General features: G+C 59.6%; 2 protein-coding genes across 2 annotated transcripts in view; one reads left to right on the top strand and one right to left on the bottom strand.

Annotated features, from left to right (window-relative positions):
* The first annotated feature begins 36,774 nt into the window (after positions 1-36,774).
* Positions 36,775-65,514, top strand: ADGRE5 (adhesion G protein-coupled receptor E5). The gene is made up of 20 exons (XM_065419642.1): positions 36,775-36,832; positions 37,208-37,264; positions 38,498-38,641; positions 39,369-39,524; positions 45,041-45,196; positions 51,197-51,352; positions 57,877-58,008; positions 58,814-58,863; positions 59,287-59,388; positions 59,781-59,955; positions 60,286-60,399; positions 60,553-60,785; positions 61,061-61,225; positions 62,151-62,342; positions 62,785-63,005; positions 63,422-63,488; positions 63,804-63,895; positions 64,301-64,469; positions 64,912-65,001; positions 65,430-65,514. The coding sequence occupies exons 1-20, from the start codon at positions 36,775-36,777 to the stop codon at positions 65,460-65,462; spliced, it is 2,562 nt and encodes an 853-aa protein (XP_065275714.1). The 3' UTR covers positions 65,463-65,514.
* A 1,923-nt stretch (positions 65,515-67,437) lies between these two features.
* Positions 67,438-68,996, bottom strand: part of DDX39A (DExD-box helicase 39A) — a 9,715-nt gene continuing 8,156 nt past the window's right edge. Inside the window, exons 9-11 of the mRNA XM_065419206.1 lie at positions 68,781-68,925; positions 68,001-68,148; positions 67,438-67,600 (exon numbers count right to left, since the gene is read on the bottom strand). Of these exons, the coding sequence (XP_065275278.1) occupies positions 67,584-67,600; positions 68,001-68,148; positions 68,781-68,925 (310 nt within the window). The 3' untranslated portion in view covers positions 67,438-67,583. The remainder of the gene's footprint in view (positions 67,601-68,000; positions 68,149-68,780; positions 68,926-68,996) is intronic.

Below are 68,996 nucleotides of genomic sequence, written 5' to 3'. Positions count from 1 at the left end.
TGTCAGCCCAGCATCTAGGGAGCCCCCTAGTGGTGGCCCCAGGACACTGCTGAGCCAGAGAACAGCTAGGTTGGGTCAGGGTCCATCAGCCTCCAAGACAGAATCAGCCTTTATGGTCACCACCGGGGAGGCCTGGCTATTTCCACCACCAGGGGGCGCTGTGCACACCCACACCTCAGTCTCACCCACCCAGACAGACAGCTGCGGGGGGATGGGGAGCTCCAGACACAGTGTGGCCCCATCACTGTGGATGCAAACGAACGTGGCCCCCAGGGGTCAGCGCCCGGCATTGCCTCAGCCTGGTTCTAGTTTCCAGAGGCCCATTGGGAGCTGGCTGCCTGGAGCTGAGACCCCCTCAAACTCGTTTCATACCAGGCCCAGGCCCCATTCCCTGCCCTGGGGCTGGATCAGAGCCAGCGCCCCCTAGAGTGGCAGGGCCCTGTGTCCTATTCCCGCCCCTGAGCCAGGCTGAATTTGATAACAGTGATTAGATTGGGGATGGGGGGAGGGGAGGCTGGGAGTCAGGACTCCTGGGTTCTATCCCCAGCTCCGGGGAGGGGGAGATGAGACTGCGCCAAGCCCCCTGCAGACAGCAGCTCACTTGCACCAGAATCAGGCCTGGCTTGGAACTGGGAGACTCCCAGGGAATTGGGGGAGTTGGGGGTGTAGAGACTGCTGGGGGGGGAGGCTGTGTGTGAAAGGCCCTGGGGGTCTCCATCCTGCCTTTCCTCTGCCGGCCAGGAGATGGCAGCAAACCCCGGCAAGCAGGACCGGCCCTGCCAGGGTGAGCCAGGAAGGGAGGGATGGATCAGATACACCCCCAGCCCTGGGCACGGCCAAGCTAGCAGCCCCCCATGCTGCTCCCATCTCCCCGTCTCCTGAGGCACCCGCGGGGGCAGCGGGCAGGAGCCGGGGTCCAGGGTGGGGAACTGGCCTGGCAGGATGAATGGGGAGAGGATGGCAGGTCCGTATGTGCCGCGTCCTTCTGTCCTTCGGGGGTCTATCCCCACTCTAACCACTAGACCTCCCTCCCCCCAGCCTCCCCTCCATCCAGTGTGTCCCTGCCCCCAGCCAGCGGGACCTGAGCAAACTCCCCAGAGCAGAGCAGAGCATGGCCCAGCGTGGGGGTGTGGGGCTCAGCCCCCTGCTCGGCTTGGCTGCTGCACGGCTGCCTTGGGGGCAGAGATTATCCCCATGCTAACTTGGCACCAAACTGGGGGGGCAACTCGTTCAAACCATGGGCTGGGACTCAGGAGCTCTGGGGTCAGTTCTTGGCTCTGCCACTGACTTCCCTGAGTGACCTGGGTCAGTCCCTCTGCACTGCAGGTTATCGTCCCTGGTTCGATGGGGAGCTCTTTGGGCAGGGACTGTGTGTCTGTGTCTGTGCAGAACCTGGCACAACGGGGGGCCCTGATCTCCGTCGGGGTCTGCGCAGCGCCCAGCACAATGGGGCCCTGATCTCAGTTCTCATCTGCCCCCTGTCTGTGTGATCAATTCTATTGCCCTCTAGTGACCCGGACCGCTGTGTGGTTAAGAGACCTACTGCTGCAAGCTGCTGAGGGAGCGCTCCCTTAGCTCAGCTGGGTTGGGACCCGTCTCAGTCCCCCCTTGTGGTCTCTGACTGGAGCTGTTATTTGTTTTCTTCATTTCCACGCTGCTTTGTGTTGTTGCCGCATGGCTGTTCCCCTGCACCCCGCCCCAGAGGTGGCTGCATCTCAGCGCCGGGCGAGGGATCCCTGTATAAACAGCCCCCGCGCCCCACCCCAGAGGTGGCTGCATCTCAGCGCCGGGCGAGGGATCCCTGTATAAACAGCCCCCGCGCCCCACCACAGAGGCGGCTGCATGTCAGTGAGCTGAGAACTCATCCCTCTATAAACAGCCTGAAGTGGCCCCTAGGTGCCGCGGCAGCGCCGGAGAGTTCTGAATGTCCCGGCGAAGAGCTGACCCCAGGACAGCCCAGGCTGGGAGCAGCAGCTGGGGCCCATTGCCCGTCGCAGCCCCACAGCCTGTGACAGGCCAGCGCTTCCGGTCCATGGGCCAGGCCCCCGGCTGGGGTAACTCTGTGTCACCCCCCTGCAGCTCACAGCGCTCTGTCCAGAACTTCGCTGGGGCCCTGCTGCATGGACCCTGATGGAGAGACAGCTGATTTCCACCAGCTGGGGACCTGGCCCGCTGTCTGCCCCCACCCCCACAGCCCGAGCACTGAACTTTGCTCCAAGATTGGCCACAATAAAAACAGCTGGCTCCTTGGATGGAAAAACGACTCCCGCCGCCCCCCGCAGCCCATGGTCCCTGCATCTCTACAGCGAATTGCACAATATTTACTGGCGGGGGGGGGGGGGGGGCAGGGCCAACTAGCCATGACATCGCAGTGGGGGAGCAGCAGAGCGTCCCTGACAGCTGTATGCCTGCTGCACTCCACCCCCTGAGCTAAAGGAGTCGCTCCCTCAGCCAGCAGCTTGAGTTGGCTGTTAGCCTCCATAGGGAGCAGGCACTGTGCACCCCCGTGTTACCTCAGCTCTGTGACCCCCGTTGGTCTCCAGCCATTGTGGTGCAGAGCTATCCCCAGCATTTGTGGCTCTCAGGGATCTCCCCACCTTAATCTGGACCCTGTTCCCCAGATCAGGACCCAGGTCTCCACCCACCTCCCAGGAATCACCCCACTGCTCGCTCGGGGGGCAGCCCCCCAAATTCCCCAGCAGGGAGCGGGGCCGGGGTCAGGTCCAGAGCGGAGGATGCTGGGGAATGCCCTCTGGCCAGACACAGAATGGGAACAGTTGGGGAAAGCCCCATCCCAGAGCCCAGGCCAGCTCGTCAGCCTGCACCCTGCCCCATAGGGACCCCCGCCCACATCCATGAGCCACACCTCCATGGCCCCCACTTCCCCACTGGGGCTGCTGCCCGGGGGCCCCATTGTCAGCCACAAAAGAAGCAGCGTTGCAAGGTCAGACCCCTTCATACCAACAAGCTGACCCTCTGGGCTACAGGGAACTCGCTGTGAGCAGTATAGGGCATATGGCACATAGGCGGCATTCTGACTCTGTCCAGAAGAGGGCAGACTCGTGCACTCGCTCACACCCGCAGGGTGTCACAGCAGCTCGCTGAGAGCCAGCCCAGAAAATTCCCCACTCAGCTAAACAGCCCCCTGACACCTTCCAGCACCCCCCTAAATTAAGAACTGTGCTCACACGTGCCAGCCAGCCTAGGGGCAGGGTAGGAGTCAGGACTCCTGGGTCCTGTCTGCTGCTTTCTGAGCTCCCCACCCCCCACCAGCGTCTTTCTCACGTTTCCACCCAGGCAGGCGAAATCGCCAACTCAGCAAAAGAAAAAAATAAACTCGGAGCGGAACAAGCTCTTGTGTGGGTGAAGCTGGCGTGACGCAGACGGGGAGGGAGCTGGGGAGGGGAGGGGAGGGAAGGGGGCCGAGGAAAGGTGGAAGTGCCAGGCCGCCCTCTGGAGATGTTTGTGTCTCTCCTTCGACAGGCACATGCACCTTCCCCTTTCACTGCAAAAGGGTTCTGGGGCCAGATCCCCGGCCGGTGTCAATGGGTGTCCCTGCATTGGAGTCAATGGGCCAGATCCCCGGCTGTGTCAATAGGCGTTGCTGCGCTGCAGGGTGGGCTCTGGGGGCACTTCGAGGGACGCCGCAGGTGCTGCTGGAAAGGCTGTTGGGGAGGAGATGGGGGGGCCTCGTCTTGCTGAGTCCATGTTAAACCTGATGCCACAGCAGGGGGCGCTGTGCTGCAGGGAGCAGGGTGGGGTGAATGTCTCCTCATTAACCCTTCATCTCCTGGACAAATCCACATGTGCCGTGTCAATCCTGTTGTTTCTCTTGAGGGCTATTTTCAGGGGCGCCTGCCTGACTTTGCACTGCCAGCCAGTTCCATTCAACCTGGTATGCAAGTCGACAAGGGATTCTGCTTCACTCCCTGTCTTACTATGCTGTAGTGTGTAGCTGTTAAACAGCCCCTGCGCCCCACCCCAGAGGCAGCTGCATCTCAGCACTGGGCAACAGAGCCCTGTATAAAGAGTCCTCGCACCCCACCCCAGAGACAGCTGCATCTGAACTCTAGGTGAGGGATTCCTGAATAAATAGCCCCTGCGCCCCACCCCCGAGACAGCTGCTTCTCAGCACCGGGTGGGCGAGCCCTGTGTTTATAGGGTTTCATGTTCTTTGTGATTCTCCCTGACGGCCCCCCTTCTGGCAGTGAGTTGCATAGTCTGCAGCTCAGCAAGTTCACCCCCAGTGCATCTGTCCCCAGAACGCCCCCTCCCGCCCCGCCTCCCCCCCGGTGCCCCAGCCAGCAGCCACAGGTTGGCTCCTGACGCCTGCTGAGCCTGCGACCTGAGCGGTGTCAGAGCTCCCTGGGTCGCTCTGGCTCTGGGCAGGCGGGCGCCCGGGCACAGGAGGCGGAGGGTGCAGGGTGAAGCAGGTAGTTGCTAGGTACGAGAGCTGGGATAGCCTGTACCGACCAGGTAGGGGAAAGCAACAGGATGTGGGTTCTCGGGTCTGCGCGCTGCATCGGGGAGCGTGTAAAAACTGCCAGTTCAGCAAACAGCCACTGGAGCCCTGGAGCTCAGTGTGGGGCTCTGGGCCTCAGACCCCCCCCCCCCGAGCTGAATTCAGGGCTCTGGGCCCCAGACCCCCCACCACCAGGGCTGAATTCAGGGCTCTGGCCCCAGATCCCCCTAATCAGAGATGATTTTAGGGCTGCGGGCCCCAGATCCCCCCCACCACCACCACCAGAGCTGAATTCAGGCTCTGGGCCCCAGATCCCTCCCTCCCCCCAGAGCTGACTTTAGGGTTCTGGGTCCAAGCCGCCACCTCCTCCCATGCGCCCAGGTCCTGCCACACAGGCAGTTCCCTGCACCGAGGGCTGCCTGCCCCCTGCTACTCCAGCCTGTGCCGCTGCCAAGCAGGCAAAGCAGAGCCGGACGAGTGAAGGTCTCCCCGGCGGCTGGTGCAGGAGAGTCCTGCAGCGAGGCGGGGGGGTCAGAGGGCTGCGAGCGAGCAGGGCTCTCTGAACTGCCTGGGCCACAACTTCCCCACCGTGTGACCACACCAGATGCCTGTGTGCACGGCGGCAGCACCTGGAGGAAAGAGACAAGAGCACCAGGGCCTCTGGGCGTCTGTGCAGCAGGGGGACGAGCTGCGTAGCAGAGACGAGGGGAAGTGTCATGGGAAGGGCACCTGGCACTGGCCTCCCGGGCAAGCTGCCCGGGGAAGCCGGCAAAGCCCAGGTCAGGGCTTGGATGGGAGACCTCGGAGTGCAGCAGGGACCAGGGTGGGGTCACTAGGGAGCACGCTCCCCTCACAGTCAGTGCTGGCCCAATGCCCCAGTGCGACGCTAGGGGCGTGGGTGACTCCATAGAGGGCACTGGGCTCGGCGCTGTGCTGCGGGATACGCCATCTCCCCAGGGAACTGCCGTCTCCTTGTTCTCGTGCTGAGACAGAGACAACAGGTCCTGAGCCCCCTTCTCTAGACCAGTCAGGAGTTCATAGACTTTTATCGCGCCCCCTCTTATCCGTTTCCTTTCTAAGGTAAACTGCTATAAAGAGCTGCGGTGCCCCACTCCGGAAGCAGCAGCATCTCCGTGCCAGGCAAGGGCCCCCTGTATAAACAGCCCCTGGGCCCTACCCCAGAGGTAGCTGCACCTCAGCACCAGTTGATGCAATCCCAGTGCGACTTATAAACTATCCCAGTGGTCCCCAAACTTTTTACCTTGTGCCCCCCTTACCCTTGTCCACACACCCACCCCCCCGAGCTGGGAGTGGGGCTGCAGCTCTGGGACGGGGGGACACAGACAGAGGTAAGGGGGCCGAGGCTGGGGCCACAGCTGGGGGCAGGGGCGGGAGCGGATCCCGGGCATGGGGCTGAGAGCAGAGCCCTGGGCACAGGGCAGGAGCGAAGCTGAGCGGTGCTCCCTCCCCGCCCCTCTTAGGCCCCAGGCCCCAGCCGTGCCCCCCTAAACGTTCCTGCGTGCCCCCCTAGGAGGGCATGCCCCACAGATTGGGGACCTGTGAACTCTCCCCTTCTCTTTGAGCTGTGGGTGCTCAGCACCGCTGAAAATTGAGCTGGGGTTCGTGCACCCCGAAAATGAAGGGCCTAGTTCTGAAAGCATCACCCTCTCTCCCGTGCCTCGGTTTCCCCCGCTATACCGCAGGGAAGAGCCCTGCCCCTGCCTGGCTTTGTGTAGCTCCTTGGGCGGGAAGGGCTGAGAAGGCAGCTCACCATTAACGATTGCCCTGCAATGATCAAACAGCAGCTGTGAATCGCTAACGGTCGGTGCAGCGTCCCCAGCTTTCGCCAGCCACACGACTTCAGCCAGGGCTGGAGCCCCTATTCACCGGTCAGCCCTGCAACCCTCTGATTGGCTGCCCTTCTCCACTTCCCCGCCTCCTGGGGAAGGGCAGCCAATCAGGGCTGTTGCAGGATGCAGGCTGAGCTCTCTCCCCCTCCCTTCAAAGGCTAAGAGGAGTTTTGGGGTGGGGGAGGGGAAGCAGCGGACAATATTCTCATTGGGCGGGAGGGGGCAGGAAGAGCCCAGTCACTCAGGGCAGCTCCATTCCCCCCTTCCCCTCCCATGAACAATGGATCAGTCCGCTCTCCACTATTTACCCCCTCCCCTCCTGTGAACAATGGGTCCTTCCCCTCCTGTGAACAATGGGTCAGTCTGCTCTCTGCTCCACCCCCACCCCCTCTATCCTTGCAGCCCCCGGCAGGGGAAGGGGCTGTAGAAGGAGCCCCTGGAGCTGCAGTTGTGGGGCCGGGCGGGCCCAGAATTCATTGATGACAATGCTGGAGATTGAGACAAAGCTGGAAACCTCTGCAGCATCAGCAGCCACTGAGCTCCTGCAGTGGGGCAGAATCACCAGTGTTACTGCCCCATATACACACCCTGGGGGGCAGGGGGAGTTCACACCCTGTAACTGCCTCACAAAACACACCTTGGAGGGAGTTCACACCATGTAACTGCCCCCACACACGCCTGGGGGGGACAGGGGGAGTTCACACCCTATAACTGGCCCCACACACACTTGAGGGGGGGGCAGGGGGAGTTCAAAATAACAACAGACAAACCCCCAAACCACAATCTCATCGTTTTTTACTAAAATCTCCTGATTTGGGGGCCGATCTCCTGATTTGGGGGTTTGTCTCACTTCATCTCCTGGTGCTGTTAATGATCAGCTCCCACCAAGAGCAGAGAGAGCCTGACCCACCTGGCCTCTAGGGGGAGCTGTTTGCTTGGTGACATACAATATTTGATAAGTATTAAGCCTTGGTGATTATTTCCCATGAGCCCTGGCTGTTGCAGGCCCCACGGAGGCACCGACATGGTTCAGGCTGATGTTGTCATGCTCTCTCTCACTTGCTCCCTCTGTCTCGTTCTCTCGCTCTGGGTGCAACTTCCTCAGCCAATGCCGGCCTTATAAATGCTGCTATTTCCAGCCTGCCCCGCTTGTGCCCCGCCTCCCCCGCTTGTGCCCCGCCTCCCCCCCACCGCGGCACCCATTGGTGTGATGAGAAAGAGGAACTGGCCTGGGCCACTGCAGGGGTACGTGGGTTTGAGGGAACAGGTTGTACTTCTAGGTTAAGTACAACTGTATAAACACACGATGCCACAAATGCAATTGTGTGACGACAACCGTGCAAGCATGCTGTAGCTGCAGCTGTGCAAACACAATCTGCTGCAAGTACAACCGGACAACTGTCAAGGTCTAGTGCAACCACCACGTAACTACAACCTTGCAGGCACAATCGGCTGCAAGTGCAACTGGAACCAAGGAAGTACGCTACACCACAACTACAACTGGGTAAGGACGGCAAGGCAAGCGCACAATGCAGCACGTACAATGGTGCAGCTGTACAAACGCTACACTACAGGTGCAACAGCTCCACTACAGCTGTACAAAAGCACAATGCTGCAAGTGCAATGGGACAATGGTGCAGCTAAACCCGTACAAGCACACAATGCTCCCGGTCTAACTGCAACTACCACTGTGCACCACGACACTGCAAGGAAAATTGCACAACTCTGCAAGCGCACTATACTACAAGTGCAACCATATGAGCACCATACGCTGCAAATGCAACGGTGCAACTGCAAGCACTGAAAGTGCAAGTGTGCAAACACAATATGCTACCAGTGCAACCACACTAGGCTCCAAGGGCACTGTGCAACTATAGATGTGCAAGCACAATACACTGCAACTGCCTTAAGCCCATTGCTTTGCAGTAGACAAGTTCGTGTCCAGTCCTTGTGCCTTGGCTGTGACTCTCTCAGCTGACCTACTAACAACACGCAGGCTGGTGTCCACACAGCAGCCTTTTCCACCTGCCTTGTCCTTGCTGCCGGAGTTTTCTGGGAAACTCTGGGCTGCGATTGAGAATTACTTGCTAGCTCGGGTCCAGTCCCCCTGCTCCAATGCGATTTAAGTATTTCTACAGAGCAGAACAGCTTCAAGAGGAGAGGGTGAGAACACCCCAGCTCTGAATATCCCATAAGGTGCTTGCTTGGGAGCCCTGTGCTGCATCAGGCAGAGTGGAGATTAGAACCTGGGTCTCCCACATCCTGGAACAGGCTCTGACCACTGGGATAAGTGGGGCACCCCCCATGATGCTTTGTGCAATACCCAGTTTGGGCTGGAAACTGACTGGGAGGCAGATGGCAAATGAACCGAGCCCAGTGGTTCTGATTTTAGAGGATCGCCTGGTTTGCAAGCTGCGCTGGTGAGTCTCTGAGGTGCGACGACCACATGCAGCACTGAGGAGACACAAACCTCCACCTTCCTTTCATCTACAGCCGATGGGCGGCTGGATTTCTGGGTGTGGGTTTGTACAGCACCTAGCACCGTTCGTACGTTCTAAAGCCAGACGGGACAGTGTGACCATCCCATCCAACTGCCTGCATAACGCAGGCCCTAGGACTTCCCCGGCTTAATTCCTGTGGGAACTGGAGCAGATCTGCTAGAAAAACATCCAGCCTTGATCTAAATATAGCCGCCGAAGGAGAATCCACCATGGCCCTTGGTAAGTTGTTTCAAGGCTTCGTTCCCCACTGTTAAAAATGTGCCCCTTATTTCCAGTCTGAATGTGTCTAGCTTCAACTTCCAGCTTTGCTAGACTGACGAGCACATGGTCAATATTTTGTTCCCCATAGAGGTACTTCTAGACTGTGATCAAGTTGTCCCTTAACCTTCTCTTTGTGGGGCTCAGGGAAGGGAGTGGGATCTAGTGGTTAGACCAGGAGGGAGCTGGGAATCAGGACTCCTGGGTTCCATTCCCAGCTCTGGGCGGGGAGTGGGGTCTAGTGGTTAGGGCAGGAGGGGGCTGTGAGGCAGAACGACTAGACCCCATTCCTCTCCCAGAGCTGGTCCAGGACTGGCGTTTCTACATGTACAGTATTAAAGATAAATAATCTGTGAAGTTATCTGGATCTGAACTGGCCCCATTTGAGTCTGTCAGGGATGCACTCTGGTCCCTATATGTTGAAACTGTCACAGTTGCCTGTAGTGATAAGGACTCAAAAAACAGAGAAATCATAAATAACCCCTGGCCCATGTAGTACAGCTCTTCCCCCAGATACAGCAAACACTAAATGTACAGCACTGCCTAGTTTTGGCCTCTCGGCTGGGCTGTCTACTGCTGTGTTGGTTGTTCACACACTATGGAAGTGCGGGGTGGGGACTAGGCGACCAGTTTATTTAATAAAACAAACTCTTCCCTTCCATCCGCACAGAGGAGCAGACAGGGCTGGAGCCATCCCCGCATCTCTCTGGGGGATAAGGGGACAGGACAATGGGCTGATCAAAGGGATGATTTGCAGTGGGGTCTAGAGGTCAGAGCAGAGGGGCTAGGAGTCAGGACTCCTGGGTTCTGTTATGACCCCATTCTCCTTCCAGAGCTGGGAATAGAACCCAGGAGTCCTGACACCCAGCACACCCTCCCAACCCAGCAGACCCCCTATGTCATTTGCACCAGAAACGTAGAAGATGCTGGACAAAATTAGACCCTGCTCCGGGCGGGTAGATAGATCCAATTTGTGGCTCTGATTTCCCAAGACTGCATCCCCCCCGGCCCGTTTGTGGGATGCCCTGTTTCCCCGCCCCCCAGCTCCCGGGCAGGAGCTGCCCATGCGGCACAGACACGGGCTGAGCACGGGTGCGAGAGGAAGGAGCCGGCCCACGCTCCAGTACAATAGTGGCGTCGCCCAGAGCCAGCGCCAGGGTGTCCGAGTGCCTGCACTGCGGCCGGCCCAGGGCAACGACTTCCCCCAGAACGACAGCAGGAGCCCACGAGTGAGGAGGGGCCCTGGTTTGTCGGCGCTTTCACTTTTCCTGCCCATTGTTCAGCTCGAGAGTCGTCGCAAACGCTTCCTTATGGCAACACAGCTGATATCCCACGAGAGCCAGGGCACATGTCCAGCTGCATCCCCAGCCTGGCGCCAATGCCCTGGCTGTGCCCCGTCCCCATACACACCCCAGCCTGGCACCAGGGGGCGCTGTGCTGCTGGGGGTGCTGCCCCCAATGCCCTGGCTGTGCCCTGTCCCCATTCACACCCCAGTCTGGCACCAGGGGGCGCTGTGATGCTGGAGGTGCTGCCCCCACTGCCCTGGTCACGTCCCCTCTCCTCTGTAGTCACTGGGGGCCCATCTCAGGATCGGGCCCGTCGGCCTAGCCGCAGCGTTTGGTGCTCGTCTCTCATTGCTGTCGGCTTCTCTCGCTCCAGCGAAGCATGAACCCCTGGGGCCAGGGCTGGTTTGTGGTTTATTGCCTGGTTCCGGAGCAGCAGGGTCAGCGCCAGTTCCCACCCCCACCCCCCGGAATCCAGGCCAGCCGGGAAAACTGATCCCCTTGGCATGAAACTGTCCCTGGAAAAACCCCGGGGCCGACTGGGGCAGGACGGGGGTTGAGGAACTCCACAGAATGACAATCGCAATCAGGAAACCTGCCCCCAACTGGACACGGGGCCCCAGGCACCCAGCCTCTAACCTCCCGCTGGGGAGAGCCCTGCTGCTGGGGCCTGACCCCCAATACCGTGGGGAGAGGGCTGGGGGGATGTGGGGGCAGAGGAGATGGGGTGAATTTGAGCTGTTGGTGGGGGGGTCAGAGTACACTTGGGGGTACAAGGGGTTGGGGTGTATTGATGGGGGATCCAAAGGGGGGTTGGGTTGTGCCAGAGCTGCCCAGCACTGCAGAGTATTTTAGGGCAGGGGACTGTGACCCGCAGCCCCCCGCTATTCCAGCCATGTCCCCCAACTTTGCTGATGCCCCTCAGTCCTGACTCACAGGCCCCTGCTATCCCAGCCCGGCGCCCCACAGCTGGACATTCCCCCCACTCCCATCCCCCAGCTGATCTCACCCGCCGGTTCCTGTTTCTGCTGGGGCAATGTTTCCATGAGGTCTCTGGTGCCTGCCCAAGGGGTGGCCAGGATATCCCGGCAGTGACACGATCCCCCGGGCTCCAGCCACGGGGCCTCAGCAGCCTGACCTGAACCGCCCCCCACATCCCGAAGGGCACGACCCTGCCAAGCAGGAGGCAGCCTGTGGGGTGAGAGCAGGCTGGGGGTCAGGACTCCTGGGTTCTAGTCGCAGCTTGAGGAGGGAAGTGGGGTGTCATGCAGAGGTGGGCAAACTACGGCCCGTGGGCCACATCCGGCCTGCGGATCCCTCCTGCCTGGCCCCTGAGCTCCCGGCTGGGGAGGCTAGCCCCCAGCCCCTCCCTTGCTGTCCCTAGCCCCCGGCTCCTCCCCTGCTCTCCCCCCTCCCCTGCAGCAAGCCGGCGGCCTGCGGGTAGCACAGCTGGCTCTGGCCGGGATGGGGGGGGGGGGCTGCGAGCTCCTGCTGCTCTGAGCGGCATGGTAAGGGGGCGGGGAGTGGGGTTGGATAAGGGGCAGAGGGTCCCAGGGGGCAGTCAGAGGACAGGGAGCAGGGGGCGGTTGAATGGGGCAGAGGTTCGGGGAGGCAGTCAGAGGACGGGGAACGGGGGGGTTGCATAGGGGGTAGGGTCCCAAGGTGCCTGTCAGGGGGCGGGGGTGTGGATAGGGGTTGGGGCAGTCAGGGAACAGGGAACAGGGAGGGTTGGATAGGGAGTGGGGATCCGGGGGGGCGGTTAGGGGCGGGGGGCCCCGGGGATGGGCGGTCAGGGGACAAGGAGCAGGGCGGATTGGATGGGTTGGGGGTTCTGAGGGGGGCAGTCAGCGGGTGGGGAGGGGGCAGATAGGGGGCTGGGGCCAGGCTGTTTGGGGAGGCACAGCTTTCCCTACCCAGCCCTCCATACAGTTTCACACCGCAATGTGGCCCTTGGGCCAAAAAGTTTGCCCACCCCTGGTCTAGTGGTTAGAGCAGGGGGACTTGGCATAAGGACTCGTGGGTTCTAGTCCCTTCTTTACCATCTCTCTCTCCTCACCAAGAGCATCACACTGGATGGCCGCATTGCCTCGTATCAATATCGCAGCCCTTTCTGAACCCTGGGACGCTCTTGGCTTCCCCCACTCTCCTGTGGCAGGGAGTTCCCCGGGTTAACAACACAAGGCTGAAGGGATTTACAGGTAATGGTGGGAGTGAGTGCAGGTCCTGAGCTCCCAGCCAAGCACAGATCTGCCCTGGGACGTCTCTGCACTGGGGGGCTGTTCCTGGGACTTGGATGGGCTTTGGATCTGGCCCCAGCTGGGCTGGAATGTCGGCAGCTCTTCAGCTGTTGCGCTCCAAGGGGAAAAGCAGCCCCCGGCTGCCCGACCCTGCTAATCTGGGCTCCGCACCGTGCTGGGGCTGCGTTCCAGGGGGCACGAGGGGTGACAACAGGGGTGTATGGGGGGGCAGCCCAGACAGGAGCCGTGGTAGCATGGGGTGGAGATAAGCTTGGGGCTGAGGGCTGGGCTGGTACGGGCCCTGCTGGGTCATTCCTGGGGCCATCTCAGGGGGTGCGTCCAGGGGTTGGGGTGTCTCTGGTCCAAAGAAGGGTCCCCCGGGCCTGGGGAGTTTAGAACAGTGTCTGTGGTGTGTCAAAATGAATCAGAGCCCAGCACGTTGGTCTCCAAAGCAGATATCCCCATATACACCAAAACCCCTCCCTCCCAGCCAACCTCCCTCAATCCGCCACACACCCCTCCATCCACTCACCCCCGCACCTTCACCACCTCCCTCCAGCCACACCCCTTCGCCCCCCCATCCAGCCCCCTGCGTCATCCCGTCTTCAGGTGTTCCCCAGACACCTCTGCCCCTGGTCTCCCCCATTGCTAACCCCAGGAAGGGGGGCTCCTTCTGCCTCGCACTCTGCACCTCGAGACTTGGGCAGACACCCGCTGTAGCAGCCTCCGGGGCGCCCCGATTGCCCCATGTGGCTGCCTGCTCGGGGGCAGCTGTGTAAACGGGAACCGAATCCATGCCCCGCCCCCGCGAGCCCCCCTGGGATGGGGGCTCAGCCCAGGGAGCCCCTGGTTAAAATATTGCCCGCACCGGCCTGTCAGCTGCCCCCCTTTTCTGTCACCCCCACGGCTCCCCCTCCCCCGACGTCTCCCCACACACGGCCCTTCCCTTCCCTCTCCCGATCCCGCTCTCCCCCCCCCCCCCCCCCGCCTGATCTCCAACCCCAGCCCTGTCTGCTAAGCAGAGAATAACTCCCCCCCCCCCTCCGGTCCCAGCCTTCCTGGGCGGGGCCCCCCGCCCCCATAGAGCCGGCCCTGCTCGGGGGCGCTGCCCTCTGGCTACAGATCGGTGCTCGCCGCTCGCTGGACTCCCTCGCCCCGCAGCATGGACCCGGCTCGCCGCCTGCTGCCCCTCGGTGAGCCCCCGATCCCGGCCCCGCCCCCGGCTCCACCATGTGCTCGGCCCAGGCTCCCGGGCGGGTTGCTGAGCTCGGTTCCCCGGGTGTAAATCTCGGGGAGTGACTCCGGTGTCGCTCCGCCGTGGCTGCTGGCAGGCGCCGGCCCCCGGTAGAGCTGGGATCCCCGCGGGCTGGGCTCCGAGTCCAGGGGCCGGAGCGGAGCTGGGGCCCGTGGGGGATGGGCCCGATTCTGACGCCACTTACTGTGGTGTAAATCCCCGGGGGCGGAGCCCCGATTGGTGAATTTTGCTGCCTGGACTCCAGGGGAGTGACGCTCATTGACACCCGCTGCCTTTACAGCGCTGTGACCGAGTGCGGGCAGGATCGGGCCCAGCCAGTGCCGGCGGGGGCTGATTCTCCCCTCTCCCTGCTGGAAATCTGGAGCAACTGGGCCCGATTCTGCTCCCCCTTGTGTGACTCCAGTGGAGTGACTCCTGGAGCCCGTGCTGGTGTGAATGGGACCAGGACACTTGTGTCTGGCGGGGCAGGGATCTGCTGGGCTGTCCAGGGCAATAGAGGCTGGGCTGGGCTCGTCTCTGACACCCTGGGGAGCAGCGTGTTACTGGGGGGGGTGGGGGGGGTCACAGGTTGTCCTATCCTGGCTTGTACTCCAGAGAGAGATGATCCTTCTTTGACAGAGAAGCCAGGTGGTTTATCCAGGCTCCTGGCAAGATAGTTCTGTGCTGGGAAGTGAACCCAGGAGTCCTGGCTTCCAACCCCCCTGCTCTAACCCACCAGAGCCCACTCCCCTCTCACTGCTGGGAATAGAACCCAGGTGTCCTGACAACCAGCCCCCCCCAGCTCTAACTACTAGACCCTGTTCCCTCAGGCTACAGAAGCAGGGTTGGTAACTGATTTTCGGGGTGTATCAGCTGGACTTTACACCAGGGATGGAGAGGCACAGGGACCAGGTTTGAAAGCCTTTTGGGGTGATCAGGCTTTGCATTTCCCCCAGGGGGGAATCATTGGGTATGAGGCCCTATCAGAGCAGGGGAGGGGGGTGCTGGTATTGTCTGTGGGCTGCCCCTCCGAACCCTCAGACGAGTCCTGAGTGGTTAATGACAGTGCAGAAGGCTGGATGCAATTGCCTGCATGTGTCCTGCCTCTGCCCCTCTCTGGGCCTGATCCTGCCCCCATTGGAGACAAGGCCAAGTCTACCTCTTGCCTGCAGTGTCAGCGCATCCCAGGTGGAGATGTCCCAAGCCCCCCTCCCCTTCCCAGCTGTTCCGGTCACAGGTCGTCCTGGGTCCAGTAAGCCCCCCCTCCAATCCAGATTTGATCTGATCTTTGGGAGCAGGGGAAGTTCCAGGGTGACCTTCCCCACCCCCACCAGCCACCGATGCATCCGCAGTCGCATCCCCTTTGGGCTGTGGGTGGTGCTGGAGCGTGGGATCCACCTTGGAGCTGGGAGCTGCAGCATCAGGAGCTGGGTGCCTGGTGTCCTGGGGTTCAGGGGAGGCTGGATGGGGAGGGGGCGGGTTGGAAAGTGGGTCGGGGTCCTTTGCTTTGGGGTCTTCGAAGTCTTCAGCTTCCGTAAAAGGAGAGATTAATAAGACTGGGACTTTTCAGCTTGGAAAAGAGATGGCTAAAGGGAGATATGATTGAGGTCTATAAAATCATGACTGGTGTAGAGAAAGTAGATAAGGAAGTATTGTTTACTACTTCTCATAACACAAGAACTAGGGGTCACCAAATGAAATTAATAGACAGCAGGTTTAAAACAAATAAAAGGAAGTATTTCTTCACACAACACACAGTCAACCTGTGGAACTCCTTGCCAGAGGATGTGGTGAAGGCCAAGACCATAACAAGGTTCAAAAGAGAACTAGATAAATTCATATAGGATAGGTCCATCAATGGCTATTAGCCAGGATGGGCAGGAATGGTGTCCCTAGCCTCTGTTTGCCAGAAGCTGGGAATAGGCGACAGGGGATGGATCACTTGGTGATTACCTGTTCTGTTCATTCCCTCTGGGGCACCTGGCATTGGCCACTGTCGGAAGACAGGACACTGAGCTAGATGGACCTTTGGTCTGACCCAGTAGGGCCGTTCTTACGTTCTTATGTCTTTCACTTAAAGGAGCATATGCCTGACTTTAGATGCCTTCAGGGCAAAAAGCAAACCTAGGACTCCTGGGTTCTATCCTAGCAATGGGAGGGGAGTGGGGTCTAGTGGCTAGAGCAGGAGAGGCTGGGGACCCGGACTCCTGGGTTCTATCCCCACAGCTGGGGGAGGGGTGTTGGTCGTGAGTTCTTGTCTAAGTGGCTGGCTATACAAAGAACTGGATCATGTTGGATGCTCAGTGCCCCGCCCCTCTGTGCATGCCATGTCCCGGGGGGGTGCCACGCCTGTGATGCCAGCAGAGAAGCCTCGTTTTCAGAAATATTTCTGTCCATGTTGTGCCAAGTGATTAATAAAATGGAGCATTCCTTGCCCTACTTGGCCCTGCCAGTCCAGCCGCCCTCTGGTGAAGGAGGGAGGGGGATGGAGACATCGGTTCTGCCCTGGGTCTGTGCCCACCCACCTTCCAGAGCTTTGCGGGGTCTGGTTTTCAATCCAGATTTAGGCTCCTGAAATGAGAAGCCTGACTTACAAAGGGGCTGCGATTCGTAGGCAGGCAGCGCCGTCTAGTCGGCAGAGTGTTGGCGTGGGAGTCAGAACACCTGGGTTCTTTCCACGGATTTGGCAAGTCGCTTCCCTGCTCTGTGCCTCAGTTTCCCCACTTGCCTTTTGTCAGTTGAGACTGGGAGCCCTTTGGGGCAGGGGCTGTCTCTCGCTGTGGGTCTGTGCAGCCCCTGGCACAATAGGGCCTCAATTTTGGTCAGGGCTGATAGTCGCTACCGTAATTCACTTAATAACGAGCATTCCCAGATCCTGCAGAATCTGGGCAGAACCAGCCAGCCAGGCCAGCTATCTTAGGAGCCTTGATGTGGATTTAGGGGCCAGATTTTAGGTGCCCAAGTTTGGCACGTGGGTCCCCAGCTGGGGGCTGGATCCTGCACTGCATGTTCCAACTCCGCTCCCGTTGGAGGCAGGCGCTGTCCTGCTGGTGCGATGGGCTCAGGATTGGATCCAGGGGGAGTTTGAGCTCCTGTATCTGCTGTTATCTTTGATGCCTCCTTAGATCTGTGTGGCACAGCCCAGCTGGCAGCAGCTGTGTGGCACAGGTGCCCGAGTGGTTCAGGGGCTACACTGGCACAGGGAAAATCCAGCTTCAATTCTCAGCTCTGGCACTGAATCGCTCTGTGCCTCAGTTTCCACAGCAGTAAAATGGGGTGAATGGTGCTTCACTTGGCTTGTCTGTTTGGGTCATTGGCTCTCGGTGCCAAGCTTGGTACAATGGGGCCGCGGTGCCACAGCAGTATGGCTAATAAATACCATCTGTGACAGTAGTATTGGTGCCAGCCATTTGTTTGATCAGTGGCTTTGTTTTTTGCATTTGATTTCCTGGTTTCATAAAGTGCGGGGGCTGGGAACCAAGACTCCTGGGTTCTCTTCCCAGCTGCCATTTGCTCTGAGACAGTGGGTGAGTTGTCGCTCAGTGCCTCAGTTTCCCCACCTGTAAAATGGGGCTGGTGGCAGCTCCTTTCTCAGCAGGTGGAGCCATGCGGGCTGTGAATGCCCATGAAGCGCTTTAGGGCTGGATGGGGCCGAAGTGCCGCCAACACGCCGTCAGAGAGGGGCCGGCAGCGCTCGTGTCCGGGTGTCAGCCTTGGCCTGGCAGCATCTCTCCCCATCGCCACTTGGCTGGCAGGGCTGTAATGAGAGAACTGACATAGCGAACGTGTCTAGTCTCACGCAGCGTCCTGAGCTACGGTCCTGGGTGGGAACTGAGCTGCCGGGATCTGTTGGCAGATTCCTCCTTGGACTGTCTCCTGTTTGCCGGGGGCCATCTTTCTGGTACAACGGGGCTAAGTGCTACCATAATACACGTAATAGTAACTCCAGCCTTGCTGCCCCAAGCCTTGAAGCATTGAGACAGGTCCTCGAAAATCATGAGTGGCTTGAAGAAGATAGTGATATCGCAACGTTGGGTTCCTTGCGGTCTCGTAGCCCTGTGCGGGGGTGTCACATTTCTGAGCTCCACTCTGCCATCCAGAGGGTTAGAAACTTGCTTTTAATGTGAGCCCAGATCCTCACAATCCCAGGAGTCCAGAAGCTGGGGCTTTAAGAAAAGCAACAACTGTCACGAGGCCGGTGGTAATATCACCAGTGTTGGCAGCGCCGTGATGCCCTTTGTCTCCTGTATCGGGACCCGGAGCTTTGGGAGAAATGGCTGGCTGGGGGTCGGGGTGGGGACTGGTTATATCTCCAGGGGTTGCAGGGGGAGAGAGGGGCTGTGGGTTGGAGGAGGGGCGCCTCGTATCTTGGGGGAAAGTTGGTGGATGAGTTAACCTGGCAGGGGGGCAGGCGAGCATTGTTTTGCCGGGTGATGCGTTGCACGGCTGATTTCGAAATCAAGAGCAAAACTGAAAGGCGGGTGATGAGTTGTGGGGAAATGGTGAGTGGTCTGGGAAAGTGACGGGTCTCGTAACCTCTCCTCCCCCCCCAAAAAACCCCCTCGTCTTGTGCCAGGGCCGGCACCTGGGCAGAGTGAGCATGAGCCAGCATGGTGTGTGTGTGTGTGTGTGTAAATTCTCCCAGGTCACCATGGCAGCAGCGCAGGCACCGCCCCCACTTGGTGCTGGTGGAAGTGATGACACTAGGGACAGATCAGTGGTGGATCGGGCCCACCTGGGGGATCAGGCCCCCGTTGTGAGATGCGGGGGCTGGGCAGAAAGGCAGATACAGTATCATGGGGCGGGGGGGGCAGTTCTCCGGATCTCCGGGGGGTTACTCAGTAGCAGCGAGATGCTGAGGCGATAGCGATTCCTGGAAACTACCCAGGGCAGAGGAAAGCACAGGGGGGGCTGGGAGCCAGGACTCCTGGGTTCTAGCCCCAGCTCTGGGAGGGTAGTGTGGTATAGTGGTTAGAGCAGGGGGGCTGGGCGCCAGGGCTCCTAGATCTAGCCCCAGCTCTGGGAGGGCAGTGTGATGTAGTGGTTAGAGCAGGGGGGCTGGGAGCCAGGACTCCTGGATCTAGCCCTAGCTCTTAGGAGGGCAGTGTGGTGTAGCGGTTAGCACAAGGGATGCTGGGAGCCAGGGCTCCTGGATCTAGCCCCAGCTCTTAGGAGGGCAGTGTGGTGTAGTGGTTAGAACAGGGGATGCCTGGAGCCAGGGCCCCTGGGTTCTAGCCCCAGGTCTGGGAGGGCAGTGTGGTGTAGTGGTTAGAGCAGGGCACCCAGCACAGGGCTGTGGTTTGAAGCAGCAGCAACACTGGGCTCCTGAGGGGTGCAGGGTGGGGGAAGTGCAGTGAGTTTCCTGCCTCTTTAGAGGAGCAGGGACTTTCCAAGGGCAGCTGCGTCGGGGGAGGGGGCGCTGCATCAGCTGCTGCTGCCCCAGCCTAGGCCGGGTGCATGGAGGGGGCTCTCAGCATCTGCTCGGCTGGGAACGCCGGGCCGGGGGAGTCGCTGCTCGGTGTACGGCTGGGAATGTGGGACCAGTGGGGCTGGGGGAAGTTGTTGCCTCCCACGGGCCAGCAGTCCCAGGAGGGAGGGCCAGGGGATTGCCCGCGGGGTGTTCCCTGGACAGGATGACACGTGGCTTTCGCTCTGCGTCACCCGCCCAGCTCAGGGGTTCCCGCCCTGACCTCCTGAGAGTGGTGGGGCTGTCCCAGAGCTCCCGTGTCCCGGGCAAACAGCACCTCGCTGGGCACTTTGCCAGCCTGTGAGCTGCACGTGTGTGGGCTGGTGGGTGGAGGAGTGGGGGCTGGGAGCTGACTCCTGGGTGCTATCCCCGGCTGGGTGAGGGGACTGGGGGTGAAAGTGCTACCCAATCCGTCTGGGGTAAATGGCTGCTCTGGGGGAGGAGGTTACAGCAGGGCCAGGATGTGGCTGAGTGAGCAGATGAAAGACGTTTCTCCCTTACACAGGTGTCACTCCAGTGAGGCCAGATCCCAGCTGGTGTAAACTGGCCGTCGCTCCTTGGGAGTCAATGGGACCGGACCCCGTAGCTCCCATCAACTTCAATGCACTTATCCCAATCTACCCCAGAGCCCAATCTGTCCCGTGGGCTCTAACCCTGCTCCCAGCGGCCGGGGCTCTGCCCTCCTGGCCCTCCCAGGGCTGAGGTCACTGGGGCACAAGGCTCCCGTCTCAATAACCGCTGAGCACCAGGCACTGACCCTGCTGTGAACGTTTCTCCTGGTGACTAACGGGGCCGGTCCGGAAGTGAATCGCACAGGCCAGCGCTCCCAGGTCGCTGCCGCTCTGACTCCAATCCGCCCCCGGTGTCTCCGCTTGGCCCCATTCCCTTGGAGCCCTCGCTCCCGGCCCCCTGTCTCCTCTGCCCCCAGCCAGGGATATTTTCTGCCTCCAGCTGCCTTCTTTACTTCAGGGGCCTGAGTATTAATAGGAGACCGGGGTAGATTTTGTCATCCGGCATCTAGCTCTGCCCACGTGTCCAGCGCCCGGCGTTCTGCTCGGTGGGAAGGAAAACGTGGGCAGGGGAAGTCTCCATTGTTATTGGTGGGAGCCCAGCTCTCAAAAATCTGGCCTGATCCTCTCCTTATTGCCCCTCTACATAAATCCAGAGTCACTCCAGTTCTGCCAGTGGATTCACACTGTTCTACTAACCAGTGTCTGGTTTGGCTAAGACACTCTTATTACTTAGATTACAGAAACTCAGAGACCACACCCAAAATCAGAGGCCCCCGTTGTGGTGGGTGCTGCACAGACACCTAAGAGAGACAGCCTCTGCCTTGAAGAGCTCGCAATCTACATTGATAATGTGTGGGAGGGGAAATGAGGCACAGAGAGGGAAAGTGACTTGCCCAAGGTCACCCAACAAGCCAGTGTCAGAGGTGGGACTAGAACCTAGGTGTCCTGACTCCTAGTCTTGTGGCCGAGCTGCTAGGCCGTGCTGCCTCCAGCCAGCATTATGCCCTGATGTTACTAGATTCCCTCTGGTGTAGCCGAGATCAGAGTCTGGCCCCCTAAAGTGGAATGGCTCCTCCCTATGTTCCCACGGTTACAAATGAGACAATGGGGTCCGGTCCCCAGCAGATGTAAGGTGACCCCACTGACTCCAATGGAGCGATGCTGATTGACGCCAGCTGGGAACCTGGCCCATTGACTCCAGCTGGGCTCTGGCCTGGTGCTGTGCGGATGCAGATCTTAACCTTTCCCGGGGACACCTGCCGTCTAGTCGAATTCAAAGGCTGCCTTTCACCTCCCCCTCCCCCGCCCCCCCAGCCAAATGTCGTGGTTTTACAACCACAATGTCCCAGTTCACGTGTGTTTTTTCCTCTCCGCTGTTGCAGAGCGACAGATCCACACAAACACTGAATCATAGAATCATAGAATTTCAGGGTTGGAAGAGACCTCAGGAGGTCATCTAGTCCAACCCCCTGCTCAAAGCAGGACCAATCCCCAACTAAATCATCCCAGCCAGCGCTTTATCAAGCCTGACCTTAAAAACCTCTAAGGAAGGAGATTCCACCACCTCCTTAGGGAACCCATTCCAGTGCTTCACCACCCTCCTAGTGAAAAAGTTTTTCCTAATATCCAACCTAAACCTCCCCCACTGCAACGTGAAACCATTACTCCTTGTTCTGTCATCAGGTACCACTGAGAACAGTCTAGATCCATCCTCTTTGGAACCCCCTTTCAGGTAGTTGAAAGCAGCTATCAAATCCCCCCTCGTTCTTCTCTTCTGCAGACTAAACAATCCCAGTTCCCTCAGCCTCTCCTCATAAGTCATGTGCTCCAGCCATCTCATCATTTTTGTTGCCCTCCGCTGGACTCTTTCCAATTTTTCCACATCCTTCTTGTAATGTGGGGCCCAAAACTGGACACAGTACTCCAGATGAGGCCTCACCAATGTCCAATAGAGGGGAATGATCACGTCCCTCGATCTGCTGGCAATGCCCTTATGTAATGGTCCCTCGCTCTCCCGCTCAGAGGGAGGCCACTCAGGCTAGTCCTGTGGGGGGAGAGGGGGGTCAGGACCAGAGTCTGTAAGACAGGCAAGAGCCCCAATAGGGCTGCGCGGTTAATAGTCACTACCAGGCTTTAGCCTGGCCTGGGGTAGCTCAGGTAGTCAGCCCTTAACCATAGTCTATCCGGGCTGGCTGGGGCCTGGGTAGAGCTCAGGCAGCCAGCAAGCAAAACAGTCTACAGGTGAGTGGCACGGGAAGCTCCTCTTCAGAGCTAGAACCACCTTTCCCTGTGTAGGGGTTCAGCCACCCTGGGGTGGGGTGGCAGGGGGACACGGGCCCACCCTACTCCATCGTGTCCCAGCCCAGGGCCCTGGCAGGGGCAGCATTGGCTGCCCCTGCGTCAGCGGGGATCCAGCCGCAACACGCCAACTGGGCCCCCTCTGGCTCTGCCGCCAGCTGCTCTGGGGTTGCCCCTGGGCCACTTCCTGCCAGCCGGGGGTTCGGTACATGCGGCCTCTAGGCCTCTTGCGGCTCCTCAGGATATATGGCAGCAGGTGCTCCGGGGCCAGTCCTCGTCAGCGTCTGGGCATCAGGAACAGCCAGGCGTAGGTTCCTCTTGGGGACGGCGGGAGAACAGGCCGAGCGTCCTTCTCCTCCGCAGGCTCTCCCCAACTGTGCTGTGGGGCCGGCCTTTTATACTTCTGGCCCCACCCTGGTACTTCCGGCGAGGGGGGCAGGGCGATCTAGGCTCCACCTTCCAAGGGGCGTGTAATGCTCCCTCGCTCTCCCGCTCGGAGGGAGGCCACTCAGCCTCACTACACACACACCCCTCAAGTCCATCTCCGGGAACGTGGAGATGGCACCCTCCTCCTCCCCCAGCCGGGAGAAAAAGTCCACGTTGACATGGTCCTTACCTGCTCGATGCCGAACCGTGAAGGTATAAGGCTGCAGGGTTAGGTACCAACGCATAATCCGGGGGTTTGTCTCTTTTGCCGTTTGTAGCCACTTCAGAGGTGCGTGGTCAGTCACTAGTACGAAGGAGCCGCCTATGAGATAATATCTTAAGGCGTCCACTGCCCACTTGACGGCAAGTGCCTCCTTATTGACCATTGCATAATTTCGCTCTCGGGGGAACAGTTTACAGCTGATATATACTATAGGATGTTCTTCCCCATTGACCTCTTGTGAATGGACTGCCCCCAGGCCCACCTCCGACGTGTCGGTCTGCAGCAGGAACTCCCTGTCAAAATCAGGGCTGAAGAGCACCGGCTCCTCGCATAGACGGTCCTTGAGGGTTTGGAAGGCCTGTTGGCATTCGTTTGTCCACCGTACGCGCCGAGGGCTGTCCTTCCTTAGGAGCTCTGTCAGTGGGGCTGCGATTGAGGCAAACCCGGGGACAAAGCGGCGGTAGTAGCCCGCTAGCCCCAGGAATTGCCGCACCCGTCTCTTCATTGTGGGGGCCTCACAGGCCTGTAATGCCTGGACCTTCCCCACCAAAGGTCGTACTTGCCCTTGCCCGAGCGTATATCCCAAGTAGGTGGTCTCTTGCCAGCCAATTTTGCATTTCTTGGGGTTGGCTGTCAGCCCGGCATCCCGCAGGGCCCGTAGGACGGCGGCAACCTGGTTGAGGTGGTCCTCCCATCGGCGGCTGTAAATCACTATGTCATCAAGGTATGCCGCTGCATAGGCTTTGTGTGGCTGCAGGACCCGATCCATCAGCCTCTGGAAGGTAGCGGGTGTCCCATGAAGGCCAAAAGGCCTTCGGGTAAATTGATACAACCCGGTGGGGGAGCAAAGGCGGTCTTCTCCCAAGTGCTCGGACTTAGTACCCCTTCGTACGGTCCAGCGTACTGATGTACTGAGCGTCTCCCAGGCGGTCCAATAGCTCGTCAATCTGCGGCATTGGGTAGGCATCACATTTGGAGACGTTATTGACCCTCCTAAAGTCAATGCAGAAGCGGACTGTCCCATCTGGTTTTGGGACCAAAACGATGGGGCTGCGCCAGTCGCTTTGCGATTTCTCAATTACTCCCAACTCCAGCATGGTCCATACCTCCTCTTCCACTATTTCCTGCATGCGGCGTGGCAACGGCCTGGCAGTCTCTCGTACGACCACCCCTGGGTTGGTTACTATTTTATGTTGCACGAGTGTGGTTTGTCCGGGTCTTGCTGTAAATGTTTTAGGGAAGGACTTTACCAGTCCTCGGGCTGCTTCCGTTGTTCCTCGGTCAAGGTATCCCCAATTGCGGCTCTTCGGGGTCGGTGGGGACTGGCAGTTCCGGTCCAAGTTCGGGCTCAGGGAGATACGGTGCGAACAAGAGCCCCTCCCGCTCCCTCCAGGCCTTCAACAGGTTGACATGATAGATTTGCTTTTTCTTCTTTCGGTCGGGTTGGGACACTTCATAGGTGACCGGCCCGACCTGGCGAATAACCTCATAAGGCCCCTGGCACCGTGCTGGCAGTTTCGACTCCTCCGACGGGAGTAGGAGCAACACCCTCTCACTGGGCACGAAGGTCCTCCCTCGGGATCCCTGATTATACGTCTTCTCCTGAGCTTTTTGGGCATTCTGCAGGTTTTCCTTCGCCAGGTCCCCCACCCGGGTCAGTCGGTCCTGGAGTTGCAGGACGTACTGGAGCAGGTTGTGTGAGGGGGACGGCGTTTGTTCCCAGTTCTCCCGCATGAGGTCGAGTAGGCCCTTTGGTCGTCGGCCATACAGCAACTCAAAGGGGGAGAATTTGGTCGAGGATTGAGGTAACTCCCGGAGGGCCAATAACAGGGGTGGGATCAGCTGGTCCCACTGGCACATATCTTTTGGGGGGAACTTCCGCAACATATGCTTCAATGTGCGATTGAAGCGTTCCACTAGTCCGTCGGTTTGGGGGTGGTAGACAGAGGTTTGTAATTTTTTTATCCCCAGGAGGTCACAGACTTGGCGCAGGAGCTTTGGTGTAAAATTGGTGCCTTGGTCAGTCAGGATTTCCCAGGGAAGGCCTACCCGGGCGAAGATCTTCAGCAGCAATCGTCCGGGCTGTGATGTTTCGAAGGGGGATGGCTTCTGGGAAACGAGGGGCATAATCCAGGAGCACTAGGCTATACTGGAACCCTGCAGCACTCTTGGGCAGGGGCCCCACCAGATCCATGGCTATCCTCTCGAAAGGAGTGCTCTGACGGGCAGTGGGATGAGCTGGGCTCTCGGGACTCCCTTTGGCGCGGCTCGTTGACACTCTGGGCACGAATCGCAAAAGTCCCTTACCTCCCTATGCACCCGCGGCCAGTAGAAGCGGGCCAGGATCCGGGCCAAAGTTTTCTCGTGGCCCAAGTGGCCAGCTGCCGGGACATCATGGGCCAGCTGCAGCACCGCCCGTCGGAACCACGAGTTGTGCCCGCGCCTCATCGGTCTGGGTATCGCGGGTGATCCGGTACAGGTGATCCCCCCACCAACTCAAAATGGGGGTATGTGGTGGCCTGGTGGGGCAGGTTCAGGGTCCCATTAACACTTACCAATTGTTCGTACGCCCATCTAAGGGAGGGGTCCTCCCGTTGGTCTGGACTGAAGTCTGCACCGAATGTTGGGGCCTCTTTCTGACCGGGTTCCCCGCCTTCCGGCCAGTCTGGGTTCGGGGGGCCAGCAGATTGGTCCTCCCTGTCGGGGTCCTCCAGGCCTTGGTCCACTTCTTCCACAAGTTCCCCTTCAAGGGCGGTCCCTGCGCGGGAAGTCCTGTCAGTCGTTGTCCGCGGGAACCCCGCGAAGCCCTTCCAGTCTCGGCCCAGGATGACTGGGTACACCAACTCCGGGGCTAGCCCAACCATCAGGGTCCGGGTTTCTCCCTTTACAGTCAGGGTCACCGTGGTCTTGGGGTAAGATCGCACATCCCCGTGGATACACTGGAGTTGAATGAACCCTAGTGACGGTTCAGGCCGGGGGACGAGGCCCTGGCGGACAAGCGTCTGCCCACACCCCGAATCAATGAGTGCAGAGGCGGGGCTCCATTCACTGTAACAGGGACAGTCAGTTTACCCAAGGGTTGTTTACGGGCCCGGGCCTCCCCCGAGCAGACCTGGCCGAAGCTGCAGTCCATCATCGGGCGCTCTCGACGGAGGTGTCTGAGGCGGCCACAGGTGAAACAGGGGCCAAGTTCAGGGTGTCGGGGCTGGTCCGGCGCCTCGGCAGCCTGGAATCTCCTTCCGATGGGGGCATCTAGCGGCCAGCCCCGTTCTCAGAATAAGGAACAGGCTGGGGCCGGAGGGCGGGGAGGGGCCGTGAAACGGGCAGGATGCAAAGTGTCGGCAAAGGCACCAAGAGGCAGATTTTTAAAAGGTTTCGGGGCCAAATTCCCCAGCGGCCCAGACACCTCCTCCCCCCCCGTGCTTGGATCTCATTGGCCAATCCAGCTCTAAGGGCTTGTCTTCCCTAGGGAGTTAACAGGAGACACGGCTCCCCCTAACTCAACCCCTGTCCACACACTAACACCTAGTGGTTAGAGCAGAGGGGGCTGGGAGTCAGGACTCCTAGGCTCTATCCCCAGCTCTGGAGGGGAGTGGGGTCTAGCAGGTTAGCGCAGGGTGGGGCCGGGAGTCTGGACTCCTGTGTAACCCCAGCTTTGACACCCCCGCTGAGTGACCTGCCTGCTCAACTGGGCCTCAATTTCCCCACTTGTGAAATGGGGATAATGATTTTGTTGCTCCTTGAGTGGAGAGCCGGGCAAGGCTCCCTGGAGAATGGCTGGAGACCTGGAAATGTCTGGCAGGGGCACCCAGGATGGGGGCGGGAATCCCCAGCTCTGCCCACTGGGAAACCAGGCCGCCTGCTTGGCTCACCTGTCTGTCTTGCAGCTCGGGTCCATCCATCTGTCTGTCTAACCTCTCCTGTGTAGCGGCTGGACCAGCGTTTCTCCAATGCGACTGCCGTGGCCGGATGCTGCCACCAGTGGATTTTTTTACGGCCACGGCAGCCTCCAAAGTGGAGACTGGGGGGGCAAAGCAGCGGCCCCTCCCTGCAGTGCCCAGCTGTTACTGAGGACAGTGGGATGCTCCGGGCAGTGTCTCTGGAGCCGTGGGGCCCGCGTGCGCGGCGCTGGAGGCGGCTCTCCTCAGTGGAGGCAGCGGCTGCGTCCGGTCGCCGGAACACTCCCCTGGGCAGCTCCCCCCACCCAGCCGGGACTCCGCAGGCGGCTGGTGAGTTCCCGACCCACCTTCCCTGGGGCGGGGACAGAGACGGGCTTGTCAGAACGGCCACCAGCAGGAGTTGGTGGCCGCACTCTGAGGTGAGAACCCCTGGGCTAGAAGCCCCGCCCAGTATAGGGTCCCTCACCCCCATTAGGCCGGGCGCTGCACAGACCTGGCCTGAAATCGGGGTCCCCCGTTGTGCCGGGCGCGGTGCAGACATGCAGGGGGCTCTGAGTCCCTTTAAAAATATGCCTGCCCTAAAGAGCTCGCAGTCTAATTAGACATGGGGTGGAAAGGGAAACTGAGGCACAGAGCGGGGCCGTGACTTGCCCAAGGTCACCCAGCAGGCCAGTGACAGAGTCAGGGAATGGAACCCTGGCGTCCGGACTTCCCGCCCTGAACCCCAGCCCACACTGCCCTGCTAGCGCCATTCTTCCCAGTGCCCTGTCGGGCAAGGCCCCCCCAGTGTAGAGCCGTACAGGAATTTCCTGACCTAGCCCAGCTCGTAAAGTGATTGCTGACAAAGACAATGGTGATGGCTCCAGAGAGCCCAGTCCCGCTCCTCCCCCAGCTCCGTGTGACACAGGGCCAAAGTGCAGGGCAAAGAGAGGAATTAATGAGGGTTAGAGGCCTGCAGCCGGCTCTGGAAAGGCCCTGGCTGTCTGGGGGAGGGGGGACTGTGAGCGAGGGGGGCTCTGGCTGAACCACGGACAAAGCGGCACCATGTCGTGGTTGGACCCAGATCCAATTACTCGCTGGAGCCCTGGGCAAAGTCTGAACCAATCTGATCCCTTGTCTGGCCTCTGGGTGTCCTTGCACACCCGGGCACTAGCACCAAGGTCTCTCGCACCAATCCCCCGCCCCTGGGTGTCCTCGCACACCTGGGCACTAGCACCAGGGTTCCTCGTGCCAATCCCCGGCCCTGGGTGTCCTCGCACACCCAGGCACTAGCATCCGGGTCTCTAGCACCAATCCCCGGCCTCTGGGTGTCCTTGCACACCCGGGCACTAGCGCCAGGGTCCCTCGTGCCAATCCCCGGCCCCTGGGTGTCCTCGCACACCTGGGCACTAGCACCAGGGTTCCTCGTGCCAATCCCCGGCCCTGGGTGTCCTCGCACACCCAGGCACTAGCAGCAGGGTCCCTCACAACAGCTGCTGCGGCTCCCTAGTGGGACAGGCTCTGTGCTCAGCACTTGTATCTCGGATGACCTCAGCGAGCCTTGTTAGCAACCTGCCCCACTGGAGCCCCTAACGGCTCAGGGCTTTCGACACCACTTGAGTCCTGCCCTTCAGAGAACTTGGGGGGAAGTAGCCAGGAGATAAGTGGCCTCGTGAAAAGGGAACCGATAAAACCCCTAGTTACCACCCGGATGTTTTCACAACAGAGCCGTCCTTGGCGCTTCCCCCAGATCCCACGGTCTCGCTCCATGGGAGTCCGTGGGGCCAGCCCCCCAGCTGGGGTGACAGCCTCGCTCCATTGGCATAGCAAACTACTGCCCCCCTCCTTTTTCCCCCCGCTTCCCTCCCCACCTCCCCCGGCCACTCTGCTTCAGCCCTGGGTGTTGGGTCTCTAGCTGCAGTCCGTCTTTGGCCTTTCTACTGAGACTGGGTCAGGTCACTTCCTCTCTTGCATTAGGTGTATTATGGTAGCAGCTATAGATCCCGGACTGAGCTGGGGGGGCCCATGCGCCGGGTGCTGCACAGACCCTGCCCGCGCTCAGGGCCCTGCTGTGCCGGGCGCAACACAGACAGCCCTTGCCCCGAAGAGCTAGACAAAGGAAGATCCCTGGGGCAGATTTTCTTTTGTTAAATCAATGGGAGTTAGACACCTCGCTACCTTTACAAAGCAGAGCCTCATCCCTGTTTTACAAATGGGGAAACTGAGGCATGGTGGGTGGCAGTGACCTGTCTAGGGATTCTGCGGACAAACCAGAGAACTGAGGGCTGATCTCCAGAGCCCTAGCCCAGCGCCTTAATCCCCAAACCACCCTGCTGCTCTGTGTCTTTCCCCTTGTGCAAAACGGATAACAGCGTCCTCTGTATCGGTGGCTCTCAACCTTTTCAGACCCCTGTGCCCCTTCCAGGAGTCTGATTTGTCTTGCGTACCCTGTTTCACTTCACTTAAAAACTGCTTGCTTACAAAATCGGACATAAAAGCGTCACAGCCACGCTACTCCGGACAAATTGCTGAGTGTCTCATTTTCACCATATCGTTATAAAATAAATCAATTGGAATATAAATATTGTACTTACAGTTCAGTGTAGAGTACACAGAGCAGTATCAACAAGTCATTGTCTGTGTGAAATTTTAGTTTGTACTGACTTCGCTAGTGCTTTTTCTGTCGCCTGTTGTAAAACTAGGCAAATATCTAGATGAGTTGATGTACCCCTGGGAAGACCTGTGCATCCCCCCGGGGGTACACGTACCCCTGGCTGAGAACCACTGCTCTGTAAGACATGGGAGGTGATTGTCCCGGCCTGCTCGGCACTGGCAAGGCCTCAGCTGGAGTCCCGTGTCCAGTTCTGGTGTTATACCAATAAAAACTAGCAGGATCTTATTAAAGGGGACAAGATAAAGATGCCACATTTATTATGATAACAATTTGATTTATGACTAATAACTAATATCTTAATCCTTATACACACACATTATACCTAATACCTATACACACACACACACACATCCATCAGATGTTCTGCAGCTGCTGCATAGTTACCAGTCCTGCTTGAGTCTGTGGCTTGAGTTTGCAGCTTGGGTTCGTAGCCAGGAAAGCCGGGCACAAGGACGAGCTGGGTCTCTGTTGGGCATGCACCGATGCCCTTCCATGTTGGCAGCAGAATGTTACCCTCCTCCAAAGTTTTCCATCTCACCCATCCTTTTTGTAGGCTTTAGTTTGAATCCAGAGTCTATAGGTCTTGCTGTGTCACGCTGCCTCCAGGTTTGGTGATTGATCACCCGTCAATTGCAGACATGACTTTCAGCCTCAAACTGGGCTTTGATCTTCCTTCTATTGTACCTTTTCTTTTTAGGGTGGATTCTTCTTACTTTGTTAGGGCTCTTGTCTGCATCTTCAGCCGTTGGTGTTTGAACTCTATTTAATCAGGACAGGCTGGGGCTGGAGGTTGATTCCATCATCCATACATACCTCATTCACACATCTAAACTAAACTAATAAGATTACAGCAGGGTTTGCAAAAATGAAGGTTGCAGCAAGCCCTTACAAAATGGAGTAAGCGTTTTAAAATGGGGTTTGAATTACAATATGGCAAACAGTGAACAGAAGTTACAATATAGACAAGTATAATGGATGGCAAACAGTGAACAGAAGTTACAATATAGACAAGTGTAATGGATGGCAAACAGTGAGCAGAAGTTACACTGCAGGCAAGTGTAATAAATGGTGAACAGAAGTTACAATACTGAAACAGTGCAAGTCTCAGTGATTTAAGCAGGGATTGGATTGATAGTGAAACTTACAAAGGCAGCTGACTGAACAGCTATGGCTCTTAACAAGCATCTTAATTGTTAATTAGCCAGTTATTGGGGTAACCGGTTTTATGAATGAATATTGTTTCATTCATAAAACTTTACTTATGAAGTTACATTAATAAAGTGAACAATTAAAAACAATTTCATTCATCAGTTCTACACTGGGCGCTGCGCTTTCGGGAAGATGTGGACACTTTGGAGAGAGGCCAGAGGAGAGCCACAAACATGATCAGAGGTTTAGCAAACCAGCCCAGTGCGGAAAGGTTAAAACACGGCGGGGGCATGTTTAGTCTTGAGAAACGACATCTGAGGGGGGACGTGAGAACAGCCCTCAAATATGTCGAGGGCTGTTACAAAGAGGCCGGAGATGTCCACGGAAGGGCCTTTCTACCTGTACGTTTGCCGTGGTGGTGCAGCCCTGTCGGCCCTAGGATTTCAGAGACGGGGAGAGGGGTAATTTCTTTTATTGGACAAACTTCTGTTGGTGGAAGAGAGGCGGCTGTGGAGACCCCAGCCCTGGGGGGGTTAAGAACAGGTTGGACAAACCCCTACAGGGATGGGCTAGGGATGAACTGGTCCTGCCTCAGCACAGGGGCCAGCCCAGCCCTGCATGTCTGATTGCACGAGAGCTGGGGTGCTGCTGGGGGCTTGTGGGCCCCTGGGGCCGTGGTCAGGGCCGGCTCCAGGCACCAGGCAACCAAGCTGGTGCTTGGGGCGGCACCTGGAGGGGGGCGGCGCGGCGCTCGGGCCGCCGGGGAGAGCGGGGCCACAGCCGGGCTCGCCGCCCTCCCCCCGGCGCTCTGGCCGCCCTCCCCCCCGGTGCCGGGGGGAGAGCGGCGAGCCAGCCCTGCGCTCTGGCCGCCGGGGGGAGAGCCGAGCCCCCGCCGGGGCTCGCCGCCCTGCCCCCGCCGGGGCTCGCCGCCCTGCCCCGGCGCTCTGGCCGGGGGGGGGAGAGCCGAGCCCCCGCCGGGGCTCGCCGCCCTGCGCTCTGGCCGCCGGGGGGAGAGCCGAGCCCCAGCCGGGGCTCGCCGCCCTGCCCCCGCCGGGGCTCGCTGCCCTCCTCCCAGGGCTCCGCCCTGGGGCGGCAAAAAAGCCAGAGCCGGCCCTGGCCGTGGTTGCTCGGCCGGGGGTGGGAACGCCATGGGGCCCTTTGCAGACGGCCCCCAGCTGGTCCCAGCCAGCAGCTCCTGGGTTGGAATTTGAGCAGCAGCCGGTCCGGGCTCCTGCCTGCACACCAGGGATTGGGGTTCATGGACCCGCCGAAAGCCTAGAGAGAGATTGATCAGCCGTGGCCACCAGCCCCCAGCGCCGGGGGACTTGGCTGGCATTTCCGGCCCCATCTGGGAAGCGGCGCCCACTGCAGGGACCCCGTGTGCGTCAGGGGAAGGGGGACACCCCGGGGGCAGCAGATTCCAGAGGAAACCGCAGCTGAGCCTGCCTGAGAAACGAAGCCCAAACTGTGCGGAGCTAAATCAACCCAGCTGTGCAGGCTGCCTCTGGGGGGCTGCAGGCCAGGAAATGGGGGGGGGGGCTTAGCCCCCACCCCACCCCCGCAAGGCTCTGTCATCTTAACCCCTTGTGGCCCCAGGAGGCACCGTTCTCCTGAGGCCAGAGCCTCTGTTGTTTCTTAAGAGTCCAGCTCCAGCACAGAGCAGAGCAGCCCAGCGGGGTGGGCTAAGGGGGGAGCGCCGTCTGCATGCAGAGGAGTAGGCTGTTATCCTGCAGACAGGCACTCAGTAAACAGATGGGGGGGTCAGTCACCCCTGGGTGAGCCTGATGCATTGTGACAAGGGTCTACGAGGGAAATCCTGCCCTTGGTGCCCCCTACATGGCCCTGCTCCCCCCCCTCCCCGCCCCCCGTGGTGCTCTCCGTGCCCCTAATGGCCCCGTTGACCTTCCCAGGTCTGCGCAGGTGCAGCCGACTGAGCTGGGGCTAACGATTCAGTCTGAGGATGCTGGATCCGGATGAGAGTTCGGCTCGTCCGCCGGTAGCCGGGCTGGCTCTGCCGGGTTGGGGTGTGTTCGTGCCAGCGCTGAGAGCTCTGTGTGCCCGTCACTCCAGTCGGTGGATCTGCCTGACACACGTGTGTGTTTGCGTGTGAGGGAGTCAGACATTCCCAGAGCAGCCCCCCACCCCCGTCAGCCCAGCCCCTCCCCCCTTAGGATGCGCTCTTGCCCCAGAGTTTGGTCCCAGGCGGACGCCAGCCCGGATTCCTCCCTCCCGCCAGCAGCCGGGCTCTGCGGTGGCTCTGATCCAGCGCCCCAGGGCGAGCGCACGTCTGTCCGGCGTGGAGGAGGGCAGAGACGGGGACTGTCTGCACTTTGTCTGGGGCCGCGGCTGCGGGAGTCGGGCCCTTTCCATTGCGTCAGGGGGAGAATCACCCGTTTGTCCCGGGATCATTTCTCAGCGCCAGCCTCTGTTCCTCCAGCGCCCCGGAGGTGGGGGGCGGCTCTGATTCCACCCCCCAGACTGACCTCGGGGCCGGGGCATCCTCGGGGCTGGGATGGTACCGATGGGGCTGTGTAAGGGGGGGTCCCCGAGTGCCTGACAGTCCGTGCAGGTTGGGGAGAGGGCACAGGGCCTGATCCATCCCTCACTTACACCGTTTCACAGCAGGGTTACTCCAGATTTACACCCCACATGGGAAAGGAGAACTAAGAGCTTCTGTACAGGTGGCGGTAACTGGGCCTGGTTTACAATGGGGTGACTCCTGGGGGCAGTGAGAGGGGACTCTGCCGCCCACCCTGCACCCCCCAGGCTGATGGTGCCAAGCGCCAGGGGTCCCTTCGGGGTGAAAGGTCTGGTCTGGGTGCTGCTCCCCCCCCCGTGTCCCCCTGGCCCTCCAGGAGTTAGCGTGGCCTCTCCTGTATCCAGGCTATGAGTCAGATCCCTCCCTGGGGTGACTCCGCGCAGGCCTGCAGCCGGATCTGGGCGCGTCTCCTCGCCTCTGGATCTCTGCCCCGCACCCCACTCCTCTCTCGTTCACCTGCCTGCCGCCCTCTGCTCGGTGAGGGCCCAATCCTGCTCCCCGGCCCACTCCCAAACTTTCCATGCTCAGATCCCCCCCCCCCCGCCCCCGAACAGCCAGGGGTGTCTCTGCTGTGGCTGCCAAGGGGCAGGATCAGGGCTGTTTGGGGGGCGGAGGGAGGGGCCCTGGCTAGCTGCGCATTGTCTCTTTAAGGCCTCCTGACACCCCACCCCCCCATTAATGTTCCTTTTCATCCCTTCTGCCCCCTGGGAAAATGTTCTTGGCCATTGGGAGTCAGCTGCTGGCCAAGGCCTGGAGGGGCCAGATGGGATAAAGGGACAGTTCTTCTGTGCACCCGCCTCCCACTGAGACATGAGCCTGAGACATTCCCGGGGGAGGGGGGGGCAACATGGCTCATCGCCCCCCTCCCCCCAATGGGGCCTTAAAACGTCAGGGGAGCCGGGGTGTGTCTGTGGTGGTGGCAGACCTGGCAAGGGGGCGCTGGATCGTACCTGGGAGCACAGGAGATGGGATGAGTCCCCAAAGGGTCGGGGGGGGGGGGGGGGCGCGTGCTAGATCCAGGGTAGGTGTGTTGGATCCAGAGAGCTGGTGGGGGGGGGCTTGTCGGACCCAGGAGGGGGCAGTTCGGACCTAGAGATCAGGGGAGACAGGTTGGACCCAGGGGGTAGGTGGGAGTCCGGAGGTCTGGGGGGCCATGTGGGACCCAGAGAGCAGGGGGGCCAGTTTGGGGGTTCAGGTGGGAATCTGGGGTCAAGGGGGGCAGGTTGGATGCAGGGGTTGAGAGGGGTCAGGTGGAAATCCAGGGGGCGGGGGAGTTCGGGTCTCTCGAGTGCCTGCGTCAGCTCTTGGACGAGGTTGTTCCATGATTCACGGCTTCCCGGCGCAGTGGGAGGGGACGGCGCTCACTGGTAGTGGTCACTGCCCGGCTGTTGCCGTCTGAGGGGGCAGCCTGGGGGTGGCGCAATACCCCGGCTCCTGCCGGCTACACGGGACTCCAGCAAGCCCTGGTTAAAGTGCTGGAGTGTTATTATTGCAGTCCTGGGCTGACCCAGCAGGGGGCGCTGTGGGGAGCGGGGTGGGAGCTCTGGCTGTGGGATACTCGGGGAGGGAGGGTTGCACTGGGGCTGGTGGCGGTGGTGGGGGGGCTGCATAGGAAATTCTGGCCATGTCCCTGTGGGGGGAGAGGGGGCAGGGCCCCATGATCACGTCTCTCTGGGCAGAGTCACGGCAGCTCTTCGCCGGCGGGAGGGTTTGAAGGATTCTCCCTCCATTCCGGCCTGGCTGGTGTTTGAGCAGCAGGGAGGGTCCTGGGGGCTCCTTGTCCCTGCATCTGATGCTGCAGCAGGCTGCCGGTATGTGTGAACGTACGTGTCTGTACCTCTGTGCCCGTGCATGAGTGTGTGGCACACGTGTGTGCCCGTGTGGGGTGTGGGTGCACCGGTATGTACATCTGTACTTGTTCACAAATGTGAGGACACATCTGCACGTTTGTGTGCATGCCGGAGTGTGTGTGCATGTGAACACTAGCATGTGCGGTGTGTGTGCTTGGCGTGTGGGTAATTATCCTGCTAAGGCACTATGGGGCCTCTGGGGGACAATTGAGGGAGCTGTCCCAGCCCAGCATGGACGCTGGGGCTGGGGCCTTGGTGTGGGGCTGTGGCGCCCCCTAGTGGCTGAGGCTGTGCAGTGCCGCTCTGTGGACACAAAGGTTCGATGGGGGCGGGGGAAGATGTTGGGGGGGTGGACTGGCCTTGGGGATCAGGTCCCTTGTGCTCCAGTCTAGCCCACGGTGCTGGAGACTAAAAATGGCTGGCAGGCATCGTATGAAATGAGTTTGGCCCTGCTTCCAAGCTGGGCATCAGGACTCCTGGGTTCCGTCCCAGCTCTGGGATGAGGGGAGTGGGGTCTAGAAGTTAGAGCGGGGACTGGGGCCCAGGACTCCTGGGTTCTATCCCCAGCTTGGAGGGGAGGGGAGTAGGGTCTAGTGGTTAGAGCAGGGGTAGGCATCAGGACTCCTGGGTTCTATTCTTAGCTCTGCCCCCGCACCAATGGACCATCTCAGAAGAAAGGCCTCCAAGGGGCCAAAGCCCTTCGCCCCGGGTGGGGTGGGGTGTGTCCCAGCAAGGCTGGGGCTGCCTGGGAACAGGCCCTGCTGCTGCCCCTGTTCTAAAGAGCCCGAATAGCCAACACGTCCCCTCTCAGGGCAGGACTAAGGCTCATGTTTGAACGGGGAGGGGAGGTCACCCTCAGGACCGACTGCCCTGGGACGCGGCACGTGGAGTCGAACAGACGGGCTGTCCTCTCTCAAGCTCTGCGCTAGCTCCATCCCCAGCTACGGGCTGGATGCAGGAATCCCTGGGTCATTCTCTGGCTCGTGCAGTGCGAGAGGCAGATCAGCCTGCTCCCTTCCTGGCCTTAGACTCTCTGAATTAATGGCTCGGCCTTCACTCCCCGGGGAACTGTGATGCCGTCACCTCCCCAGCTCCCTCGTCCTCCATGGAGTCTCCCCGGGGGAGATCGACCGGAGCTCCCTTCCTGGGAAAGAACAATGGGGTTCCACAGCCCGCTGTGCTTCCCCTTTGCACATCACCTCGGGCACTCGGCCCCGGGTCCTTTATCATCTGGTTCTTCGCACCCGCGTGTGGTTAATGACTCAGAGCAACAGGCTACAAATAAACACCAGCAGGAGGGGGCGGATCTGGGCCGATACCTGAGTGAAAAGCAGATCAAAAGCAGCCTGTGTTGTCTTTTCGCCCCATCCCCCCCTCGGTGCTTCCCCTTTCCAAGTGGGTTTGTCCATTGCATGGACGCACTGGGTGACCTTGGGTAAGTCATTACCCCTCACTGTGCCTCAGTTTCCCCATCTGTAAAGTGGAGAGAATGCTCCTCCCTTTGCCTATTGCCATGAGCCTTTGGGTCACAGACTGGCTCACTGTGTGTCTGTGCAGCACCATGCGTGACGTGGCCCTGATCTCAGTCACCTCTGGGCAGCACCTGGCACAATGGGCAGGGCCGGATTTCTGATGAGGCACCGGAGGCACATGCCTAGGGACGCCGGCATTCTATGGGCATCTAAAAATTCATATTTTGCTGCTCTCAGGTCCCAGCAGGGGGCAGGGCCGGCTGAGGGGGAGAAAGCCCCACACAGCCCTGCTGCTGGAGCACTCCTCCCTCCACCCAGCAGACAGCGTCACCTCCTGGGGGCCGGGGGCAGGGCTTGGGAGAGTGGGTCTCTGGGGGAGATCATGGGGCAGCTCTGGGCAGTGGGCGGAGGGGTGCTGGGTAGCAGGGCACCTAAAAGTGGTGGGTGTCTCCTGGCGCCCATGGCGGTTAAGAGCTTCCAGGCAGCAGGGGTACCATGCAGCTTCTGGCCGCCTCCAGGTGGCAGGGCCCCCAGAGCTCCAAGCTGGAGAGCAGGGAGACCCCCGAGCCCCTGTGCCTAGGGGCGCCCTAAGTATAAAAGCGGCCCTGACAACGTGGGCTCCTGGTCTTTGTTGCTAATACACACAATAAAAGGCCCATTTGCTCTGGCCAAAAGTCCAGTTCCCAACTGGAATCAGTTAAAAATATTACCAGGGATCCCAGCTGGGGCTGATTTCCCAGAGCACCAGGTTTCTGCATTTTTAATTCCACCATTGGCAGGGCACTGACTGGCCATTGGCCCAGGATTGGCAGGACGGGGGCGGCTGGGGGTGGGTGCAGCTGAGTGGCGGTTACCATCTGCCCATGGTGCCTTACCCTGTCTCTGCCTTCCAGGGCTCTGCATCACCCTGTGCCTGTGGGGCACCGTGGCCCAGAATCATGGCATGCAAGGTAAGGCTGACTCCTCCTGGCTAACCTTCCCCAGCGCTCCCGGCTGCCCGGGGTCTCCGGCCTCCGCCCCCTCCGGTCCCTTTCCCTTGTGGGAGGAGAGCAGAGTCAGGGGTCTGGCGAGCCGGGAGCAGCCCCTGGGCGTGGGTGTCTTGGGGTGGGTTTATAGAGCATGGTGGGTGTGTGCAGGGGAGAGGAGAAGGCCCCTGTGTAGCCCTCCCCTACCCTTCCCAGCCCTGTGGCCAGCAGAGAATAGACACTGGGGCCCAGGGCTCTACACTGGGGGCTGGAGTGAGGGGCAGATCCCCTTTGTAGCCAAGGGCCGTGTTATTGACCAGGCCGAACCAAACCCCTGATGGCTCAGACGTTAGAAGTGGCATTTGTAGGTGCCCCCCCCCCCCCCCCAAAAAAAATCAGGCTGAACTGAAACCTGGGACCCACATGCCCAGCTGGGGGGTGTTTGGGATCTGGACTCTGCACCCCGAGCCCAGCTCTGCTGCGAATCCCCCAGTGGTGCTCCCACCTGCTCTGTCTGCTCCCGTCCCAACCCTGCAGCCGGCTAAGCTGCGCTGGGATCCTTCCCCTCACGCTGGCCAGAGGGACGGATCCCAGCGGAGCCCCAAACACCCGGCAGCTAAAGGATCCAGGAGCCCCCCGTAGGCAGGTCACAGTCTGGGTCATGGGAGGCAGCTCAGGATCCAAACTAGCCTCACGCCCGATTCCGCTCTCAGTCAATCCAGAGCAGAGCCGGGCAGGAATTTCCCAAGGAACCATTTTTTGCCAGAAAATTCCGATTCGGTTCAGAGGAATGTTTGGTTTTACTCGGGAAAAAATGGTGGGGGGGCGGGGGGGAGATGAAATAATTTTCAAAACGAACAATTCCTGTTTTCCGGTTGGAAGCGAGGTTTGGGTTTGAAATTGACGCTAACGAGAGTAACGACGACAGCAACAAAAAGGAGAAAAATTGGGTGAGATCAAAAGCATTTCACTTGCACCGACGCCCGGCTCCGGCGGCTCTGCCTGTCTGTGCCGGGGGGCTCCCCGGGGAGCCAAGGCCCCTGTGCAGCCGAGGGCAGCTTGTTGCCAGGCGGTGGATGGCGTCGGAGCTGTTTGCCAGGCGCCCGGGGACGAGAATCAGTGAATGGGGCGTGTGAAAGGAGTCGATCCCACTGTGTGTGGGGGGGGGGGAGCCGCTCTGCACTGGCTGACCCTGCCCAGCTGTTCCCGCCCCTGCAGGTACCACTGAGGACTGCAACAGCCATGTGCTATGCCCAGCAAACGCCAAGTGTGTGAACAACACCCACTGCACCTGCCTGGATGGATATGGGCCAAAAGAGAATCACCCCGTCTTCTTCACCGACCCAACGGAGTTCTGTGACGGTAACGGGGCTCCCACGTTGTCCTGGGGGGGCGGGGACAGAGCAGGGCATTAAGGGCCGGAGCAGCCAACTCCACTGACTGCAGGGCCTGTTGGGGGGGCTCAGCCCGGCTGGGGAATGAGGGGGGGCAGCAGCACGGGTGAGCCCCGCCCTCCTGGGGCTCAAACTGGGGCCACCAGAGTGAGCAGCAGGAGCGGCTGCAGCAGGAGCCAGGAGTCTTGGGCTCTGTGAATTGGGCACAGGGTGGGGGGGCCCATCACACTGACCCGTCTGAATCCCAGCCTGGGCCCTAATCAGCCCCTGGGTGTCCAGGGGCAGAGGGGCCCCACGGGAGCAGAATGGGGCAGCCCTGACTATACTTCCCCCTCCACAGCCACGCAAGGATCCAAGGAGGGAGGGGGCAGAGGGAGGCAGCTTGTCATCCCCCCCAACACACAGGGAGCCCGAAGCCCCAGGGGGACGTCTCCCCCCCTCCCCTCACATGGGGGATCTGGGTGTTTGTGGGGATGAACCCCCCGTACCTGTGACAGGAGGCTCGGGGGGCTGTTTCCGACATTCCAGCAGCAGAAATGGGTAACTGAGGATCAGGGCCTTAATCACTAACCGCTCAGGGCCCCGGTCGCCTGGGTCCCGTCACCCAGCTCAGTGTGTGGGGTTGGGGGGTGGGGGGTGATATGGGGAACGTCTCCCTGCCAGGCCTGTACAGAGCGTCCCCTCTTGCATTACAGATATTAACGAGTGTCTGGGGCCGAGCAAGCCAGACTGTGGACGCAACGCAAACTGCAACAACGTGGCTGGGAGTTACTACTGCGCCTGCATCGATGGCTACGAGCCCAACTCTGGGAAAGCCAACTTCACGCACGCGAGTGAGAACACCTGCCAGGGTGAGCTCTCCCCTGGCCCCATCTGCTGAGACCCCCCCTCACACACACAAATGCTCCTTCCAGGCCTGGCGCTGCACCGGGGCTGCTGCCGGCTTTGGCAGTGGCCCGAGGCCGTCAGCGAGGCTGTAATGAGACGTGACCCTTGCCTTCTCCTGCCGAGCATGGGGCCGGGCTCACCCCTGTGCCCGGCGCTTGGACAGGGAATAAACCCTCGGGGTTAGAAACAGAGCCACGGAGCAAACTCCTCGTGCTGCAGAGATGCGCTGGGGAGAGGGGAGGGGACCCTCGCTGGCCCCACACGCAGCGTCTGGGCTGCTAGTGCCCCGCTGAGCTGGGAAGTGGCCCTGGGAACGGCTCTGGGAATTGGGCAAAAATGTTCTTGAATTCGCCCCCATCCCCTATGGCTTGAGCTTCCGCAGGGGGCAGGCAGCCATGCTCTCCTCTGGCCTCTAGGGGGCGCAGCTGCTAGTTCGAGGGACCCTCCCACTCCCCCAAGTTCCCTGCGTGGGCAGCGCTGTGAGGGGGCATGTGCTGTGACTGGCATTGCAGATATTAACGAGTGTCTGGAGCCGAACCCAGCAGATTGCAAATCCAACACACACTGCATCAATGTGGCTGGGAGTTACCCTTCCCTGAGGCATCCCGAGTTCCAGCAGTCTGGGGCGGGGATATGGGGTTGGCGTTTGTCGGCTCCGTGTGCTGTCCCGGCTGTGGGCGGGTCGCCGGCCCGGCAGACCTCCATCGAAGTGCCCAGACAGCCCACAGAGTCGGATCAGTGGCGAAGGCACTCGGCCAGGTTTATCGCCAATGAAGCCCAGTGCTGGCGCCCATAGATGCCACAGGGACACAGCCACACGTCTGCCTCTGACAATGGACCCCGAGAGTTACAGACTGAGACAAAGCATCTGGGATAAACAACTGACGTCCCAGCTTGTGTGTTTCACAACATGCTTGTTACCCCCCCTTGTGCCTTTCTCCTGCTGCTTCAGACAAAACTTCCCTTATTCACCCCGTGGCTTTGTACTTTACTCCTGATGCTTCAGACAAAACATTCCCCACCTGTCAAACCATCTTATCGTGCGCCAGGCAGGGGAATCTCATGCTGGGATGTGGTTACACAGTCACTGGGTTTTAGCAATGCCGGCAATACCGGGGCCGAGTTCGTGCACCGGACGGGGAACTTGCAGACAACCCTCTGCTTTGTGTCAGGGTGCGACTGGTGCCTGGGGGGGCCCCACTGAGATTGCTCCATCAGGGCAAACTGCAGAGTGGGGCCGACAATCCCGCAAACTGCTGGTTAATTCGAATACTTAGATTCACCAAGCCAGCAACAAACCAGCTGCTCCGGTACCGCGCTGCTCACCCAGAAGCCAGAAACACAGCTCCCAGCTCCTTTTCTAGTGTGGCTTTAAAGGCAGAATTTGGGTCATTTAGCCGGCAAGTTGCTTAACCCTTTCTGGCTCAGTGTCCCACAGGGCCGGACTTTGCTCAGAGCATCACTTCTGCTGACTTTGGTTCGGGGCTTGTACCAGGCCCCTGCTCCAGGCTCTCTCTGCTCCAGCTCCACGTCGCTCCCCCAGAGCAGCGCTGTGAGGGGTATGTGCTGTGACTGGCATTTCCAGCCCAGCCCCAGGCTTCCCTGAGACACCCTGGCTTCCAGTGGCATAGCGGGGGGGACACGGGCTGACCAGCTCCGCGTCGCTCCCCCAGGGCAGGGAGTTCGTCCAGGGCACAGACCGAGAGGTCTCTCTGGGCTCGTAGTCCAGTGGATTTGAAGACCCCTTTGCGCTGGTGAAGCTGGCGCATGCACCAATGCCAGTCCCCTGGCAGGGGATACCCACATGCTGGTGTCTCCACCGGGGGCCGCTGGAAGCTGCCAGCTGCTAAATCACTTTGTGCTGGTCCCTGTCTGTGCTCCCTGAGCCCCCCGAGTCAGCAAAGCACATGCTTGGCTCCAGCCCTGCCCAGCTACGCACTTAACTCGGCTCCAGTGGGTCTCAAGTGCATGGCTGAGCTCGTGAGGACAATCCCAGGCACTAAAAAAAAAAAATCAGCTTAGCTTAGAAACTCACGAGCTTTAGAAAGACCAGTGAGCAAGGGGCAGTGTGTGGATTGAATTGAATTGAAAAGGGGCAAATTCAAAGCAGATACAAGGAAATACTCCTCCACCCGGGGCAGCAGTAGCCTCTGGGACTCACTGCTACCGCGGCCTGGAGGCTGTGAATGTGTCGAGTTTTAAAGAGGGACTGGCTGTTTCTATGGGGAGCGACAATGCCTGGAGCTGTGCTAGTTAATGAACAATAATTCTGGGAGGGAGGGAAAAGCTCCCACTTCAGGGCTTAAGCCAGGGGTCTCGAACTCCTGGCCCGCGGGTCATCTGCGGCCCGCAAGCCTCCCCAATGTGACCCGTGGGGCTCCAGCAGTTTTGGGGCCTGGTCTCTCCCTTGGCCCCACCTGCTGCCCCCGGGCACTCCCCCCTCAGGGGCTCCGGCAGCGCAGCAGAGCTGAGCGGCGTCTGCCTGCTCGCTCCAGTGGCTGCCGGCCCCTCCCTGCGGTCCAGGGGCGGAGCAGGGCTGTGCCTGCGCGCGCTGCCCCTGCCCTGAGCACCCCTGCGACCAATGGGACGCTGTGGGGGCGGTGCCTGGGGGCAGAAGTGTATGGATGCCCCCCGGCCCACCCTGACTTGGAGCCCCAGGTAAGCGCTGCACCCCTGACCCCCTCCCAGAGCCTGCACCCCCACCCCACATACCCCTCCTGCCCCCAAACTCCCTCCCAGAGCCTGCACCCCCTTCCCCTTCCCACACAATCCCTCCCACCCCCAAACTCCCTCCCAGAGCCTGCATCCTCTCCCCACACACCCCCAGCCCCCAAACTCCCTCCCTGAGGCTGCACCCCCCACACACACACACCCAGTCCCCAAACTCCCTCTCAGAGCCTGCATCCCCTCCCCACACACACCCCAGCCCCCAAACTGCATCCCAGAGCCTGCACCCCAGATCCCCTCCCCCACCCAAACTCCCTCCCAGAGCCCAACCTCTCACCCCTTCTGCACCCAAACTCCCTCCCAGAGCCTGCACCCCAATCCCCTATCCCAGACCTCCTCCCCAACCCAAACTCCATCCCAGAGCCTTAGGCAGGTGGGGGGCAGAGTTTTTTGGGGGTGGGTTCTGGGCGGCATGAGTGACATTGGCCCGCTGGGAGGATTTGAGGACTGGCGCTGGCTCTAAGATAAATTGAGTTTGAGACCCCTGGCTTAAGCCGACCTCCAACTATTAGAGACCAGGAAACTGACCAAATGCCTCACAAAGCGTACTTAGAAATCAAGCAAATACACAGCCAATATTCTTAACCTCAAGTAGAAAATGATATATGTGTACAAATAGGATGAATAGATATAGTAGACCATAACCTTTACAGAGATCTGTTACATGGCACAGGCAGCACAAAACATATTCCAGTTATGTCATATTCCCATAAAGCATTATGGGGTACAGCATCACACCCTCCTCCTGAACTTACTGCCAGAGACTTGGACACTGTCCACGGCGGAGGCAGTACATCTAAAATTCCTCTTTTCTGGATAGGGCATCTGCTACCCAGTTCTGCTTTCCTTTAATATGCATAATCTCCATATCAAATTCCTGTAGGACCAGGCTCCAGCGTAGCAGCTTGGAGTTTGTGCCCTTAGTCCGGTGAAGCCAGACCAAAGGTGAATGGTCAGTTAGAATTCTGAACCTCCTATTAAAGAGGTAAGGCCTTAGTTGTTTGACGGCCCACACAATGGCATAGCACTCCTTCTCTGTGACAGAGTAATTCTGTTCACTGTGACTGGTTGGATCACAGAACCCCCCTTGGGAGCTGCCATCTGATGTGCCAAGACTACTTCTAGCCCTGCTTTCCCTGCCAGTTCAGGACCCCAGCACCCTGTCTTGCTGAGCCAGACACTCCTGTCTGCTCCAACACAGACCCAGGGTCTGAATTACTTGCCCGAAAGCTGCAGGTTTACCTGAAAGCAGCTAACAGAAGTGTTCCTGTCTTTAACACTCAGATGCCCAACTCCCAATGGGGTCTAAACCCAAATAAATCCGTTTTACCCTGTATAAAGCTTATACAAGGTAAACTCATAAATTGTTCGCCCTCTATAACACTGATAGAGAGATATGCACAGTTGTTTGCTTCCCCAGGTATTAATACATACTCTGAGTTAATTAATAAGTAAAAAGTGATTTTATTAAATACAGAAAGTAGGATTTAAGTGGTTCCAAGTAGTAACAGACAGAACAAAGTAAGTTACCAAGCAAAATAAAATAAAATGCGCAAATCTATGTCTAATCAAACTGAATACAGCTAATCTCACCCTCAGAGATGCTTCAGTAAGTTTTTTCCTCAGACTGGACACCTTCCAGGCCTGGGCACAATCCTTTCCCCTGGTACAGCTCTTGTTCCAGCTCAGGTGGTAGCTAGGGGATTCTTCATGATGGCTCTCCCCTCTTTGTTCTGTCCCACCCCTTTATATATCTTTTGCATAAGGCGGGAACCCTTTGTCTCTCTCTGGGTTTCCAACCCCCCTCACTGAAAAAGCACCAGGTTAAAGATGGATTCCAGTTCATGTGACATGATCACATGTCACTGTAAGACCCCAAGCCTTCATTCCGCCCAGCCTGACTCACAGGAAGGCCTGTCTGCAAACAGAGCCCCAGGCAATTGTCCTGGTTGATGGGAGCCATTAAGATTCCAAACCACCATTAATGGCCCACACTTTGCATAATTACAATCGGCCCTCAGAGTTATATTTCATATTTCTAGTCCCAGATACAAGAGTGGTACATTTATACAAATAGGATGATCACACTCAGTAGATTATAAGCTTTGTAATGATACCTTACAAGAGACCTTTTGCATGAAGCATATTCCAGTTACATTATATTCACTCATTACCATATTTTTATAAAACCATATAGAGTGCACAACGTCACACAGGGGTCTGAAGGTCTCCTTCCCTCTGTTATGTTCACGGCACACACACACAGTTAGAAACAAAACATCACATCCTCTCACTGGCAGGCTGCAGCTCAACACAGGGTTATTCTTAGAATCCAGAACCCCAGCACACGAGGACCCCAAACAGAGAGAGACAAAGCAGGCTGCTCCTGAAGGCAGATGGGCACAACTAACCCCACTTTGCTCTAGGCTGCCTCTTCGGCAGACACCCAGCTGAAAACCCCAGATCACATGCTTCTCACCCGAGCCCGCAAGCAGGTCCAGGAAACCCCCTTGCAGATGTAAAGTGAAAGCTTGTGATGCTAACACAGTTTTCAATACACCATATTCTCGAGTGGCCGTTCTGCTGCCGGAGCAGCCTAGTGTGGCCTGAGCGTAGCTGAGAATCAGGCCTGAGATTGTTAAGCTCCCAGGGACCCGGTCGCCTGGGTCCCATCACCCAGCTCAGTACAGGTGGGTGATACAGGAACATCTCCCTGCCAGGACTGTACAGAACATCCCCTCTTGTGTTGCAGATATTGACGAGTGTCAGGGCCTGAGCCCAGCAGACTGCGGACCCCACGCAAACTGCACCAATTTGCCTGGGAATTACTCCTGCACCTGCATCGATGGCTACGAGTCCAGCTCTGGGAAAGCCAACTTCACGCACGCGAGTGAGAACACCTGCCAGGGTGAGCTCTCCCCTGGCCCCCACTTGCTGAGACCCCCACCACACGTGCCCATTGCCAGCAAGGGGCCGCACCGGGGCTGCTGCCGGCTTTGGCAGTGGCCCGAGGCCGTCAGCGAGGCTGTGATGAGACATGACCCTCGCCCAGGCCCTCTCAGAGGTCCAGAGAAGCGCAGGCCACTTCCAGCTGTTGAGGCCGCTCGCTATAATAAACATACAAAATGACGACACATAAAAACAAAATAAGGCACCAAAAAAAGAGTGAGACATAATTTGAATAGTTTTTTATTTAACAAATGCTTTTCTAGCCTTTTTCTGGGCAAATGTAATAATTATTGAGGGAAAGTCTAACTTTCGTGCAATGTCACAGTTGACATTAAGCATGGCGAGCCCATTCAAATGCTCTTGTCCCGTAGTTGAATGGTGATCGTTCTTTACCTGCTTCAACACGTTGAAGGTGCGTTCACCTGAAGCCACTGATGCAGGCAAACTGACAATACTTTTAACTCTTTAATGTGACAAAATCTGTATCAGTTAACAAAAAACTGATGTCTTTTACCAAATCACATCTCTTATTTGCTTAAATTTGCAGCTCTAAGCTGAGCGCGTGGGTCACATTTTGGTCCGATAGGGACGCGCATAAAAACAAGTTGCAAAACTTATCAAATGCCAAAAAATTTAAACTGTCTAAATTTGAGGCCCCCTTTGAGCTTGCAGCCCAGGCCAAATGGCCTCCTGGCCCCCCCTCTGATTGGCCCTGCCCTCGCCTGCTCCTAGAGCACATGGGGCCGGGCTCACCCCTGTGCCCGGCGCTTGGATGGGGAATAAACAGACCCACAGAGCAAACTCCTTGTGCTGCAGTGATGCGCTGGGGAGAGGGGAGGAGACCCTCGCTGGCCCCACACGCAGCGTCTGGGCTGCTAGTGCCCCCCTGAGCTGGGAAGGGACCTCGTGTCTGGGCCATGGAAATAGCACAGTGCGCTCTGCCCCCTATGGGCCCTGGTGAGGAGAGAATAGCCACAGCACAGTGTGCCCCAGCCACGCCCCCGATCCTCCCCCATGGGCCCTGGGGGGCAGGGAATAGCTGCAGTGCTGGGCACTCCGGCCTCGGCCCCTACATCAGGGGCTGGGAGCAGGGCGGGTGCAGGTTCCCTACAGCAGCTCCCCACCAGCTGGGGTGGCGCCTTTTGCAGAGTGGGGGATTCTCGAGTGGCCGTTCCGCTGCCAGAGCAGCCTAGTGCCGCCTGAGCGTAGCTGAGAATCAGGCCTGTGATTGTTAAGCTGCCAGGGGCCCGGTCGCCTGGGTCCTGTCACCCGGCTCAGCACAGGGAGCTGAGGGCGGTGATACGGGGAATGTCTCCCTGCCAGGCCTGTACAGAGCGTCCCCTCTTGCATTACAGATATTAACGAGTGTCTGGGGTCGAGAGCGCCAGACTGCGGACGCAACGCAAACTGCGCCAACGCGCCTGGGAGTTACTACTGCACCTGCATCGATGGCTACGAGCTCAGCTCCAGGAAAGCCAACTTCACGAACGCGACTGAGAACACCTGCCAGGGTGAGCTCTCCCCTGCCCCCACCTGCTGAGACCCCCCCTCGCACACACAAATGCTCGTTCCAGGCCTGGCGCTACACCGGGGCTGCTGCCGGCTTTGGCAGTGGCCCGAGGTCGTCAGCGAGGCTGTTATGAGACATGACCCTCGCCTGCTCCCGCAGAGCATGGGGCCGGGCTCACCCCTGTGCCCGGTGCTTGGACAGGGAATAAACCCTCGGGGTTAGAAACAGACCCACGGAGCAAACTCCTTATGCTGCCAAGATGCACTGGGGACAGGGCCGGCTCTAGGCACCAGCACTCCAAGCATGTGCTTGGGGCAGCACTTTCCAAGGGGCGGCACTCCAGCCCCCCCCCCTTTTTTTTTTTTTTGCTTGGGGCAGCAAAAAGCCGAGCGCCGGCCCTGGCCAGAACCCTGCCGCTGGAGAGCCAGAGCATCGTCCCCTGGAGCCGAGCCCGGGCTGCGGCGGCGAGAGGGGCTCCCGGAGTGTGTGAGGAGCCGGGGAGGGAGGGAAGCGGGGCCCGGGATGCAGGGAGGGGGGAGGGGTCCTGCTGCCACAACCGCTGATGCTCTGAGTCTCCCCAGGGCGGCGCGGCGTTTCCCCGCCCGAGTGGGCTGTGCAGGGCACCGCCAGGGTTGGGCAGGGGGCACGGATCCTGGCTCGCGCGCTGATGGGGCGAGTGGCTGGGCAGCCCGAGCTGCCAGGGAGCTGCCTCCTCCTGCCCCCGGAGCCAGCCCGCTGCGCACCTCCCTCACCTCAGCCCGCGCTGCTTGCCCCGGGCCCCCACAGCACCTGGGGCGGGAAGAGGCAGAGCCCGGCTCCGAGCGGGGCAGCGGGGGATACTGCCCTGCTGGGGGACCCCCGCGACTCGGGCACCTGGGGGTCAGTGTCCGTCCTCTCGGCTCTGCCTGCACGGGGCTGGGGAAGCAGCTGTCAGCGCCTGCCCCTCTCAGCCCTTGCACCTCCCATCCCGCTCGCAGCCCCTTCACTTGTACCTCCCCCCATCGCTCCTTCGCCGCACCCCTCCCCTTGTACTCTCCCTTCATCCGCACCTCTCTCCCAGCCCTCTCCTCCCGCACCTCCCCCTTCCCCTGCACCTCTTCACCCGCAACCCTCCTGATACCCCCTCTCCTCCTCCACCCTCCTCCGCGAGTACATCACACCCCGCTTCTCTGCCAGTGTAGAGCCCCCAAGCACCCCCACACCCGCTCCTCTGCCTGAACCCTCTTTACTAGATCCCCATCCCTTTCCGGGTACAAGGTTTGAGGGTTAGTCCCTATGCCTTCCATGTGCATTTGGAGCACTAAAGATGGGGTTGCGGGGGATGGGGGGGCGAGATTTATACTAAAGTGAAATAAAAATAGGAGAAACGGTTTGATCTCCACTGCAAGTGTAAACGGGGATTGCTGTGGTGAACGAGGAGGTCACGTTTGGTTCTGTCAGTTTGATTCATCCTCAGCCCCTTCTCCCTAGTCCGGTTCAGCAGGGTTGGTGTTTGTATGGGTGGATTCGCTTGCTCTCAATGAGCAGAAAACAAGAGATCTGGGAAGAGAAAGGCTGACTGCTTAAACTTCCACAACAGTCATTTATTTACTCAGTCTCTCACGGGAAACGCTACTCCAGGCCGCTGCTCCAACCCGGAGAGACTTAGTACATCATCAGCAGAGAGGGGACACGAGAGAGAGGCCAAGAGAGGGAATCTTCATTCACACATCTGTACCAGTGGGGATCCTCCCACTTATCAACTTTATCCTACAGTGGACATAAAGGCAGTAGATCGAATGCATATTTACTTCAGGTTCCTCCTGCCAACAAAATGCACCAATGACCACATTTTCTAAAAACCCTAAACCAGAACTTGCGTCTGACGAAGTGGGCATTCACCCATGAAAGCTTATGCTCCAATACATCTGTTAGTCTTAAAGGTGCCACAGGACTCTCTGTTGCTTAAAACAACTGTTTCATGTGGCTTGACTTTCTGAATTTCTCTTTGATATTTTTAGGTTACTTAAGTGCTAATGAAGTGCTAACCTCACTCCTCCCTCTTGTCTCTATGAAAGGGCTGGTCTACACTGGGGGGGTGGGGGGTGTCGATGTAAGATATGCAACTTCAGCCACGGCAATAGCGTAGCTGAAGTCAACGTATCTTATTTCGACTTACCTCGGGTCCTCATGGCGCGGGATCGACGGCCGCGTCTCCCCTGTCGACTCCGCTACCGCCGCTCACCCTGGTGGAGTTCTGGAGTCGACAGGAGCACGTTCGGGGATTGATATATTGCATCTAGACGAGACGCGATATATCGATCCCCGATAGATCGATTACTACCCGTCGAATCGGCGGGTAGTCTGGACGTACCCAAAGAGAGTAGAACCAGCATTGGAAGGCAGAATGGCAGATTTTTATTTAGAATCACAGAATCATAGAATATCAGGGTTGGAAGGGACCTCAGGAGGTCACCTAGTCCAACCCCCTGCTCAAAGCAGGACCAGTCCCCAACTAAATCATCCCAGCCAGGGCTTTGTCAAGCCTGACCTTAAAAACCTCTAAGGAAGGAGATTCCACCACCTCCCTAGGTAACCCATTCCAGTGCTTCACCACCCTCCTAGTGAAATAGTGTTTCCTAATATCCAACCTAAACCTCCCCCACTGCAACTTGAGACCATTACTCCTTGTTCTGTCATCTGCTACCACTGAGAACAGTCTAGATCCATCCTCTTTGGAACCCCCTTTCAGGTAGTTGAAAGCAGCTATCAAATCCCCCCTCGTTCTTCTCTTCTGCAGACTAAACAATCCCAGTTCCCTCAGCCTCTCCTCATAAATCATGTGCTCCAGCCCCCTAATCATTTTTGTTGCCCACCGCTGCATTCTTTCCAATTTTTCCACATCCTTCTTGTAGTGTGGGGCTGAAAACTGGACACAGTACTCCAGATGAGGCCTCACCAATGTCGAATAGAGGGGAACGATCACGTCCCTCGATCTGCTGGCAATGCCCCTACTTATACAGCCCAAAATGCCGTTAGCCTTCTTGGCAACAAGAGCACGCTGTTGACTCATATCCAGCTTCTCGTCCACTCTAACCCCTAGGTCCTTTTCTGCAGAACTGCTTCCTAGCCATTTTGTCCCTAGTCTGTAACAGTGAATGGGATTCTTCCGTCCTAAGTGCAGGACTCTGCACTTGTCCTTTTTGAACCTCACAGGTTTCTTTTGACCCAATCCTCTAATTTATCTAGATCCCTCTGTATCCTATCCCTACCCTCCAGCGTATCTACCACTCCTCCCAGTTTGGTGTCATCTGCAAACTTGCTGAGAGTGCAGTCCACGCCATCCTCCAGATCATTAATGAAGATATTGAACAAAACTGGCCCCAGGACCGACCCTTGGGGTACTCCGCTTGATACCGGCTGCCAACTAGACATGGAGCCATTGATCACTACCCGCTGAGCCCGATGATCTAGCCAGCTTTCTATTCACCTTATAGTCCTTTCATCCAGCCCATAGTTCTTTAACTTGCTGGCAATTTTATATGGGGTTTTTGCATTTCTATACAATATGTGATGCCAGTCAAATTCTTTAGGTTCTCCACAAATGCATGCAATTTCTTCCTAACACTGGGGTTTGTTAAAAAGGGGGGGCAGCCAAAATTATTTTGCTTGGGGCGGCAAAAAACCTAGAGCTGGCCCTGGGTGGGGGGGAGCCCAGGGCTGGGGCGGCAGGGGGTGCGGGTGGGGGGGAAGAGAGAGCCCAGGGATGGGGCGGCAGGGGGTGCAGGTGCGGGGGGAAGAGAGAGCCCAGGGCTGGGGCGGCAGGGGGTGTGGGTGGGGGAGGGCACTGGTGGGGGGGGGGGGAAAGCCCAGGGCTGGGGTGGGGGGCAGCCAAAATTTTTTTTGGCTTGGGGCGGCAAAAAACCTAGAGCCGGCCCTGGCTGGGGAGAGGGGAGGGGCCCCTCGCTGGCCCCAGCACGCAGCATCTGGGCTGCTAGTGCCCCCCTGAGCTGGGAAGGGGCCTCGTGTCTGGGCCATGGAAATAGCACAGTGGCTCTGCTCCTATGGGCCCTGCTGAGGAGAGAATAGCCACAGCACAGTGTGCCCCAGCCCCACCCCCGATCCTCCCCCATGGTCCCTGGGGGGCAGGGAATAGCTGCAGTGCTGGGCACTCCGGCCTCGGCCCCTACATCAGGGGCTGGGAGCAGGGCGGGTGCAGGTCCCCTACAGCAGCTCCCCACCAGTTGGGATGGCCCCTTTTGCAGGGTGGGGGATTCTCGAGTGGCCGTTCCACTGCCAGAGCAGCCTAGTGCCGCCTGAGCGTAGCTGGGAATCAGGCCTGTGATTGTTAAGCTGCCAGGGGCCCGGTCGCCTGGGTCCCGTCACCCAGCTCAGTGCGGGGGGCTGGGAGGTGATGCGAGGAACGTCTCCCTGCCAGGACTGTACAGAACATCCCCTCTTGTGCTGCAGATATTGATGAGTGTCAGGGCCCGAGCCCGGCAGACTGCGGACCCCACGCAAACTGCACCAACGTGGCTGGGAGTTACTACTGCACCTGCATCAATGGCTACGAGCCCAGCTCTGGGAAAGCCAACTTCACCCACGCGAGTGAGAACACCTGCCAGGGTGAGCTCTCCCCTGGCCCCCACCACACCCTGCTCAGTTCCCGCCCCCCCTCCATGCACACACCCCTGGGCTCATTCCAGGCCTGGTGCTGCACCAGAGGCTGCTGCTGGCTGGAGCAAAGGCACCCGATCCACTCATCATGGCTGTGATCAGCCGTTACCCTCAACTGCTGCTCCAGCGCGTGGGGGCCAGGATCTCCCCTGCTTAGGTGTTTGGATTGGGAATACACCCCTAGGTTTGCAGGGAGGTGCCGGGGAGACGGGTGGGGCCCTCGCTGTCCCCAGCACACAGAATCCAGGCTGTTAGTGCCCCTGAGCCTGGGAAGGGGCCTCGTGGATGGTCCACATACAGCACAGTGCGCTCTGCCCCCTATGGGGCCTGGGGAGCAGGGAATAGCCCCAGCGCAGGGCACCCCGGCCACGCCCCCAATCTGCCCCCTCCCTCAGGGCTGGGAGCAGAGCCTTTTCCAGCCCCACACTGCAGGGAGCCCCCTGGATGGGAGAGTGTTTCCCCAGGGGGCCATTATGCCCCCTTAGGCATCCAGGGCGGCCTGACCGGAGAAGGGGCCGGGGCGATCCAGGCCCTTGTTTGCGACGTTCAGCCGGTAGTTAGAGCTTGTATTGCGTTCTAGCCGGCCGTTCCCATGGAAACCGCCCTTTACACCCCCGTTTGGGGGGGGGGCAGAGCACCGGGCCCGTGGAACTGGGAGATCTCAGGAGCCCATTCGTTCAAATGCTTCCCCTGGCAGAGACCTCGCCCATAGCTACCCGCTATAAACATCCCAATCGCACCAGGATGGGATAGATAAGGACTCTGGAAGCTCCGTTCCCATCCCCCATGGACTCTTGGGGGGCGGAACCCGATTGTACGTCGTTTCCAGAATAAAGCAGGTTCTGGAAACGCGGAGCCGCCTTGGTGCTTTCAGGAGAACCTGCGAGTGTCGCAGGGTCGAGGGGCGGAGGAGGCAGCACTTGGCAGGATGCAGCCGGTCGGTTCTTACAGAGGTCAGTCGGCCTGGGAGCAGCTCAGCCTCTGAAGAGGCAAAACCGTGGCCCCGGCCAGGCTGAGACACAAGTAACGCTGGCACTTCCACAGTACAGACGGGATCAGAGCTGGGGCCCATCTAGCCTGGTATCCCGGCTCCAACGGGCCAGAGCCAGATGCTGCAGAGGATGGTGGAAGAGCCGTGCAGTGGCAGCCGGGGGATAATCTGCCCTCACATCCTGGTCTCTAGTACTCAGCTGGGCTGAAGCCCCACAGCAGGAGGTTTTCTCTCTTCCCAAATGTTTGTGCCCTTTAGCTATGATCACTCTGGCTGTTCTCATCATCCGTAGGAATGTCCAGTCGCTCCTTGAATCTTGCTAAATTCTTGGCCTCAGTGACTCCTGTGGTGGGGAGTTCCACAGGCTAATCGCACATTGCGCGAAACAGCCTTTCCTTGGCTCAGTTTCGAATTTCCCCTCTTCTCACTTCCCCGACTGGCCCTTGCTCTCGTGTTATGAGGTGGAGAGAACAGAAGCTCCCGATCTCCCTTCTCTATCCCCGTCAGTCAGTTATAGACTCTTAACACGGCCCCTCTTACGTTCACTCTAAGGTGACAGTCCCGGTCTTTTCAATCTCTCTCCATAGAGAATTTTCCAGGCCCCTGATCACTCTCATTGCCTGTCTCTGAACCCCTCTGGTTCTGCACTGTCCTATGTGCAAGGGTTTGCCCAGGGCAGCTCATGGGTTGCAGAGGAGGTCACCCCATTGGCTGATCTCCAGGCATTAGACTAGCCCTCATGTTATTCTCTATCCCCTTCCTCCAAAGCAGCTCCCCATTTGTCCCTTCCAGGGGCGGACGGCTCATTCAGGCATTGCCGTCTGCACTGATATTGCGGCACTGGGTATCGCCAGATCCGCTTGGTAGCTTTAGCAAGCAGCAGGCGCGTGTCCTGGCAGGGCTGCTTTTCCCTTCCCAGCTGGAGCGGCTCATTCCGGACAATAGCCAACTTGCTCCCGGTCGCTGACCCAGTAACTGAACTCCTGGCTCTAACCAGCCCCGTTCTCCAGAGCACGGTGCATTTTGGACGCCTGGATTATCCCCCAGCAGCGTCACCCCAGTGCCCAAGGTACAGCTCCTAGATCAGCCTGACCTAGCGCTTTCTCTCTCCTTGCAGACATTGACGAGTGCCAGCAAAACACCACAATCTGTGAGCCCCACGGGAACTGCATCAACATGCCAGGGAGTTACATGTGTAAATGCAATGTGGGATTTGGGAAGAGTCAAAAGGATCCATCCAAGATCTGCACAGGTACAACGGGAGCTGGAAACAGTCATGGCAAAGGCATGATGTTTCTGGCTTGTCTGCAGTGTTGCTAATGTGTGGTGTTGCCTTAAAGCCCCACCTCCCGGAGTCACGTGATTCCGCTTTTGGCTAAAATCAAAATTAGGGCTTGGCCCACGTGGCGGAGGAAAAACTACCAAACGTTACACTGGGGTGACTGACAGCTCCCAAACCAGAGTCAACCAAAACGAAGCCAAAACAGATTTAAAAAAAAAAATCTCGTGATTTTTAAACCAATCTTGTGACTTTTTTGCAGCCTGGCTCACAGTTTGGGGCTTTTATTGATTGCTTGGCGTTGGCGATGCTGTTAATTCACGGTCACTGAGCTGACCCAGGATCTCTGAAACTAACCCGCATGCCTGGAGGGTGAAACTAACCAGGTTGCCCTGAGGTCTCGCTCTTTCTCTGCGCCACACCTGGGCAAAGTGTCTGTTCTGACTCCCAGCCTGTCTTACAAATTGGAAACTGAGCCCGGGGACTGAACGTCGCCATGTCTCTTGCCATGCTGCTTAATTCCACCGAGGCACGAGCGTAGGGCGCTGGGGATGTCATCATCCCCCCCAAACCTGCAATCAGAGCCCAAGATGCTCTTTCGTAGCAGAGCTTTGAGGTGGGGGCAGGTCAGGTCTTTGCAAAGCAAACTGGGCTGAGACAGAGCCAAGGACTCGGTGTTGGACAACCTTTAATACAGCTTGGGCTCAAAAAGCCCATTACTTTCTGGAACCCCATTAACCTAAACAGCTGCTAAGGCAGGGGAAGGAGCTGGCATCACAAAGGAACCAGCTTGGATCATTAGCAGGAATCAAACCCAGGATCTGTCTGCTGAAAGCACACAGCTCAGCTGCTGGAACTAAGGGAGTAATTCCATTAGCTAGTCATTGTTGCAGGCTGTTCTTCGTCGAGTGATTGCTCCTGTGTATTCCACAGTAGGTGTGCGTGCTCGCCACGTGCACCGGTGCTGGAAGTTTTTCCCTTAGCAGTACCCGTAGTGGGGGAGCACCGCTGCGACCCCTAGAGTGGCGCCGCTATAGCGCACTATAAGGAGAGCTGCGCTCACCCCCCACTGTCAGTTCCTTCTTGCCACCAGTGAAGGTAGTCGGAACTTGTGCTCCAGCTTCGCTGCAGTCTTCTCTTCTCTAGCGGTACCGTTCGTCGGATCGTTCTCTCAACATTAGCTTGGACCCGGGGCATGCCCCGCGCTCCAGGCTTCAAGTCGTGCGACTCCGCTCTATGCCCAGGAGCGACACCCACGCTGATCTGAACGCCAGGTGGAGTCAGCAGAACAGCTCTGCATGCTGATCCAAGCCTCCTCGTTCACCGGCCGACGCTTCGACTGTTTGGGTGGATAAATGTCTGTGATTTTACTGGCAAACTGTTGGCTCCGAAAACTTGTCACTGATGTCGTACAATTGGTTGCCAGAGTCCCATGGTCCTTCTCTGCTTCCCGATTGGACGGCTGAAATGTTGGGTTAATAAGCAGGCGAATGCCGAATTCCAGCACTTGTTCTTGGCTGGGATTTCCGGGAGAATCGGTCATGGCCATTTCCGCAGCGGCTGAACCGCTTCCCCCAACCCGCGGGAATGACTGACGATGCGCCCGTCCCCCATGCGTCGCCACCAACTCAGTGCTTCTGTATGTGAAATGGTCACAAAGCGGGGGCCAGAGCCCATGTGGTGTCAATTGGTGCAGCACCACTGACTTCAAGGGGTTTTCGTCCCAGCTCTGCTTCTCCATCTCTCATTGCCCCAGACAGGACTGCAGGCTCCTCAGGGGCTGGCTGTCCAGAATGAGTGCGTCTCTGCACGTACAAGCCGGGTCCCTAGGTAGAAAACCCCACTCCCTGCACGGGTTGAGTGACCCCACTGCGCCATGGAGCCCCGACATCCCCCGTGTATCCCCCTTTGCCAGCAGCTGGCGCTACCCACGTTGGCAGCCTGGCGGGTGCACGGCCCTCCAGCGTTTGGCTAGATCACGGCAGGGCTCTCTGTACCCGGGCAGGGCAGGGCCCATCTGTCAGATCAGACTCTCCACAGTGGTGAAAGGCCCCAGGAGGCAGCGAGGGCAGTGAAGTCCCCTCCGTTTGGGGCCGGATTGGTGAACCGCTGGGTGGCGACTCCAGCTGGGGCTATGCTGGGGGTCAGGCTGGGCGGGTCTCTTCTGGCTTTGGCTTCCACAGGCCGGATCGGCAGCGAGTGTCGAGCTGGCATCATTCGTCCGAGGGCTCGGTGGATTCGCCCCGCGGGGCCCTGGGCCTGGGGGTCACAGCAGGGTCCGGGAATGGACGTTGTCGGGCCGCTGCTCACTGCGCAGTGTTAGGAATAGGGGGATCCCCTGGATCCAGCTGCCTTCAAACAACCCATTTACCAGCCGTGCAGGGTCTAGCTGCATGTGGGGGTCTGCGGGCATCTGCCATAGACTCCCATGAGCGCCATCAGAGAGCAAAGAAACTAGTTTAAAGGGACACCATCCAATTCCCCTGCACTCCCCTGGGCACAGCCCACCCACCCTTCTCCTAGTGCTCCAGGGGAGGGGCTGTGCTGGGTGTATCCTGAACGGGGAGGGAACCCATCGGGCTGGGGTCTGTAACGCTGAGCGTGGCGCCCCCTTCTGGCAACCAGCTCCAGTTCGGCGCCCCCTTGCTTCTCTTCCATTCATTAATGATCGGGAGGATGGCGTGGATTGCACTCTCAGCAAGTTTGCAGATGACACGAAACTGGGAGGAGTGGTAGATACGCTGGAGGATAGGGATAGGATACAGAAGGACCTAGACAAATTAGAGGATTGGGCCAAAAGAAATCTGATGCGGTTCAACAAGGACAAGTGCAGAGTCCTACACTTAGGACGGAAGAATCCCATGCACTGCTACAGACTAGGGACCGAATGGCTAGGCAGCAGTTCTGCAGAAAAGGACCTAGGGGTTACAGTGGACGAGGATATGAGTCAACAGTGTGCCCTTGTTGCCAAGAAGGGTAACAGCATTTTGGGCTGTATAAGTTGGGGCATTGCCAGCAGATCGAGGGACGTGATCGTTCCCCTCTGTTCGACATTGGTGAGGCCTCATCTGGAGTCCTGTGTCCAGTTTTGGGCCCCACACTACAAGAAGGATGTGGAAAAATTGGAATGAGTCCAGCAGAGGGCAACAAAAATTATTAGGGGGCTGGAGCACATGACTTACGAGGAGAGGCTGAGGGAACTGGGATTGTTTAGTCTGCAGAAGAGAAGAATGAGGGGGGATTTGATAGCTGCTTTCAACTACCTGAAAGGGGGTTCCAAAGAGGATGGAACTAGACTGTTCTCAGTGGTAGCAGATGACAGAACAAGGAGTAATGGTCTCAAGTTGCAGTGGGGGAGGTTTAGGATGGATATTAGGAAAAACTTGTTCACTAGGAGGGTGATGAAGCACTGGAATGGGTTACCTAGGGAGGTTATCTAGGGAATCTCCATCCTTAGAGGTTTTTAAGGCCCGGCTTGATAAAGCCCTGGCTGGGATGATTTAGTTGGGGATTGGTCCTGCTTTGAGCAGGGGGTTGGACTAGAACCTCCTGAGGTCCCTTCCAACCCTGATATTCTATGATTCTATGATTGCAGCTCCCGGCGTCACGGCTGCCCCAGGTCTCAGCCGTCCGTCCAGGTCACACTGTGATCCCCATTCTGGGGGAGCCCTTCAAATTCAGACCCCTCTCTGCTATGCCTGCTAGCAAAACCCTCCGGGGCTCCTAGCCCCTCTCAGGGCTCCCTAGCCCCCCTTGACTCAGGCCCCCACCACTGGGCCCAGCCCTCGGGCTGTATAGAAGCCCCAACTGTCCCCTCCCAGGCGAGCTTCCTTCTAGCTAGCGCCCTGCACGCAGCCTAAGTCACTTCCCCTTTGCAGCTTAACTAGATGATCGCCCCCCCCCCCCCGCTTAACCCCGCTCTGTCAGGGCTGGTGCAGGGAGGGGATTGCAGGGTCCTGGTCTGGAAAAGGTTGGGCCCCTCCGATCTGGTGGGTGGGGGAGGGGTTGCTCCGCAGGGATTGGGGCACTGCACGTAGCAGGGAAGAAAGGAGAATAGAATAGGGGTGTAGATGGAGCAGACAGACTGACCGACAGACCACGCCCCCTGCAATCGGTGGGGGGGCCCTCCATGGTCATTCGCCCCCGGTGTGCCCTCAGCCATGCTGTGTGTGACCCCCCCCGCTCCCGGCTTTCCCCTCTCAGACATCGACGAGTGCAAGAAGACCCAAGGTATCTGCGGCCCCAACGCCACGTGTATCAACACCTACGGAAGCTACTGGTGTGAGTGCCGGGCCGGCTACGTCCCCTCCAACGGGAACACGACCCTGTGCGAAGGTGGGTCCTGCCGCTGGGGGCATGGAGGGGGCACCTGGGGGGGCTGGGCAGGGCCTGAGGTTACACAGGCAGAGGTCTTGCCCGAGGGGGCAGCGAGCTGGGAACTGGTCTGGGACGGTGCGCCAGTCCCCCTGCCCGCCATGGACGGGATCTTTCTGGGTCTCAGCCCTGGCTCGGGGGAGCTCAGCCTCCAGGCCCTCACCTCCTCCCAGCCCAGCCTGTCCATCCACTGGGGTGTTTCTGGTTGTCTCAGAGCCACAGCCACCAGCGTGCCCATGTCTGGCTCTGGGAGCGGAGCAGGGGTCACTCCAGGGATGCCAGGGGCCAGGCATCTCTCCCCCTGCAGCAGTGCCTGCATTCCTGCTGCACGGCTGGAGTCTCTGCCCTGGGAAGATGGCAGCAGGGGGCGCAGTCTGTGCCTAGAGGCCACTGTGGGGCCAGCCTGCTGGATTCACTCCCCCACCAACACACACCAGAACCACGCACAGCTGGGGGAGAGGGTTGAGGGGAGATACGGCTGGGATGATTCTACAGCCCCCGCCCCACCCCACTGTGGCTCAGTCCCCCTAGGACGGGGAGGGGGGAGGGTTCCTTTCACAGAGACCAGCTTGTGGGCAGAGGATGGGGACAAGGGGCTGTGCACATGTGTGGGGCTGAGTGTGTGTGTGTGGGGGGGTCACTGCTCCCCCTGCTGGAGAGAGGGAGTCCTGCTCTGTATGCCTGGCTCTGGTGTGCATGCACCTACCCAGCCAGACCCCACATTTCCCCCACCCATCTCTCACTCCTCCTCCCTTTCCATCCCCAGAGCTCACCTGCCCCCCCCTGCTGGATGATGACAACTCTGCCGGAGCCAAGGTGAGTGGGGCACAGACCCCGTGGGGGGGGGGGGAATAGACCCCGATTCCCCTTTAGTGCCACGTTGCTTTTCACTGATCTCGCCCAACGAGGATTCTGGGGCAAACTCGCCCCTGGGCAAAGTGCCAGTGGCCAGTCCCTGGAGCCCCTGCAGTCCAGCCTCGGCCTAGGCCTTTGCCCCCGGGGTGATTCTCACCCTCCAGGATCAGCAGCATTAGGCTGCTGCAACATGCTTCAGCTTGCAACCGCCTTCCCCCGCCATCCCTTGCAAACGCCGTGCACCCCCTAGGGGCCAGACGGGGCATTGCCCGCGCTCCCTCTGGCGCCTGGCTTCTGAGCCGAGGGAGCCTCTCGGGACGGGGGGAGGTGGGCTGCGATTCTGTGATCTCTTTTCCTGAGCCAGGCCTGGGGCTTGTTTTGCAGAACCTCCTGGGCAGCTTCCAGGCCCAGGTGGGACGTCTCTGCAAGGCGGCGCTGGAGGAGCTGAAGCAGATGAACTCTCAGAACGCCGAAGAGAAGCTTCAGGTGCCAAGTCAAAGTTCGGGGCCTTGCTGGGTGTGTTCCCGTTAGGGGGAGGAATCACTGCTCCTACTCGGATCTAGTCTCAGGGCGATCTATAGGGATGCAGTGCCTGGAACAGGAGATAAATAAGCAATGGCACTGCCCAGAAATTCCCATGCCTGCCTCTCCAGTGGGCTCTGTGCCCAAGAAGCTGCTCTCCTAGGTTCCTAGGCTAGACAGGACCATTGTGATCATCTAGTCTGACCTCCCAGGCAGCGATGTCAATTGCAGGAGATCTTGTCTTTCCTTTCAGGGGGATTGTGGGAAGGCAGTGGAGGACTAGCAATCTAGGAATGGGGGGCGCAGCAGGGGCTCAGGCACTGTGACACCAACACCCCCCACGTTTGCTTGGCCAGGGCTTCTTGGACATTCTGGAGAAGCAGATAAATCTGGTCGGGCAGCAGAGCGAGAGCGTGGAGCGGAGACACCGGATCGCGACGGAGCTGATGGCCATAGTGGAGAAGCTGCTGAGAACGCTGGCCCTGACCCTGCCTGACAGCATGATCAGCATCGCATCCACCAACGGCACAGGTCAGCGCCTGGCCACGTGGCCCCAGTTGGGCTTTCATCACCCGCAGCCTACGCTCCCGCCCCACTCCCCCCAGCGCCCCCTCCTGGGAGATGGGAGCTCCCCCCACAGCCAGTGCTCCCGCCCCACTCCCCACAGCACCCCCTGCTGGGAGATGGGAGCTCCCCCCACAGCCAGTGCTCCTGCCCCACTCCCCACAGTGCCCCCTGCTGGGAGAGGCTGGGACTGGAGTAGTCAGGAGCTCCCCCCACAGCCAGGAAAGCACCTTGCCTAGCTACCGGCTTCCTCCCCATGTTCTCTGTTGTGAGCCCTGGCCGGCATTGTGGTTGCAGAGCTGGGGCTGGCGGTCAGGCAGGCTGGGAACCAGAGCCAGGAGACCGTGACGCTGCAGCAGAGCAAGACGCAGATGGAATTAAAGTGGGCCGGAGCCCCAGGGCAGAAAGAAGGTATGTGGTCATCGCCTGTGCTGGGGTGTGTATAGCGATGGGCACGGCCAGGGCATTGGGGGCAGCATCCCCAGCAGCACAGCACCCCTGGGACCAGTCTGCCCCAGGGCCCCTCCTGCCCCCCATTTCATCCGTCTCCTCTGTCTCTCGCAGGCTTCACGCTGGCCGGGCTGCTGACATACCAGGGGATGAGCCCCATCCTGGACGGTGCTGGGCGGGTGGAGGCGCCCGAGTGGGACAGGATCGGCCAGAAGGGGAAGTGGGCGCAGAAGCCGGGGCGGCCCAGCTACCGTGTGCTGTCTCCAGTGGTGTCGGCCTTCATCAGTGACCCGAACCCCCAGGCACTCGGCCTCTCCGTCAGCATCCGCTTCAGCCACCCGGTGCCGGTGAGCCCCTGGGCTGGGCATGGGGGGAGGAGAGCCTGGGGCGCTGGGAGGCAGAGCTGGGCCCATCTCTAGTAACACCCCCCACCCCGGGCAGCAGGTGAATCCACCTCCCACCCAGGGACAAACTGATGTTCTGTGCCCCCAGCCAAGCCCAGCCTCTTGTACCCCCCGACCTGCCCTCTCGGGGCCTGGGGAGTCCTGCCCCCCCATGCAGCCCCAGCCAGACCCCCACCCCTCTCCTGCCCCCCCTGCACCAAGCGTCTCTCTGTCCCCAGGAGTCCAAGACTGACCTGCTCCTCCTCTGCGCCTACTGGGAGCCTGACAGCAGGCGCTGGGCCACCCACGGCTGCACCCTGCAGAAGTTGAACGCCACCAGCACCCGCTGCCAGTGCAACCACCTGACCAGCTTCGCCGTGCTCATGGCCTTCTACGAGCTGGAGGTAGGCGCGGCCCTCGCTGGGGCCTGGGGCTGGGCTGGTTCTGCTCTTCCCCTCAATCGTCCCCAGCGGAGCAGGAGTCACTCCAGATTCCCCCCGGAGTAAACCCATTCCCCACCTGCAGGCGGGGCCCTGGATCTGATATGGGGCACAAGCAGCCCCCCCCCCCGCCACCAGGGCACAGGGAGACTCCACAGGTAGCCACAACTGACGTGCCTGCCCACCTGACCGGGAAGCTGGGGGGCAGGGGGCTCACCCCACTGCATTGCAGGGAGTGTCCCCATCCCCATCGCACAGAGGCAGGGAGGGGTTAAATGCCTCACTCAAGGAGACTCAGGGAGGTTGACATCAGAGCTGGGAATTGAACCCAGGAGTCCTGACCCCCCCAACTCCCCTGCTCTGACCCCTAGACCCTGTTCCGCTCCCAGAGCTGGTAGAACCCAGGAGTCCTGAGCTGCAACACCTCAGCCACAAGCACGTCCGTCTGGTCTAAAAGCAGCTCCCTCCCGGGCAGGGGCTTCCTCCCACCAGGCGGGGGCGCTCTGCTCTCTGCTCCGGGGAACAGCCCCGGCCCCTCGCACTTTCTGGCGCCCCCGTCCTGCAGGGATCGGTGCCAGGGATTCCCCCTTGGGTGGTGGTGACCCTAGAGCCCCCTCGGCTTCCCATGGCCCTGGGGCTGTGGGTCAGCCCCTCGGGGGGGCGGGGAAGGCTGGGCAGCATCAAATCCATCTGGGCTGCTGGAGCCAGCCAGATACTGTGGTTCCCCGCAGGCTGCCCGGTGTCGCCACTAGGGGGCTCTCCCAGCCCTGGCACAGAGCAAGGCCGACAGGCTAGTCCGTCTGTACCCTAAAGCCCGGCCTGGCTGCTGCCTTGCGGGGAGGGGGACGACCCTGACTAACCCCCTCACCCCACCCCACCCCCGGCACAGGACTGGACCCTGGACGTCATCACCAAGGTGGGGCTGGTGATCTCGCTGCTGTGCCTGCTGCTGTCCATCGTCACCTTCCTCTTCTGCCGCGCCCTCAAGGGCCCCCGCACCACCATCCACCTGCACCTCTGCCTGGCGCTCTTCATCGCCTACACCGTCTTCCTCACCGGCACCTCCAGCACCAGCAACAGGGTACCCGGCCCCCCCGCCAGCCTCGGGCCCCGCTCCCCCCAGCAACCCACCAGCCAGCATCGGGCCCCGCTCCCCGCAGCTCCCCCCGCCAGCCTCGGGCCCCATGCCCCGCAGCACTCCTTGCTGGCAGCTCCTCCCCCTAGCCAGCCTCAAGCCCTGCTCCCCACAGCGCCCCCCACTGGCAACTCTCCTCCAGCCAGCCTCAGGCCCCGCTCTCCGCAGCCAGCCTCGGGCCCAGCTCCCTGCAGTGCCCCCTACTGGGAGCTCCCCCCTCCAGCCAGCCTCAGGCCCCATTCCCCACAGTGCCCCCCGCTGGGGCAGGAGAAGCCAGGAGCTACCCCACAGCCAGCAGTCTTGCCCTGCTCCCCACTGCGCCCCCTGCTGGCTGGGGCTGGAGGAGCCGGGAGCCCGGCCCTGACGTCCCACGTCCCGTTGGCTGCAGGTGGTGTGCGGCGTGGTGGCCGGGCTCCTGCACTATTTCTTCCTGGCCGCCTTCTGCTGGATGTGCCTGGAGGGCGCCGAGCTCTACCTGCTGGTGGTTCAGGTCTTCACTCCCCACGGCCTCAGGCGCCGCTACATGTTCCTGCTGGGCTACGGCGTGCCGGCCCTCATCGTGGGCGTCTCGGCCGCCACCTACAGCGAGGGCTACGGCACGGCGCGCTAGTGAGTCACCGGCCCGGGAGGGCGGGGGGGAGACAGGCCCGGTGCTCGCGTCCAGGGGCTCAAGGGGAACATGGCACCATGCCCAGGCAGCACATGGGGACAGGAGCGGCTCAGGCGGGAGTGCCGCTGCCATCTGGGCCCACCAGGGGAGGGGAGGGGTGGGCCCCCATGGGGTGGGTAAGGCCAGTGTGAGGGAGGGGGGCACCCTCCTGCCACTTGAGCAAGGGGCAGGTTGTGCTCAGGGCCCCAGCCCCGGACACTTGTACAACACAAGGAAGCTCCAGGGCACCATGGGGGGAGGGGGGAGGCTGGCAAGTCTCCATCCCCCGCTCTGCCAGTAGGGGGGGCAGACCCCACCCTGCAGTGCCCTCTGCTGGCAGGTGAGTGACTGACCCGTGTCTGTCCCTCCCCCACAGCTGCTGGCTCTCGCTGGAGAAGCAATTCATTTGGAGCTTCCTGGCGCCCGTCTGCATCATCATCGCGGTAAATCCCCTCCCCCAGCCCAGCCCCATGCCAGCGCCTGGCCCCCTGGCCAGCCCCTGAGGGCCTGGCTGTCAGCTGCCCCTCTCTTCTTTCCCCTGCCATCCAGGTCCCACTCCGGGGCAGCTGAGCCCCTCGCTTGTCATCCCGCGTCCCCCCCAGTCCCCAGGGGCCGAGCTGGGTCACTATTGGGAATTGGGCGCCCCTGGCCCAGGCCAGGGGCTGCCCCATGGGCTGCGCGGCTGGCAGATCACATAGCCCCCAACCCTGGGACACACTTGCCCCCCTCCCAACCCGCCTCTCCCCTGCCCCCGGCAGGTCAACGCCGTGATCTTCGTGGTCACCGTCTGGAAGCTGTCGCTGAAATTCGCTGACATCAACCCTGACATGAGCCAGCTGAAGAAGTTCAGGTAGCGGGCGCGGCCTCCAGGGCAGCAGAGATCCTGGCACGGCCCTGCTGCCCCCCGTCGGGGGAGAGGGAGCTGGGGGGGCATATGATAACGTGATGTCATCCCCCCCCCCCCCATGTGTGGCGGGAGGGAGCCACAGATGAGTGACATTTTCCCTCACCCCCTACTGGCTGGGGGTCAGAGTCTGGGGAGGTGGGGCTGTGTGGAGGAGATGTCCGTCACATGCAGGGGGGGGGGGGGTTCAGGTTTGAGGGGCAGGGCCCTGGGAGAGAAGGGGAGGTGGGCTGTGACTGAGGGGTGGGACCCCAGGGGGACAGAAGCTGTGGGGCGGGGCCCCAAGGGGGAATGGAAGGTGGGCTGTGATTGAGGGGCGGGGTCAAGTGACTGGTTCCCCCTCCCCCGCAGGGTGCTCACCATCACGGCCATCGCCCAGCTCTGCGTCCTGGGCACCACCTGGATCTTCGGCCTGTTCCAGTTCAACCAGCGCAGCCTGGTCGTCTCCTACATCTTCACCGTCCTCAACAGCCTGCAGGGGCTCTTCATCTTCCTGCTGCACTGTCTGCTCCAGAAACAGGCCAGTCCCCCCCCAGCCCCTGCCCCACAGCACCCCCCCCAGCCAGCGCTCAACCGCCCCCAGTGCCACCCCAGCCCCAGTGCTCAATGCCCACCCCCCAGCGCCCCCCCCAGCCAGCGCTCAACCTCTGCCCCCCAGCACCCTCCTGGGCACCCCCCCAGCACCCCCACAGCCGGCACTCATCCCCTGCTCCACAGCGCCCCCTGCCCCACAGCACCCCACCCCCAAGCTCCTTCCACAGCCAGCGCTCAACCCCTGCCCCACAGTGCCCCCCACTGGGAGCTCCCCCCAGTGTCCTCTGCTGGGAGGGGCTGGGGCTGGCGTAGCTGAGAGTTCCCCCCTGCCCGGCCAGTTCTGGGCCCTTGTCTCCCTACAGCTGAGGCCCCACCCCCGCGACCCCCCTGTGCCGTGGGGTGACCAGCCCTCTCCTCTCTCCTGCCAGGTGAGGGACGAGTACCGCAGGTGGCTGAGCTGCGGCGGCCTCAAGAGACCGGCCAAGTACTCCGAGTTCTCCAGCTCGACCGCCACGCGGGTAAGGGGGGGGCCGGGCCGGGCTCCACAACAGCGCAGGAGCCTTCTGCCCTGCAGCCCTTCCCCCTCCCCCCCACTCCCCTCCTGCCTGTGTTTTGGAGGGGGGGGGGCGGGGTTTAGAAGAGAAATGAGGCAGAGCTGGGCTGAAAAGGAATTAGAAACCAGAGAGAGGGGCTGGGAGCCCTGGGGTCTGTCCCCAGCTCTGGGAGGGGAGGGGGGATCTAGGAGCCAGGACGCCTGGGGTCTGTCCCCAGCTCTGGGAGGGGAGGGGGGGATCTAGGAGCCAGGACCCCTGGGGTCTGTCCCCAGCTCTGGGAGGGGCTGAGAGCCAGGAACCCATTTGTCATTTTGACTCGCCATGAGGCAACCTGGGGGGAGGGGACAGTGGGGGGGTCAAGTCCTGCTCTAACTCCCCCCCCTTCCCAGCAGGGGCTCCAGCCGTCGCAGGAGTCAGGGTTGTAGCTCTCTTGCGCTCAGCCCATTTCCGGACACCGCAGCTTTGCACATGAGAAAACCCGGCCCCCGGCCTGGCCCAGCCCGAGAGCAGAGACCCACCACGCACCTGGACTCGCCGCATGCAGATGCTTCAACGGTTGCCCAGCGGAACCTGCCAGGCAGCGGGGGGCACCGTTACGCTGCCCAGCTGCCCCCACCCGCTGGGCACTCACCAGCCCCAGGCCTGCGCGCTGCCAGCATCGCCAGCAATAGCAACGGCCAGCAGGGCAGCCGCTCAGCTCCGACGCGACGTCCTCTGGCCACAGGGGGCGCCTTTCCCTTTGGTACGACCGGGTCCCCGGCCCCGCCTGCGGTACGATGCTGGGCCGGGCTGAGCGCGGGCAGTGGAGATGAATCCAGCCAGCAGTGATGACCCCACTCCCCAGAGGACCCTGCCCCTCCCCACAGGGACTGCAGCATCAGCCACCGCCCTTGGCTTCGATGAGGGTACGACACGGCCGGAGCTGAAGGAGGCAAGCGGCGCCAGCCTGCGGCGGCCCCCAGGGCTCGGCTGTCTGTGTCTCACTGGGGACACTTTTTTTTAAAATGATCTTTTTAAAGTTATTAAAATATTAAGTTTTGTGACAAAAACAGCTGCTTCGAGGAGCCACGTGTGTTGTGGCTGGAGAGAACCCAGGAGTCCTGACTCCCAGCCCCCGCTGCTCTAACCCTCTAGATCAGGGGTCGGCAACCTTTCAAAAGTGGTGTGCCGAGTCTTCATTTATTCACTCTAATTTAAGGTTTCGAGTGCCAGCAATACATTTTAACGTTTTTAAAAGGTCTATTATATATATAATAATATATATATTATATATATAATATATAACTAAACTATTGTTGTATGTAAAGTAAATAAGGTTTTTAAAATGTTTAAGAAGCTTCATTTAAAATTAAATTAAAATGCAGAGCCCCCCGGACCGGTGGCCAGGACCTGGGCAGTGCGAGTGCCACTGAAAATCAGCTCGTGTGCCGCCTTCGGCACCCATGCCATAGGTTGCCTACCCCTGCTCTAGATGACACGTTCTAAGGGCAGCTGGGCCTACGGTGATCCTCTGAGTCCAACCAGCTGCAGAACAGGCCCCCGCCCCCCCTGGATTCACTCCTGCTCCATTGAGAGCAGAACGTCCCAGCTCCATTGGGAAAGGGCCAGTGCTGAGAATCCACCACGCCCCCGGGGAAGCTGTCCCGAGGTTCATTTACCCTCCCTGCCGATTTCCAGTGTGGCGGTCTCGCTTCCAGCCCTTTGGCTGCGAGACTGAAGAGCCCATGATCACAGTCCCTATAGACTGACCGAGTCACCCCTTCCCTGTCTCTGCTAATCCAACTGAGCTCCTGGAGTCTGTCACTACAGGGCAGGTTTGCGAATCCTCACGGGCCTTCTGGCCTCTCTCCAATTCATCAGCATCTGTCTGGAAGTGGGGACACCAGAGCTGGACACTAGTTAAGCGGCACTCAGACCAGTGCCAGATACAGAGTAAAATAACCTCCCTCCTCCTACCTGAGCGACCCCTCTTCACGCATCCTTTAGCTACAGCATTGCGGTGGGAGCTTATCTTCAGCTGATTATCCACCACAACCCCAAATCTTTTTCCAGCATCACTGCTTCCTAGGATAGCGTCCCCCCGTCCTGCGAGTATGGCCTACACGACACCCTACTTCCCCTCAATGCTGGGATAGAACCCAGGAGTCCTGACTCCCAGTGTCTCAGGGAGACAAAACACAATACTTTGAAACAGTTTTTAATCACACAGATAGATGCAGCCATCTCTGGGGTGGGACACAGCTATTGTGAACAGCTGCAGCCACTTTCCAGTCCAGATATACAGTATCAGACAAGGCGTTTAAAAAAAATTAATTCGAACCTCCGGTGCAGAGTGCCATTACACACAAAAATTTAAATCTCATTGAGCCCATCAAGAAGCTAAAACTCCACCACAGGCACTTGGTAATAAAAAGTTTATTTGAGACACTCTTACACACACATCTACAGGTTTAAAAACTGCATAAAAAATGAAATACCCGTGATCTGGCTTACAAAGGGTTAAAAAGAGCAGCCGGGCTGGTTCTGGGCAGGGGGGTCCAATCCGGTTATCGGCTTTGTTCAACTGCAAGAGAAAGAGGCTGTTAATCCCACTTCTGCCACCAGAGGGCTCCCCCACCCCATTCAGTTCTTCACTGTGACCTGACTCAGACTCACTCCCCACCACTGAGCTGTGGCCCCCAGAGCACCCGGCACAGCAGCAACCTCTACAATCACGGGGGCAGAGGCCATGGGGGGGAGGTGTCGGTGGCTGCTACCAATCCACAAGCATCAGAGATCAGGAGAGGCCCCACCCCATGCTGAGAGTAATCTACAGGCCCATCACCATAGCACCTGGGCACCCTCAGGGCATGGCGCTCCCCAGCTGGGACGTCCCCCAGAAAGACAGGATTTGGGCAAGAGCCCTGCAGCTGCTCCCTGGGGGGAGGGCGAAGGGCCGAGGGCTGCCCCTGGCGGGTACGTACTGTACGTGGAAATGTCGATCTCCTCGGGCAGCTCAGCCACGTTCACCTCGAAGCGATCCTGCACCTCGTTGAGGATCTTGGCGTCGCCCTCGTCCGACACGAAGGTGATGGCCAGGCCCTTGGTGCCAAAGCGCCCGGCACGTGCCACCTGCAATGAGCGGGGAGGGGCTGTCAGTGGGGAGGGGCCTCCCAGAGCCACGCCCACCAGCACCATGTGACAGGCAGGGCACTGGACTCCTGGGTTCCTGCCGGGAGCTCCTCCCACTAGGAAGCTGCAACCGACTGGGAGCCCAGCGCAGGTGTGGCAGGGCATGGGGCCTGAAGACGGAGCGCCTGGCTGGGGTGGTTCTGTGACCCACCCTGGGCGATGCAGCGGGGGGGGGGGGCCGCAAAGGCAGCTCTGAGACCCCCAGGCTTGGCCCCTCAACCCCATGGGGGCATCAGCAGGGGCCACTTGCCAAGCACCCTCCCTGCCTGATAATTAAAGAACTCCCCACATCCCGACAGGCCCAGATCAAACCCATCCCTGGGTGGCCAGGGCCACACCGCCTGCCAGCCAGAGCGCCTCAGCCTCAACCACTTGCTCCAGTAACAGGAGCCGGGCCTGGGGTGCTGGGCCCCCAATGTTGGGCAGAGCCTGGGGGCAATGAGGCTCCCCCCCAATGCCCGGGCCAGCAGCCGCAGGGTCAGGCCCCCGGTGCCAGGCAGGGCCTGGCTCTCCTGGGCCGGAGGGTGCAGGGTCAGAACCCAGGCCCGGCTCTCCCCAGCGGCAGAGCTCACCCGGTGCAGGTAGGTGTCCGAGTCCTCGGGCATATCGTAGTTGAAGACGATGTTGACACGCTCAATGTCCATCCCCCGCCCGAACAGGTTGGTGGCCACCAGGATGCGGCGCTGGAAATCCTTGAACTGCTGGTACCGGGACAGCCTGGGGGAGAATCACACCTGAGACCCTAGCCCTGCTCCAACCACTAGGCCCTGCTTCCCTCCCAGAGCCTG

Source organism: Emys orbicularis, chromosome 19 (genome assembly GCF_028017835.1).
Source record: "Emys orbicularis isolate rEmyOrb1 chromosome 19, rEmyOrb1.hap1, whole genome shotgun sequence".
Taxonomy (NCBI): Eukaryota; Metazoa; Chordata; order Testudines; family Emydidae; genus Emys; species Emys orbicularis.
This window is presented reverse-complemented; position numbering and strand designations above follow the sequence as displayed.

Excerpts from the sequence above, each read along its gene's own strand:
- ADGRE5 (XM_065419642.1), top strand. The coding sequence starts at position 36,775 with ATGGCGGTTAAGAGCTTCCAGGCAGCAGGGGTACCATGCAGCTTCTGG. Across the intron at positions 37,265-38,497 it reads CCAGAATCATGGCATGCAAG|GTACCACTGAGGACTGCAAC; the intron begins GTAAGGCTGACT and ends CCGCCCCTGCAG. Across the intron at positions 63,489-63,803 it reads CCGTCTGCATCATCATCGCG|GTCAACGCCGTGATCTTCGT; the intron begins GTAAATCCCCTC and ends TGCCCCCGGCAG.